The sequence below is a fragment of the Mytilus trossulus genome, chromosome 5 (genome assembly GCF_036588685.1).
Source record: "Mytilus trossulus isolate FHL-02 chromosome 5, PNRI_Mtr1.1.1.hap1, whole genome shotgun sequence".
Lineage (NCBI taxonomy): Eukaryota > Metazoa > Mollusca > Bivalvia > Mytilida > Mytilidae > Mytilus > Mytilus trossulus.
In genome coordinates this window covers 77,691,221-77,752,168 of record NC_086377.1, presented here as the reverse complement: position 1 = coordinate 77,752,168, position 60,948 = coordinate 77,691,221, and the positions used below count along the sequence as shown (strand labels likewise).

At 33.6% G+C, this 60,948-nt stretch overlaps 1 protein-coding gene and 1 long non-coding RNA gene across 2 annotated transcripts; both read right to left on the bottom strand.

Moving 5' to 3' along the window:
- Positions 1 to 13,377: 13,377 nt before the first annotated feature.
- LOC134718326 (fibronectin type 3 and ankyrin repeat domains protein 1-like) lies at positions 13,378 to 29,599 on the bottom strand. Its single transcript, XM_063580821.1, has 5 exons — positions 29,504 to 29,599; positions 28,625 to 28,723; positions 27,754 to 27,855; positions 18,110 to 18,187; positions 13,378 to 13,473 (listed from the first exon to the last, which is right to left on the bottom strand). Exons 1-5 carry the CDS (start codon positions 29,597 to 29,599, stop codon positions 13,378 to 13,380), a joined length of 471 nt encoding a protein of 156 aa, XP_063436891.1.
- A 3,718-nt stretch (positions 29,600 to 33,317) lies between these two features.
- Positions 33,318 to 51,075, bottom strand: LOC134717479 (uncharacterized). Its single transcript, XR_010107333.1, has 4 exons — positions 50,979 to 51,075; positions 38,705 to 38,870; positions 34,454 to 34,477; positions 33,318 to 33,401 (listed from the first exon to the last, which is right to left on the bottom strand). It is a non-coding gene; the product is annotated as an uncharacterized LOC134717479 (long non-coding RNA).
- Positions 51,076 to 60,948: the final 9,873 nt, after the last annotated feature.

Sequence of the window (60,948 nt, the reverse complement as noted above, 5' to 3'; positions counted from 1 at the left end):
GACTAACATTAATTTATTCTGTTTAGATTAGAATGCATGTATATGTAGCGTACAATATTCAAAAGTATTACCGAATATAATACGGAGATGTTCATGTGAATAAATAATTAGTTAGTGTATTTTCCTAGGAAAACATCTTCAATCAGATTCAATCAAATAAAGTTAATATATTACATGCTTTCTTTTCCCTAATTGGTTATTAGAAGCCGAGATGTCAATTTATCAAATTTTATGTCAGAGGCTCACAGTTTACAGACATAAAAATTTGAGAATGGAAATCGTGAGAAATATTAATATTTTATAAACTCCAGGGGCGGATGCAGGAATTTTCGAAAGGGGGGGGGTGCTAACCCAGGGCAAAGAGGGGTGGCAAAACATATGTCCCGATACAAATGCATTGATCGGCAAAAATAAAGGGGGGTGCGCACCCCCGGAACCCCCTCCCCCTCTGGATCCGCCACTGTAAACTATGATTTCCACAAAGTAGTCTACACGAGAAACCTATTTTATACTGAAATATTACAGAAATCTTTTCAAACTCCTTCATACACGTGGGAAATATATGCTTTCTATAGTTCTACTATCATAGTATGCACGTTGTATTACTTGCTTTAATAATTATTTACTTGAATATCCGTACATGTACTTGCCGGAAAACTCTATTGTTAAAATCTATTCGTCGCCTCTTTGGTCAAGACGAATATAATATCCATGAAGAGAAGTACACGAAATAACACTTAATTGATTGTGAAAAAGGTTTTAAACGTAATGCGACATTCCCGGTATTTGTTTTAATATATAAAAAAAAACACCCCCCAAAAAAACATGCCCCACCTACACCCACATTTGATTGGTCCGTGTAACAATATATACTTTTATTGCTTATTTCTAATTGGATCAATTTGATGTGGAGGTGTGAACGATAGACTATACAATACACACTTTCAATTAACAAAACCGACAGCGTAAAAGGTGTGTAGCCGTTAAAAACTTCAGTCTTCATCACTTCCGAAAAGAAATATAGAATTTAGTCATTCCTCAGAATGCAATTATAACATAATGCTTATCAAACACTAACTACAAAGAATAATAGTCCAACAACTTTATGTATAAAGGAAAAGTACCAATTAATAGAGAAAATGGACTAAAAATTAAAGTTTCCAGAAAGACGGGCCTACAATAATTGTTAAATAAGTATGCAATTGTGTGTAATGTAGTCAAGCATAAATCGATGGCCTGTATTTTTTTACTATGCACATATTGTTTTATTTTTCAACCAAAACCGACTTGTGTATTGCTGTTAAATAAATTTTCGTCACCTCAGAATGTATTTTGCATTCTCACACCATTCACGTATATTCTTCAATCATGTTACAATAATCAGTGAAGTTTATGTTCAGTTACCAAGCGTAAACAAATCAAATGTGATTATGATCCAGAGTATTTGGACCGTATGCGTATAAACGTACGGTCGGACCGTATGAGTATACGCGTACGGTCCAGTACGAGCTGATCATACATGTTGTTGGATCATACGGGTTAAATTTAAACAAACCTTATCACAATCTTTATTTTTAGTTTTACAAATTGATATTATTTGTATTATTGTACTCTCGCCTACAGTGACACTTACTACCACAAGTAACGTAATTTCGGCATTTCTCGCTACATTGGTGACCTTCTGCTGTTGTTTTTTCTATGGTTGTGTTGTATGTGTAATGTCGAACGTCGTATTTCTCTTATTTTCGAGAACAATTTTCAATTTATTTTACAACTGTCTCCCATCTTACCTCCCGGTCCAGTAAAAATAAATTGACATTTCCTCATAAATAATCATTAATGAAATGTATTTTATTTTCAGAAGATCTACTTTGTAACACAATCTTGAACTTATACATTTCTCTTAAAGCCCAAGCATACAGTTATATTTTATGTTTCTAAATTACCATGCACAACATACATGCATGGCATGAGAATATGAATAGGTCATCATTTATAAGGATTTGAAGGTATTTACAGATATAAGAAAAATGTGCCAACAAGTAAGTCTGGGAGCGATACCAAAACAATATAGATAATATAATAGAGGTGATGAACTATAAAGAGCATAATGATTAATCATGGATAGTGCTTGGTTGTTCAACGTCCAGTGGCAGATATTTGATATATGTTAAGGACGATTATAATACAGATCAATTGGCAGGATAATATTAAGATAAATAGTACCGGTATAACGAAATAAAAAAAGATATAGAAATATAGAAATGATTTATGGTGTCCCCAGACAACGAGATTCTGGATCCGCTCCTGTGTCAGAACAATTACTGACCATACATTATTCTCTTTGGTGATAATCAGCCGATTGAGCGATTTATTTTTTAAAATACAACTGCGGGCATCAATTTGTAAATAAACAAGATCTTATATATTATTTATTCGAAAATAAATGAAATTATTGAAAATTTTCTGTCATTCTAAAAAAAACCAACACTCAATGTACAAAATTGGTGTCCGAAAAAAGACGACTTCAAGAACATTTACAGATCATCGTATGCATACGAGTGACAGGCGTGGTGACAGGTCAGTCCCGTCTAATGTACAGTACAAGTCCAGTTTTTAATTAAAAATACAAATATACATATTGGAATTTCATGACTGCCTTTTCATTCAGCATAGGTTTTGTCTTGTCTGTTTTCAATTAATTAGCTCTCTAGCTAATTAGGTCTAGCGGAAAATACTTCACGTCAGGTCGTAAAGGGGTTAGTCACTGCAGTACAGAAGAAAACATGGTAAAACAAGAGAAGATGATGATAATTAACTGACATTAATGCATTAAGGAAGGCCTAGATATTGAAATACAATATTAATAAAAGTGGATTTTTTTTTATGCCAGAACTGTAAAGTGAAAACGCTAGGGATCACCTTGCTTTTTGGTTATTGGATAGACTGAGTACGGGGTTACATTTATTTTGTTTTATGTTGTGTTTGATTGTTTAGTTCTCACTGATATGTAACACATTTTATCCTGCTTCACATTCTCATGTATTTTATCAATCATACACAAAGTAGCGTTTAAATCTGATAGATTGAAAAGAAATTTCCATTTAACCAAATAAGACAAAATTATCGTAGAAAATCAAACACATGATTTTTTTCATATTTTATTTACAATGTTATTTTGATATCAATATATTCAGTTCAGTTTCAATATATTTCCCAATTATATACAAGTCCTTTGAATGAAGAGATAACTTAAACTGGTCTATGTAAAACATAGATCTCTCTGCCCAAAATGAAAGTTTTTAGCAACTTGCAGCATTGTCTTTATCACCGTCTTTGTAAAATGCATTAAAATATGAATTCGGTGCTAAATAAAAAAAAAAGAAGTTTTGTATGTGTCGAAAGCCAAATACAGAGATTTTATAACGCGGATTGTATACTTTAAATATAATTACATTGTTGCTGCTTAAAACGTCCAGTGGCAAATATTTCTTTCATAGTCGGGACTAGTTTGATATTTGCCCAAGTGCATCTACTATTGTCATTGGCTATCATATGGAAAAAGTAAAGAAAAACCATACTCGTTGTTATCTGACATTACCGAGCTATAAAGTCGATTTTTTTTTCTAGCCCAAATTTCATACAATCTTGTTTGCCATGGTATTGTTTTCTTTGTAACCGAGAGCTTTTCTCTATAAAGATTATAACTTGTACCTCGCCACTCATATAATTAATCGCTAAGATATTACAAAATTCTTTTTTGAGTATGTTACTAATATTTGTTTTATATGCGTTTAGTGGTAACTATACCATGCATACATGTCAAGTATGTCGGCTATCGTACATATTATTGAACCTGTACAAAATTAAAGAACCTTTGTGAGCACGCTCATATACCCCACGTCTTCATATTTTCACTTGAGAAATAAAATCTCGTCGATATGCACAACTACATAGTATGTCCTTATTATCTGAAAAGGTTTCGTGAAATTCTGTTGTGTGGTTTGAGAGGAGTTGCGATGACAAACTGTTGCAGTATTACATTAAAGTAAATAAGTTAAAAGGGGCGTAATTCCTAGAAAAAAATTGAATCGCAATTTCCCGTCGATATGCACAACTGCATAGTATGTCCTTATTATCTGAAAAGGTTTCGTGAAATTCTGTTCTGTGGTTTGATGGGAGTTGAGATGACAAGAAACAGGACTGACGGACTGACGGACGGACGGACGGGTCAAAAACATTATACCCTCCGCAACCCGTTGACGATAGAAAACAATAGAGTCATGTCCAGATAAAGAGGCCGTCCGAAAATAAAGATGGGTATCAATTTCGAGAGTATTTTGGATAAAAATATAAAAATATAAAAACAAAATTTAATAATGCAAGACGTAACAACAACTACTTTTTACATAGTCCAGCTTGCTGTACAAATCTTTGTTTTTACATAAACAACAAGAAAATGTGATAGTACACGGATGCCCCATCCCGCACTATCATTTTCTATGTTCAGTACCAGTAGACCGTGAAGATGGGAGTAAAAAACTTTAAATTGGCATTGAAATTAAAAGATCATATCACAGGGAACATGTGTACTCAGTTTCAAGTTGATTTTGGGTTGACATCAAAACAACAAAAACAACCACGACCAAAGTTTTTTAAGTTGAAGCAGGGAAGACGGTGGAAAAAAGAAACGAATGAACGGACAGACCGTAACGGACCTCCAGACCAGAATACACAATGCCCATAAAAATGGGCTTAAAATGAGGCATGAAAAGTGAAGATGATTGCAGCGCTTGTAATAAATATCCATAGTTGAAATAAATATTCTATCGGCAAAGGCCTAGCCTCATTTTTGGCGAGCCTACGATGAAAACGCGAAACATAGCGATCCTCCATTCCGTCTGCTTCGTCCGCAAATATTCACTCTGTGGTTAAAAGTTTTTAAAATTCTGATAAAAACTATCTTTGATTTCCACCAAACTTTAAAAAAAAAAAGATGTGGTATGATTACCAATGAGACAACTATCCACAAAAGACCAAAATGACACATACATTAACAATTATAGGTCACCGTAAGGCCTTCAACAATGAGCAAAGCCTTTAGCCACATTATTTATGTATGTGTCTGTACCAAGTCCGGCGCCTGTAATTCAGGGGTTGTCGTTTGTGTATGTGTTACAATTCTTTTTTTCGTAAATTTTTCTATGAATAAGGGTGTTAGTTTTCTCGTTTGAATTGTTTTACATTGTCATATTGGGGCTTTTTATAGCCGGCTATGCGGTATGGGCTTTGCTCATTATTGAAGGCCGTACGTTGACCTATAGTTGTTAATGTCTGTGTTATTTTGGTTTTATGTGGACAGAGGTCTCATCGGCAATCCTACCACATTTTTTTTTATATTTTACAGAAGCTTCTGACAATCAAAAGATAGTATCGAGAGGATTTTTTTTTGGGATTTTTTTTCGTCATTTTTGTTAACAGCAAAAGTAGGCGAGACACTGGTACCGCATCTTTGTTAGCTAAGGGTTACAATCCATTCCCGTTCTCTGCACGGTGCCGACGTGGAGAAAACGGGAGTGGATCGTAATCCTTGGCAAGCGTAGATATGTGGGTTCCGCAGAACCCTTACAAATTTTCAACCCTGAAATTCGACTTCAATTTAATTATGTTGTTTTTGTCATATACATCTGAAAACAGTTATTCCTATGTCAATATTTGTTCTTAGTTAAATAAGTTCATGCATAACTATATCATACCTAAAAAAACATATGTAAATTATATGGTTTTAAAATGTTTAATTTATACTTTAGATAATATTTATTAGCACAAAAAAAATTCACAAGTCTCTTGCTATACACATCATTATTTTGTGAATCCGAATAATTCGGTCCCTCCCCGAAATGGTCCTCTCCTACTTGCGAGGTTATCGTAGATCAGCGTAATATAAACGACTGAATTATTCGGATTAGTTAAAGTCATTGTAATTAGTAACACCCCGAAATCAGTCTTCCTTGACATTTCCGGCTATTTGAATTTAGTGCGAGTTTTCCTCGACATTTTCGAATTACCGACAGCTACATGTATATTACCTGTAATAGGTTAGGTGTCGCAACAAGTCTTCTATGTGCGCTAATTTGTGTTGTGTATAATGCCACATTGATAGTATCTCAAGATTTCTGCGACTTTAATTTTTCAATAAAATTGATTCCAGATCAACGTTTAAATAATAAAATTAAACTTATTGTTTGTATAGCATACTACTTTAATGTATAATTTTAGAACGTAAGTTTGTCCGCAAGTGAGACTGACTGACTGACATGCAGTATGTAGACGAATAAGACCATGGAAGTAATATATTAAGTCAATATTGGTATCAAATAAAATATATACGAAAAACATTTAAATGAACTTATTTTGCATGCCGAGATGAAAATTCACTTGTTGCGGGGAATCGAGTTGAGAAAAACAAAAGTTATGATGCGAGTTACGAAAGTCGGGTTGAGAGTTACGCCAAAAGCTAGGTGTGCGTGAAAATAAGGAAAACCATTAAAACAAATGGTGTATCTCTAACAATTTATGATGCTTGCTTATGGAATGATTTACTATATTGTTGATTCTTTTTTGTTTGGACATCATCCTAGTTTCGTAAAAAAGAGGTGCTTATATAACCACTACGCAAAGTATGGTTATTTTGTGAAGAAACAACTAGCCTTTTGAAATTATTACAGCTAATTTCCAAATGCATGTAAAGCAATATTTTGGTAAGCTTGCTTGCTTTGTTTTTATATTGTACAATTGTAATTAGAATATATAAAATAGTTTAATTGCCTATAAATTGTTTGAAGATGTCAATTTTAAATGTTAAGCTCGAATTTACGTTTATTCAAACAAAGCAAGCAAGCCTTCCAAAGTACTCTACAAGGTTTAGGAAACTAGCTGTAATTATTATTAAATTCCATAGCTTGCAGCCTCATAGTTAACGGAAAAGGGGGTAGCAACTAAACTATTTTACATATATGTAAAATACCCCTTCTGCAGATTTCGTTAAGAGAGGCCTCTTTGGGGCAAAAATCAAATAATCTTATTGGTGTAAAATCCAAATATATGGTTATTACGAAGACAACAATAAGAAGTATAGTGTACAACATATAAAATTCGTATTCTTTAAGACTATATTTAGATGTTTTGGATGAGGTGTTTCATTTGCAAATTTTAGACAGTTGCAGAAACAATTTATTTTATGGACCCCTGAACATTTGTTATTTGACCGTGACACTCAACATTGTTTGTGTTCAAAAATGAAATGACTAAAGGTGAAAAGGTTCGATTGACCGCCCATAAAATCTGTTTAATCCAGTCGCATTTGCGTCCGTCCAAAGTCAAGAACGCTGAAAGGCTTTGTTGGTCTTGTATGCTTTTTTTTTGGGGGGGGTGGGGGGGGGGGGGGGTTATCTAAATGTTTCTGAGAATTGCGTCTATATTTTCGATACGCTGTGTTTCGGGGCCTGATCGGGGCAGCCTCTGGTGTGGACTTTCTCGCTGTGTTGTGCATGTGCATTGGTGTCCTTGGGTTGACTTGTTTATGTTTGTTGGGTTGTTGTCTCTTTGACATTTTCCCTGTTTCCATTCATTATTCTATAAATGTAGTAGACTAGTCAAATATACTTTTGTAAAAGATACAGAAGACGCCGTTATGGACCATGTAACCTCTTGTTAAAAATAATATAAAAATATACAATACCCAGCTGATATCTGATATTTGATAACCCAAATATGCATAAAATTCACATATTTCTCCTCAATTAATTCATCTACCGTAGATTGCCAATCTGTGTTACCAGTATTTATCACTTATGTGGTCATATTTGTAGTTTCTATTTCATAATGCACAAGAATGGCGTATACCACATTCATTCCTTGATTTGAATAGTTCTAATTTAAAACAACTCTGAATTTTCTTTAATAGAAGAAACACAATCCCTATATCTTCGATGGGTTACTTCCTTTGATATTCAATCCTATTAGGGTATAATATTGTCACGAGATTGGGTAACGTGTTTATCGCCATAAATCAAAATACCAGGATTGACCCCGTAAAAGTACATAGGCGGATCCCGCCCCCTTTTTTAGTGAGAAAAGTTTGTTTGATTATAATTATAGGGAATCACTGAAGCATGACTAAAGCGACACCTTCCTTTATAAAAAGTTCTGCACCCGCAACTTATGCATATATTACGTTATGTTCTCTTTTCCGAATTATGTCCTACTTGAACTTATTTAAAATGTTTTGTCGTACGTCCATTTCTCGTAGTCTGTCAAATCCCAGAACACCGGAAATGTCTCCCGCTCTTGTTAGCTTTTCTTATCACTTGGCGTCCGTCGTCTGTCCCACATTAACTTTTATAAAAATCTTCTCCCTTCAAACTATTGGGCCAAGTATAACCTCTGAAACAACTGGTCCGAGACCACAATTATTTCGTATTTCTTTTAGAACATAAATGAAAATAAAAAAATCCCACCTGCGCTTTCTCAAAGAAACTTTTAGTGTGTTGTACTACTTTTGGGACAAATTATATTAAATTTATAGAAAACTTCATCGGCTCTAACTCAAAATATGGACAATGCTAAAATGTTTAGGTCGTCTTGAAATCTTTTGACAGCTTCCGAAGGGCTAATTTTAAACCTTTTTTCAGCTGGACCAAATCACTTCTTTCCTTTAAACTTCTGGACCAAATTTTTTTTCAGTGTAATTTCAACCCCTACTTGCAATTTGAGGCAATACACATGGAGAAATAAATTTGGAAGGGGTATAAAAATTTATGGCAAGTAACCCACTGTCAACACTAGGGACTATATTTGTAAAAGGGACGTCAATTGTGGTCTCGGACCAACTGTAATGTGCATAAAGGAAAGAAATACACCAAACCATGAGACGTCTGGAGTGGTCCTGCGTTTTATATGCATAATATGTATGTAGACTTGTCCACAATGACATGTGCGTAAATTTTAACAAGGTCATAGATCAATACCATTTACTGCAACATACGTTGATACAGAGACATATATGTCTCTGGTTGATATAAGTAATTTGCAAATTATCACAAACTCTAAAAAATATAAAATATAAAAAAAGGGTAATTGCAGATCATTTCAACATAACTGCATTTTCAATAAACTAATCGTCATACTTTGTTCTTTGTATCGGAAAATTGAAGTAATAGGAGATTGACTAGGCGTGTTTATTTCTGCTTACTAGTATATTAATTCGATATAACGTTTGAATTCAGAGGCGGTTTACCGGATGTACCTCCCCCCCCCCCCCCCCCCCCCGCAATTCAGGCAGGAACATATATAATAATAATAATAATAATTATATAGATATAGATATACTGTTCCCAGGTTCAGGTTTTTTCGAACAAGATTTTATTGCTATTGAATCTGCTTCTATAGAGAGAAGTTAATCACAGCTTGATTTGACTTCTTAAACTGGCCGTTTATTGATACTGGTCAGCGTCCACACACGTGATTTATGACAACTTATTGGTCGGTGTGTAAATTTATACATGTGTTGACACCTGTGTGTAATGTCTCTTGGTAATTGTAGCTTTCATGTATAAAAAGACATTATTTACATGTTGATTGCAATGGTACAGTTGTATTAGTTTATACAGCTTAAGATTAATTGGCAGGTGAAATCTACTGAGCAGTTTTTTTAAATAGGTACAAATATATGTTTAATGTTGATAATGTTGGTATACATCTTTAATTGGGATATCTGAAAGTGGAGTGGCAAATATTGCATCCGTATTTTACGCATACATGGACTTTTTTTCGGCATGCTGTGGGTAAAGTATTAATAATTTTTACTAACTTGAAAATAAAGATTTGTATTCTTGGATAGAAGTTTATCGTCAAAAGGAAGTAAAGACAAGTCTCAAACAACTCTTTTAAAACCGGCCATCAAAATACCAGTACCCAACCTCATGCAAAAAAAGATGTGGTATGATTGCCAATGAGACATATGTCCACAAGAGACCAAAATGACACAGATATTAACAACTTTAGGTCACCGCACGCATGCTTTGTTTTTAAGGTTCATCATAACAAATGGACAAATATAGCCGTATTTTTACCTCAAAATCTACTCTGTGTACAGACTTACCTGTGCTGTTTGAAAAGTTTTAATGCCTAGCATCCACTAGATATATAAAAGTTAAATGCATTTTGTGTTTAAGAAAGATAAAATCTTTCTTGGTTTTTGCTGGGCATTTTTTTTCCTTTCTTCAGAAGGTGCAAAAATAAACAAACACCTGCATTACTTTGATACTGTCCACTCACTGACTCAGATAAACTCTTTAACTCACCTATAGTTGTGAAGATACCTGGTGTCTATGGTCAATTAAGGACAATGAAAACAATACAAACCGGTTTTTTACCTGAGGGAGCATCTCATAGTTGTTCCACAACTTAGTCAATTTTCACACCTTTTGCATGAAGGAAAAAAAATGCCCATCAAAATCCAAAAGAGATTTTATCTCTCTGAAACACAAAATGGATTTAATTTTTTTATATCTAGTGGATGCTAGGCATTAAAACTTTTCATACTTTACAGGTAAGTCTGTACTCAGAGTAATTTTTGGCATGTAAATACAGCCATATTTGTCCGTTTGTTATGATGAACCTTAAATGCGAAGTAAACCTGAAAACTCTGACGACTGTTTAAATATAGGAAATTAAAAAATTAGAGAAGGTACAAATGTTTTTGTAACTCACAACTCGACTTTCAGAAGGGGGCTACCACATAATTGTTTCTTTTTAAAAAAGGTGGTTGGGGTGAAATAAAAGTAAATGTCCGGCATTCTTTTTAGTCGTATCTCTGTTCTGCCTTTTTTCCAATTAGCTCCTCCTGCCTTTTTTAAAAATACATCCTAGTCCGCAGATAGCTCACTAAGTTGGAACTCTACCTTAGCAACTCACACACTCGACTTTTGTTGTAACTTTTAGAGATTTATAAGTTAAAATAATAATTGAATATAATTGGTACGATCTCCACGACATGCACCGTAATGAATATTGTTGTTTATGGACGTGTATATCTTAATAACTATGACTAATAAAATATAAATAGTTAAAGAAAACATTTTTTATCAATTATGTATTTGAAAAAGGATTATAATTTAGACTTTCATAAATTAATTGCAAATGGACCCTCAAGAGCCTCGATTATTACACATGGAATGTAACACTGAATTGATTTTCCCACGGTCATTTAGTAAAGTCACCTAAGTTTACTGTTACATGAATTTTGCCGCCGTATGAAATTCTCGTGCAAGAAGATAATTGGTGTCAGCTAATTTTAGGCGAACAAACTGAGCAATGTCAAGTTAAAGGTCAAGCTACATCTGTTGACCACTAAGATGTATAAAATTGCGTGCATGAAATTATTAAATTTTCATAAAAAAAAAAGGGATTATAGATTTTATAGATTAAGATAATGTAATTAAATTTCATAAATTTTATAAACCAAATTAATTGTATACAAATAAGGATAATTTTCAAATTACATGATAATGTACATTTTACGCGTGACAATTTTTATATAAAACATGGGGGGGGGGGGGGGGGCCCACATTTTTTAAGAAATTGTTTGTATGTGCGGACCAGAACCTCGTATGCCTGGGGCACCATGTAAACCATTTAAATATTTTATTCGTTTCCATATTACTATATCCAGAGACATATTGTATTATATGTCTCTGCTATATCGTATTTGTTTTTTACCATTCCACTTATTTGTTCATTCTTCTGCCAGTTGATATCCTCGTCCAGTGAAACATGCATGAAATATTTGCCACTGGACGTTAAACTATCGACAATCATTCATTTTGTTTCTTTCCAATTTGTCTCCTCAACACGTGCCAATTATGCCCCCGGCCTATGCCCGGGTAAATCCACCACTGGCGGCTATCAACTAGTGTATTGATGTTCTTCTTTATATACATATATACACGATAAAGTCAAAAGAAACCTACTGACAGCTTGAGAACAATTTTAACAAAAACAATCTTCTTTAACTGAGATATAAAACGGTACAACAAAATGTAAAATAGAATAAAATTTAAGGAATAAAAGAAAAAATAGCTTGACCCCATTCAATTTAATTATAAGCAATGTTTAATAGTTATATTAAAAGTTAGCAATTTACGTGAAGAACTAGCAGTCTAAGATACTGATATATAAAGTTATGTTATATATATTTCAAATAATGATTAAATGTAAAAACAGGGAAGTTATATGACCTCCTTGGTAAAAATGAATCTTTTTCATTAAAAAAGGTGAATAATACAGGATTCAAAGTAGTACATTTTGAAATTTATTAAAATTTTAGAACACGAACTAATACTTTAAAATAAATTAATATATGATACCAAGGAAGTTATATGAGACCTTCTCATATAATCTCCTTGGTCATACTGGCAACCCCGAAAAACGATACAGAACATAGCATGCGTATATGAATAGTAAAACAACAACTTTGTCCAATTACCGTACTTTTTCAAATACAATAGGTTGTTTCTTTTAAGAAAACCGCAATCAAAATTGGGGATTACTGAAGGAATACACAGATTCTGTGAATTAACTTTACTCACAATGCGTATGCTTATAAACATGATATGGAGACCTTACTAAATACTGGTAAATCAACTTTGTTAAAGGAAATTTCATTCACCCCGAAATTATAAAAAACATGTGTTAGATCTGGGAATATATATGTTCCTGGTTAGATAAGGAAATTTTATCGAACATGAACAAAACTATTAACATGCAAATAGACAGGTATGTGAATAAAAATCTTGAACAAAATCAAATGCCACAAGGCATTTTATTCTTCTGTCAAAATTTGGACAGAGACATTTTATTGCAGAATTATATGTCGGATAATAATTAGATATCTGACAAAATTTCACGTGCCTGTTTATTGTTCACATACCATTCAATAGACACCTAAAATCAAGAAAAGACGATGATCAGTAAATACGGCAACGGAATTTGTATTTATATTCTAATTGATTATTACGGTATTGAAAACGAATATATGGTAAATTTTTACAGTCGGACAAATCTCAATTATGAAATTTAAAAGTGGAAATAATTTAAAAATCCACTTTTCTGTTTGATAAAGAAAACAAATTATACGCTATCATGGTTCCTGACTGGTAAAAAATGCGTATTCCATAATTAACAATTTATAATTTAAAATTCATTTGGAACATTTCAATACTAATATCATTAAGAAACTAGAACATTTCATTATAATCAAAAAAGGATCGCCGCTATCAAAGAACTTTTTTCACCTGGATTAAGCAATTAACTCTCCTACTTGTCGAATGACAATCTCCTTTGATGTGAACTCAATTCACAAGGTTGATTATATATACCTGGGGGAAACAATTTCACATAATCGTCAAGGTACTAAAATTATGAATTTAAAAATGGTGTTAAAACTTTAGGATGATTTTACCGATTCCGAATATTTTTCAAAGTCTTCCGAACCATATATATAATAACTTGTATTAATTTGAAAGATATCACTTAAACATCATGAACATTATATATGTAAAATTGCAAAAACTTTAAATTAAAAACAACGTTCACGATACCGATCGCGAGATTTAACTTCTCAATTAAACGGACGTCTGTTAAAGGACCGTCGTTATCTGATGGTATCAGAGGGATTAAAAGGTAAAGGTCAAATCTGCCGAGCGGAAAGACGATTTTAACTGCAGACGGCAAAAATAACTGATTGACAGCAACTTTGAAATACGACAGCTATTTTGAATGTAGAACGTCTATAAAATCGATCTAGTCAATAATAATAGCTGTTGACAGGCATCATAGGCACTAAGCGGGCTTGATAGCTCTTTGGTTTTTCTAGTGTACCTTGACCAAAAACTTTAACCTGAAACTCCCTCTTTCATTTTCTATGTTCAGTGGACCGTGAGATTGGGTCAAAAGACTAACTTGGCTTTAAAATTAGAATGATCATATCATAAGCAACAAGTGTACTAAGTTTCAAGTTGTTGGACTTCAGCTTCATCAAAAACTACGTTGACCAAAAACCTTAACCTGAAACTCCCCCATTCATTTTCTATGTGCAGTGGACCGTGAAATTGGGGTGAAAGTCTAATTTGGCCTTAAAATAAGAAAGATCGTATCATAAGCAACAAGTGTACTAAGTTTCAAGTTGATTGGACTTCAGCTTCATCAAAAACTACCTTGACCAAAAACTTTAACATGAAACTCCCCCTTTCATTTTCTATGTTCAGTGGACCGTGAAATTGGGGTCAAAAGTCTATTTTGGCTTTACAATTAGAAAGATCATATCATAAGCAACAAGTGTACTAAGTTTCAAGTTGATTGGACTTCAGCTTCATCAAAAACTACCTTGACCAAAAACTTTAACCTGAACAGACGCACAGACGAACGGACGCACAGACGAACAGACGAACGGAGCCACAGACCAGAAAACATAATGCCCCTCTACTATTGTAGGTGGGGCATAAAAACGGAAAGATTGGTCAGCGAAGGGCATTAACTCTAATAAGGAGTCTATAGACAATTTTGACCATGTTGACCTATCTGTATAACTTGTCTTGTTCATCATCTTCACCGCTGTATCTATTATAGTTTTCAAGATGGTAGGCAAAAACAAAAAAAATGGTTAAATTTGTCATTTGAGGGCAATAAATCCTATAAGAAGTCATCTGACAGTTTTGACAAGTATAGACAATTGGCAGAGCTCAACATCCTGATCATTTTAGCTCTTGTCAGATTTTCTCTTTATAATGGTTTTCAAAACTATAGACAAAGGGTCTGTTGACCCAGACTAACTTGCCTAGTCTGGAGGGCATTCACCCAATACCAGTATATATGGTTTTTAGAAAAGTAAAACGGAATAATTCTGACAAGAGTGCACCTCTGAAATGTCTTGCCTGCTTTACTAACCATGATTGGTTTTATGTTGATAGTCTTAAAGATAAAGTTTCACTACAAGTATCACATAAACTTAAAATTATCAATGATCCATTAAAATGAGGTCAAGGTCATATAAACCAAGTCAGACAGACATGTACACCTTACAATCATTCCATGCATCAAATAAAGTTGACCTTATTGCTTATAATATCTAAGAAGCAGACTTAAACAGGAAAACTAAACACTGACCAACGAATCATGAAAATGAGGTCAAGGTCAGATGCACCCTGACAGACAGACATATACACCTTACAATCATTCCATACACCAAACATAGTTGACCTATTGTTTATAGTATTAGAAAAACAGACCAAAACACTAAAACTTAACATTGACCATGAAAATGAGGTCAAGGACAAATGACACCTGCCAGTCAGACATGTACACCTTACAATCATTAATCCATACACCAAGTATTGTTGACTTAACATTGATCAATGAACCGTGAAAATGAGGTCAAGGTCAGATGTACCCCTTACAATTATTCTATACACCATACATAGCTGACCTACTGCTTATAGTATCCGAGAAATGGACCTAATCACATAACTTTAACCTTGATCACTGATCCATGAAATGAGGTGGAGGTCAGGTGACCCCTATCTGACGGACATGTAGACGTTGCAAGGAACCCATATACCAAATATAGTTATCCTTTTACTCATAAGTGAGAAATTCACATAACAAAAAAATCAATTTTTTTTCACGCAGTCGCTGAACCATGAACATGAGGACAAGGACAATGGACATATGACAGAGGGAAACTTCCTAACATAAGGTATCTGCATACAAAGTATGAAGCATCCAGGTCTTCTACCTTCTGAAATATAAAGTTTTATACAAATAGTTTACGCCGCCAACGGATAGTAATACCCATGTCTCACTCTACGACTTTCGTCACAGGCGAGACAAAATGGAACATATATCCGGAGTCAAGAGTCAGTAATATGAAAATAGTCTATTTACAACAGAACCTTTTTACAAAATACTCAATAACTCAAAATAAAATTTTGAGTCATCACCAAAAAGTATACAGATCTTTAGATAAATATAACAAAGAGGTGTGTAAAGTTTTACGCAATAATCATAAATTAATTTTGAGATACGGCGCAACATGTAAAAAAAAACTCCCCCTTTTTTACAAAATACTATGAAATTTTGAATCATCCCCAAAAAGTGATAAACAGATATTAAGATTTATGTAACTATCACGTGTGTAAAGTTTTAAGCAATAATCAAGAATCGTTTTTGAGATACGGTGCTACATGTGAAAAAGAATCACACCACTGTTTTAGTTATAAAGTGCCATAACTCATAAAGTTTAAATCTTATTTTCACCAAAAAGTATACAGATCATTTGACCATCATAAGAAACAACTATATTAAGTTTCATGAAATTTAAATAAGGTGTTCTCAAGTTATGGTGCGACATGTTTACGCCGGACAGACACCGGTCATTTGTATCCCATAAAATGTCCCGTCAAAATGTTGACTTGCATATAAAACTATAGGCTCTCAAGAGCCTGTGTCGCTCACCTTGGTCTATGTGCATATTACACAATGGACACAGATAAATTCATGACAAAATTGTGTTTTGGTGATCATCATGTGTTTGTAGATCTAACTTTACTGGACATTCTTCTTGCTACAATTATCTCTATCTATAATGAACTTGGACCCGTAATTACAGTGGAAAATATATTCTAAAAAATTACAAAAATTTATGAAAATTGTTAAAAAATGACTATAAAGGGCAATAACTCCTTAAGGGGTAAACTGAAATTTTGGTCATGTTGACTTATTTGTAGATCTTACTTTGCCGAACATAATTGCTGTTTACAGTTTATCTCTAGCTATTATAATATTCAAGATAATAACCAAAAACTACAAAATGTCCTTAAAATTACTAATTCTGGGGCAGCAACCCAACAACAGGTTTTCTGTTTTGTCTGAAAATTTCAGGGCAGATAGATCTTGACCTAATAGATTATTTTACCTCAAGTCAGATTTGCTCTAAATGCTTTGGTTTAAGAGTAATAAGCCAAAATCTACATTTTACCCCTATGTTCTATTTTTAGCCATGGCTGTCATCTTGGTTGGATGGCAGGGTCACGCCACACATTTTTGTTAACTAGATACCACAAAGATGATTGTGGCCAAGTTTGGTTAAATTTGGCCTAGTAGTCTCAGAGGAGAAAAGTTTTGTAAAAGAATACTAAAATTTACGAAAAATGATTAAAAATTGACTATACAGGGCAATAACTCCTAAAGAGGTAAACTGACCATTTCGGTCATGTTGACTTATTTGTAAATCTTACTCTGTTGAAAATTATTGCGGTTTACAGTTTATCTCTATCTATAATAATATTCAAGATAACAACCAAAAACAGTAAAATTTCCTTAAAATTACCAATTTAGGGGCAGCAACCCAACAATGGGTTGTCCGATTCATCTGAAAATTTCAGGGCAGATAGATCTTAACATGAGAAACAATTTAACCCACGTCAGATTTGCTCTAAATGCTTTGGTTTTTGAGTTATAAGCCAAAAACTGCATTTTGCCCCTATGTTCTATTTTTAGCCATGGCGGCCATCTTGGTTGGTTTGGCAGGTCACCGGACACAATTTTTAAACTAGATACCCCAATGATGATTGTGGCCAAGTTTGGTGAAATTTAGCCCATTAATTTCAGAGGAGAAGATTTTTGTAAAAGTTAATGACGCCGGATGACGCAGGACGCCAAGTGATGGGAAAAGCTCACTTGGCCCTGTGGGCCAGCTGAGCTAAAAATAAGAGACATCCAACAGATGAGAACACAGATTTTAAACATTTGTCTTTCACGTATGCCAACATGTATTTCAGGCAACAAGCTTGGAATTGTCAAAAAAAGAGGGACAAAAGATACCAAAGGGACAGTCAAACTCATAAATCTAACTTACATTGTTAACTGACAAAAATTACTACAATGACATTGAAAACTACAGGCAAATGTTTAATTGTAATTTCTTTGTACCAAGTCTGTTTTGTCTCTCATAATCTGTAAATATCTTTTAAAGTAAGACAAGACTATTTACCTTAAGGAAGTCTATCACTTCTTTCTTCTTCTCTTCAGAACCATACCCTGATATTGCCAGATCATAAGGAGTCTTACCCTGAAATACAATCAAATAATCTTTCATTAATTATACACATATATATCTTTAATTTCAAAAACTGTAAAACATTAAATAATAGGTAACTGTTGAATAAATTTTACCTATACAATGCAGAATGTTGTCTTATTTATATATACTTGAAATAAAAACCAGTGAACCTAAACCAAAAACAAATATGAAGTGTCATTATAAAGAGATCAATGAATAATTCAAAACGATGAATAATAGGTAAATTATTGCACTAATGTTACCTTTATAACATGTATAATGCAATAAAGTAATAGGTAACTGTTGCATCAATTTTATTTATACAATGCAGAATAGTCTTATTTATACTTGACATAAAGAACAGTGAACCTAAACCAACAACAAATATAAAGTAACATTATAAAGAAATCAATGAATAGTATTTGAGATTTTACTGTTAAAGAAATTATTGCAGTATGTAAAATATCACATTAAAACCAAAAAAAATACGAGAAATCAATCTATCTTTATGATAATTCAACAATCTGTCTGGAAACTACACTTAATTTTGTCTGTGTCATTAACTTGTAATAAGTAACAACAGAGTGTAAGGGATTTTACTAACTCTACATATTTGGAACATATGAAAAATCTCATATTACTGGTACAACTGTTATATTAAAATACATTCTGCAAAATACAGCTGGGATTGTTTCTTTACTCACGTGATTTTTGTTTGATTCACATTGACAATGACAGTAATATTATTCTAGTAAGTGCTTTATTTACAACTATGACACATGAGTAAAAAGTTTACATATGTTACTGTGGAGTGTTATTATTCGTGATTTTTGTTCGATTCACATTGACAATGAGAGTATTATTATTCTACTACTAGCTTTATGACAACCACTATGACACATGAGTAAAAGGCTGACACATGTTACTGCAGAGTATCATTTTTCGTGCTTTGTGTTTGATTCACATGAATAATAATATCATTATTCTATAATGTGCTTCATTGACAACCACTATGACACACAAGTAAAAGGCTAACATACCGTATAGCAGGTTATTTTCGCGGGGTGTAAATTTTCGCTTATTTTCGCGGATAAAAGAAAATCGCCAAAATAAATTCCGCAAAATTAAAGGTGTACTTGCAAAGGTATTAATAAAAGTGTTCATCCGCCAAAATAATAACCGCTAAAATATTTCGTATACCTTGTTCAATGAAAATCACGAATTTTACTCCCGCGAAAATAACCCGCTATACGGTATTATGTTACTGTGGAGTGTCACTTTTCTTGTTTGTGCTCTTTTCAATATAATATTAATGACACATGAAGAAAACTGTAATATATGTCATTTTTCTTGTTTGTGCTGTATCTGCATTATAAAAGGCTGAAATATGTGGGCAACACTGTTTTTGTTTTATACTTTTTATATATTTTGGCTAATTGATTAGTTAGTGAATGCTTGGTATCAAGTGTGTTGGTAAAGTATAAGATTGTAGTTGTGTTGGTAGTGTATGATGTGTTGCTGGAGTAGGATTAGATCATAGCTTTGCTAGTAGTATATAATTGGTGTAAGGTATGTTGGTTGAATGTGATTAGATAGTAGTTATGATGGTAAGGTTTGATTGGATGGTTGATATGCTGGTAGTGTATTTTTGGAGTTAGATGTGTAATTGGAGTATGATTAGATGGTTGATGTGTTGGTAGTGTATGATTGGTGTTAGATGTGTAATTGGATTGATGTAGGGTGTGTTGGTACAGTATGATGAGATGGTAGTTGTGTCAGTAGTTTAGGATTGGTGTAGGGTGTGTTGGTGGAGTATGAGGAGATGGTAGTTGTGTCAGTAGTTTAGGATTGGTGTAGGGTGTGTTGGTGGAGTATGAGGAGATGGTAGTTGTGTCAGTAGTATATGATTGATGTTAGGTGTGTTGGTAGAGTATGATGAGATGGTTGTTGTGTCAGTAGTTTAGGATTGATGTAGGGTGTATTTGGTAGAGTATGATGAGATGGTAGTTGTGTCAGTAGTTTAGGATTGATGTAGGGTGTTTTGGTAGAGTATGATGAGATGGTAGTTGTGTCAGTAGTTTAGGATTGATGTAGGGTGTATTTGGTAGAGTATGATGAGATGGTAGGTGTGTCAGTAGTTTAGGATTGATGTAGGGTGTTTTGGTAGAGTATGATGAGATGGTAGTTGTGTCAGTAGTTTAGGATTGATGTAGGGTGTGTTGGTGGAGTATGATGACATGGTTGATGTGCTGGTAGTGTATTATTGGTGTTATATGTGTAATTGGAGTATAATTAGATGGTTGATGTGCTGGTAGTGTTTTATTGGACTTAGATGTGTAATTGGAGTATAATTAGATGTTTTGATGAGCTGGTAGTGTATTATTGGAGTTAGTTATCAAAGGTACCAGGATTAGTATTTACTACATCATATGATACTGACACACCTACCACCAATCCTACACTACTGATACAATTACATGTGTAATTGGAGTATAATTAGATGGTTGATGAGCTGGTAGTGTATTATTGGTGTCAGTAGTGTAGGATTGGTGTTAGGTGTGTTGGTGGAGTATGATGAGATGGTAGTTGTGTCAGTAATGTACGATTGGTGTTAGGTGTGTTGGTGGAGTATGATGAGATGGTAGTTGTGTCAGTAGTGTATGATTTGTGTTAGGTGTGTTGGTGGAGTATGATGAGATGGTAGTTGTGTCAGTAGTGTAGGATTGGTGTTAGGTTTGTTGGTGGAGTATGATGAGATGGTAGCTGTGTCAGTAGTATTTTATTGGTGTTAGGTGTGTTGGTGGAGTATGATGAGATGGTAGCTGTGTCAGTAGTATATGATTGATGTAGGATGTGTTGGTGAAGTATGGTGAGATGGTATTTGTGTCAGTAGTATATGATAGGTGTTAGGTGTGTTGGTAGAGTATGATGAGATGGTAGTTGTGTCAGTAGTATATGACTGATGTAGGGTGTGTTGGTGGAGTATGATGAGATGGTAGTTGTGTCAGTAGTATATGATTGATGTAGGGTGTGTTGGTGGAGTATAATGAGATGGTAGTTGTGTCAGTAGTATATGACTGATGTAGGGTGTGTTGGTGGAGTATGATGAGATGGTTGATAAGCTGGTTGTGTTTTATTGGACTTAGATGTGTAATTGGAGTATAATAAGATGGGTTGATGAGCTGGTAGTGTATTATTGGTATCAAAGGTACCAGGATCATAATTTACTACATCATATGCTACTGACACACCTACCACCAATCCTACATTACTGATACAATAACATGGTGTCAGTAGTGTAGGATTGGTGTTAGGTGTGTTGGTGAATTATGAGATGGCAGTTGTGTCAGTAGTGAATGATTTGTGTTAGGTGTGTTGGTGATGTATGATGAGATGGTAGTTGTGTCAGTAGTGTATGATTGATGTTAAGTGTGATGACAGAGTATGATGATATTGTAGTTGTGTCAGTAGTATATGATCAATGTCGGGTGTTTTGGTAGAGTATGATGAGATGGTAGTTGTGTTAGTAGTGTAGGATTGGTGTTAGGTGATGTATGATGAGATGGTAGTTGTGTCAGTAGTGTATGATTGGTGTTAGGTGATGTATGATGAGATGGTAGTTGTGTCAGTAATGTATGATTGGTGTTAGGTGGTTGATTGAGTATGATGAGATGGTAGTTGTGTCAGTAGTGCATGATTGGTGTTAGGTGTCTTGGTGATGTATGATGACATGGTAGTTGTGTCAGTAGTGTATGATTGGTGTTAGGTGTGTTGGCAGAGTATGATGAGATGGTAGTTGTGTTAGTAGTGTAGGATTGGTGTTAGGTGTGTTGGTGATGTATGATGAGATGGCAATTGTGTCAGTACTGAAGGATTGGTGTGAGGTGTGTTGGTGATGTATGATGAGATGGTAGTTGTGTCAGTAGTGTATGATTGTTTTAGGGTGTGTTTGTAGAGTATGATAAGATGGTTGTTGTGTCAGTAGTTTAGGATTGGTGTTGGGTTGGTTTGTGGAGTATGATGGGATGGTAGTTGTGTCAGTAGTTTAGGATTGGTGTAGGGTGTGTTGGTGGAGTATGAGGAGATGGTAGTTGTGTCAGTAGTGTATGATTGGTGTTAGGTGTGTTGGTGGAGTATAATGAGATGGTAGTTGTGTCAGTAGTGTAGGATTGGTGTTAAGTGTGTTGGTGGAGTATGATGAAATGGTAGTTGTGTCAGTAGTGTAGGATTGGTGTTAAGTGTGTTGGTGGAGTATGATGAAATGGTAGTTGTGTCAGTAGTGTATGATTGGTGTTAGGTGTGTTGGTGGAGTATAATGAGATGGTAGTTGTGTCAGTAGTGTAGGATTGGTGTTAAGTGTGTTGGTGGAGTATGATGAAATGGTAGTTGTGTCAGTAGTGTAGGATTGGTGTTAGGTGTGTTGGTGGAGTATGATGAGATGGTAGTTGTGTCAGTAATGTATGATTGGTGTTAGGTGTGGTGGTGGAGTATGATGAGATGGTAGTTGTGTCAGTAGTGTATGATTGGTGTTAGGTGTGTTGGTGGAGTATGATGAGATGGTAGTTGTGTCAGTAATGTATGATTGGTGTTAGGTGTGGTGGTGGAGTATGATGAGATGGTAGTTGTGTCAGTAGTGTATGATTGGTGTTAGGTGTGTTGGTGGAGTATAATGAGATGGTAGTTGTGTCAGTAGTGTAGGATTGGTGTTAGGTGTGTTGGTGATGTATGATGAGATGGTAGTTGTGTCAGTAGTGAATGATTTGTGTTAGGTTTGTTGGTGGAGTATGATGAGATGGTAGTTGTGTCAGTAGTGAATGATTTGTGTTAGGTGTGTTGGTGGAGTATAATGAGATGGTAGTTGTATCAGTAGTGTATGATTGTTGTTAGGTGTGTTGGTGATGTATGATGAGATGGTAGTTGTGTCAGTAGTGTATGATTGGTGTTAGGTGTGTTGGTGGAGTATGATGAGATGGTAGTTGTGTCAGTAGTGTATGATTGTTGTTAGGTGTGTTGGTGGAGTATGATGAGATGGTAGTTGTGTCAGTAGTGTAGGATTAGTGTTAGGTGTGTTGGTGATGTATGATGAGATGGTAGTTGTGTCAGCAGTGTATGATTGGTGTTAGGTGTGTTGGTGGAATATGATGAGATGGTAGTTGTGTCAGTAGTGTATGATTGGTGTTAGGTGATGTATGATGAGATGGTAGTTGTGTCAGTAGTGTATGATTGTTGTTAGGTGTGTTGATTGAGTATGAGGAGATGGTAGTTGTGTCAGTAGTGCATGATTGGTGTTAGGTGTCTTGGTGATGTATGATGACACGGTAGTTGTGTCAGTAGTGTATGATTGGTGTTAGGTGTGTTGGCAGAGTATGATGAGATGGTAGTTGTGTTAGTAGTGTAGGATTGGTGTTAGGTGTGTTGGTGATGTATGATGAGATGGCAATTGTGTCAGTACTGAAGGATTGGTGTGAGGTGTGTTGGTGATGTATGATGAGATGGTAGTTGTGTCAGTAGTGTATGATTGATGAAGGGTGTGTTGGTAGAGTATGATGAGATGGTAGTTGTGTCAGTAATGTAGGATTGGTGTTAGGTGTGTTGGTGGAGTATGATGAGATGGTAGTTGTGTCAGTAGTTTAGAATTGGTGTAGGGTGTGTTGGTAGAGTATGATGAGATGGTAGTTGTGTCAGTAGTTTATGATTGATGTAGGGTGTGTTGGTAGAGTTTGATGAGATTGTAGTTGTGTCAGTATTTAGGATTGGTGTTAGGTGTGTTGTTGGAGTATGATGAGATGGTTGTTGTGTCAGTAGTTTAGAATTGGTGTAGGGTGTGTTGTTGGAGTATGATGAGATGGTTGTTGTGTCAGTAGTTTAGAATTGATGTAGGGTGTGTTGGTGGAGTATGATGAGATGGTTGTTGTGTCAGTAGTTTAGGATTGGTGTAGGGTGTGTTGGTGGAGTATGATGAGATGGTTGTTGTGTCAGTAGTTTAGAATTGGTGTAGGGTGTGTTGTTGGAGTATGATGAGATGGTTGTTGTGTCAGTAGTTTAGAATTGATGTAGGGTGTGTTGGTGGAGTATGATGAGATGGTTGTTGTGTCAGTAGTTTAGGATTGGTGTAGGGTGTGTTGGTGGAGTATGATGAGATGGTTGTTGTGTCAGTAGTTTAGGATTGGTGTAGGGTGTGTTTGTGGAGTATGATGAGATGGTTGTTGTGTCAGTAGTTTAGGATTGGTGTAGGGTGTGTTGGTAGAGTATGATGAGATGGTAGTTGTGTCAGTAATGTAGGATTGGTGTTAGGTGTGTTGGTGGAGTATGATGAGATGGTTGTTGTGTCAGTAGTTTAGGATTGGTGTAGGGTGTGTTGGTGGAGTATGATTAGATGGTAGTTGTGTCAGTATTTAGGATTGAGGTAGGGTGTGTTGGTGGAGTTTGATGAGATTGTAGTTGTGTCAGTAGTTTAGGATTGGTGTAGGGTGTGTTGGTGGAGTTTGATGAGATTGTAGTTGTGTCAGTATTTAGGATTGGTGTAAGGTTAGTGGTAGAAGTGTAATTGAACTATGATTAGATGGTTGATGTGCTGGTCGTGTATTTTTTGAGTTAGATGTGTAATTGGAGTATGATTAGATGGTTGATGTGTTGGTAGTGCATAATTGGTGTTAGATGTGTAATTGAATTGATGTAGGGTGTGTTGGTGGAGTATGATGAGATGGTAGTTGTGTCGGTAGTTTAGGATTGATGTAGGGTGTGTTGGTGGAGTATGATGAGTTGGTAGTTGTGTCAGTAGTTTATGATTGATGTAGGGTGTGTTGTTGGAGTATGATGAGATGGTAGTTGTGTCAGTAGTTTAGGATTGATGTAGGGTGTGTTGTTGGAGTATGATGAGATGGTAGTTGTGTCAGTAGTTTAGGATTGATGTAGGGTGTGTTGGTGGAGTATGATGAGATGGTAGTTGTACATGTGTCAGTAGTTTAGGATTGGTGTAGGGTGTGTTCTTCCATACAGCAAATATAGTTGACATATTGCTTATAGTTTAAGAAAAACAGACCATAACCCAAACACTTAACACTGAGCAATGAACCCTGAAAATAAGGTCAAGGTCAAATAAAACCTACCCGACTGACATATTGATCATAAAACATTTCCATACACCAATTAAAGAACCTTAGTGATCACGCTCACATACCCCATGTCCCCACATTGTCATTGGAGAAATTAAATAAGTATAAGAAAAAAAATTGTATAAGAAAAAATATTGAATAATAATTTCAATATACATAGTATGTCCTTATTATCTACAAAATTTCATGAAATTCTGTTGTTTGTTTTCAGAGGAGTTGCGATGACAAACTGTTGCAGAAGTACATTGAAGCAAATAAGTTCAAAGGGGCATAACTTCTAGAAAACAAATTGAACCGTAATTTCCTGTCGATATGTCCTTATTATCTGAAAAGGTTTCGTGAAATTCTGTTGTGTGATTTGAGAGGAGTTGCGATGACAAACTGTTGCAGTAGTACATTAAAGTAAATAAGTTCAAAGGGGTGTAACTCCTAGAAAAAAAAATTGAATCGCAATTTCCCGTCGATATGCACAACTACATAGTATGTCCTTATTATCTGAAAAGGTTTCGTGAAATTCTGTTGTGTGGTTTGAGAGGAGTTGCGATGACAAACTGTTGCAGTAGTACATTAAAGTAAATAAGTTCAAAGGGGCGTAACTCCTAGAAAAAAAATTGAATCGCAATTTCCTGTCGATATGCACAACTACATAGTATGTCCTTATTATCTGAAAAGGTTTCGTGAAATTCTGTTGTGTGGTTTGAGAGGATTTGCGATGACAAGAAACAGGACTGACGGACGGATGGACGGGTCAAAAACATTATACCCTCCGCAACTTCGTTGCATGGGGTATAAATATAGTTGACCTATTGTATATACATTGTGTAGTATTAGAAAAAAGACCAAAACTCAAAAACTTAACTTTCGTTCATTTTTTTATATAAATAAGGCAGTTAGTTTTCTCGTTTGAATTGTTTTACATTGTCTTATCGGGGCCTTCTATAGCTGACTATGCAGTATGGGCTTTGCTCAATGTTGAAGGCCGTACGGTTAATGTCTGTGTCATTTTGGTCTGTTGTGGACAGTTGTTTCATTGGCAATCATACCACATCTTCTTTTTTATATTTGACCATTCAACCATGAAAATGTGGTCAAGGTCAATCATTCCATACACCAAATATAGTAGACCTATTGCATACAGTATAAGAAAAACAGACCAAAACACAAACACTTAACTATAACCACTGAACCATGAAAATGAGGTCAAGGTCAGATGACACCTGCCAGTTGGACATGTACACCTTACATTCCTTCCAATAGTATCTGAGATATGGACTTGTCCACCAAAACTTAACCTTGTTGAATGTTCACTGATCCATGAAATGAGGTCGAGGTCAAGTGAAGACTGTCTGACGGGCATGAGGACCTTGCAAGGTACGCACATAACAAATATAGTTATACTATTACTTATAAAAGAGAATTTAAATTACAAAATAAGTTTTTTTCAAGTAGTCACTGAATCATGAAAATGAGGTCAAGGACATTGAAAATGTGACTGGCGGAAACATCGTAAAATGAGGCATCCATATACATTTTTGTACAAAATATGAAGCATCCAGGTCTACCACCTTCTAACATATAAAGCTTTTAAGAAGTTAGCTAACGCCGCAGCCACTGCTTGATCACTATTCCTATGCCGAGCTTTCTGAGATTAAAGTCAAAAGCTCGACAAAAACAATCAGTTTTAAGGGGGCTCGCGGGGCTGAATCATTTGTTTAATTTTTTAAAAAATGTGGTCACCATTCATTTACGCTTACAATCTGCCTTCGAAAGAAGCATACATTTTTCTTAATGTCCTTTTTTCTGTTGACCTAATAGGGGAAATAGTTGTAATATCGAAATAAAAAAAGAACTAAATTACGGAAATCGCTTAAATTTTACAGTTAATTAGTTTATGTACAGCTTTTTCGAAAAAAAAGAAAAAAAATATAGGTCACCGATGAGTTAAAACAGATATTTCAAATTTAATGCCAAAAATGGCATTTTTGCACAAAAAAGAGATGATTTTGAGCTTTTCCAATGATATCTACATTTTAAAAGTCACCTGAGGCCAACACCAATTGATTTATTGGAATGATTCTTGTACCATAATGATAAAGTAATAACTACTTAAGGTAATAAATGAAATTTGTAATGAAAAATTATTGTTTAATTTTTTTGAAAATCTTATACCCGTGAGCCTCCTTAAGAAAACTGTGTTCATTCATTAAGTGTATTAATAAAAAGGTTAGTCCTTCCATGTAAACGTTTAGCACAGACTGATTTCTTCATATTTAGTTTAACCTGTTTATTATACAGGTATTTCATCATAAAGTTGTACTTTATTATATTTTATCTGCAGCTGTTTATCCTCAACTATTGTATTTGTATTTATATTGTAATTGTACTTTCTCTGTTGACTTGTATCCAGTTTTTGGAGAATAAAATAACTATCTATCTAATAAGAATACAACTGAATGTTACCTGTTTTGATTTCACCCAAGGACTGCATCCTTGATCTATTAACCATTTTGTTACATCAATCCATCCATTCCTAGCAGCATAATGTAAAGCTGTTTCTCCATACTATAACAATATAAAAATATAAACATGTTAATGGTGTGTGATAACAAAATCATGAGAGGAGTCAAACAATTTACCAAATGTAAGAAATATAACATCAGGTAAGAAAATATCCAATTATATCAGTGTATAAACTATTAAATGGTACATAATGATATATAAATTCAATGTATAATTTCTGATTCAGTGAAACAAAACAGGTAAAAAAATAGTAAACTTTTAATTATATAAGTGTAACAAGTCAAATAATAGCAACCCTCACTTTATATAAGTCTCACAAGTATTTGTTGTCCATTTAACATGTATGATAAACAACATGATTTTATGTTGATTCAGTAGAATGATCAAAGTTGAAAAAAAAAACTTTTTTCAAGAAACATTAAAACGAGTTATATTTTCTGATTCAGTACGAAGAGACAAGAAAAATAAGACCCCACTTTATATAATTCTGTCAAGTATTTCTTATTTTTAAAAGGTGTTTTACATTAAATCTGTAGAATTAACATTATCCAACTAAAGATGTTAACACAACTTTTTCTCATCAACTTCTCATTAAAATCAGATGTTTACAAAATAATTTTTCGTCAGGAAACAAAATAAAACCTAAACTATCTGATTTAGTTCTGTGTTACGAATAAAATGAGACCCCACTTTATATAATTCTAACAAATATTTGTTGTCCATTAAACCTGTCTGATTAACAACATGATTTTTTGTAGATTCTGTATAAAGTGATGTTTAGTCAGAGTAAGGTCATTATTTCTATCTTTACCTTGTCTGTAGTGTCTAACTGACTGCCGTGAGTGACCAGGTAAGTCATCACCTCCAGGTGTCCGTTTATAGCTGCCAACATTAATGGTGTCATTCCATTCTGTAATATCAACATATAACAGACATCAAAACTTGTGTCATAAACTGGACAATGTTGTGTAATAAATATAAACAAAATATATATCACATGAATCAGTGGTCAAAACTGAATAAAATGACCAGTCACACTTGTATTTATATTCTACATAAACAACAAATAAACAACATGTTTTATTGTGAGATGTCAGAACTTCCATCAGAACTGTCAGGTTAAAAAAAACACTTTTTTCAAGAAACATAAACAATATTTATATCAATGGACTCAGCTGGACAAGACAATTAAAATGAGAACCCACTATATATAATTCTATCAAATATTTGTTGTCCATTAAATCTGTCTGATTAACAATGATTACGTAGAATGATCAAAGTTAAAAAAAAATTTTTTTTCAAGAAACATTAAAACGAGTTATATTTTCTGATTCAGTACAAAGAGACAAGAAAAATAAGACCCCACTTTATATAATTCTGTCAAGTATTTGTTATTTTTAAAAGATGTTTAACATTAGATCTGTAGAATTAACAAAGATGTTTACACAACTTGATCTCATCGACTTCTCATTAAAATCAGATGTTTACAAAATAATTTTTCGTCAGGAAACAAAATAAAACCTTAACTATCTGATTCAGTTCTGTGTTACGAATAAAATGAGACCCCACTTTATATAATTCTAACTAATATTTGTTGTCCATTAAACCTGTCTGATTAACAACATGATTTTGTGTAGATTCTGTATAAAGTGATGTTTGGTCAGAGTAAGGTGATTAAATCTATCATTACCAAGGTGGATGTAGCGTCTAACTGCCTGCCGTGAGTGACCAGGTATGTCACCACCTCCAGGTGTCCTCTCTCAGCCGCAAACATTAATGGTGTCATTCCAACCTGTAATATCAACATATAACAGACATCAAAACTTGTGTCATAAACTGGACAATGTTGTGTAATAAATATAAACAAAATATATATCACATGAATCAGTGGTCAAAACTGAATAAAATGACCAGTCACACTTTTATTTATATTCTACATAAATAACAAATAAACAACATGTTTTATTGTGAGATGTCAGAACTTCCATCAGAACTGTCAGGTTAAAAAAAAACTTTTTTCAAGAAACATTAAAACGAGTAATATTTTCTGATTCAGTATGAAGAGACAAGAAATATAAGACCCCACTTTATATAATTCTGTCAAGTATTTGTTATTTTTAAAAGACGTTTTACATTAGATCTGTAGAATTAACATTATCTACATTAGATCTGTAGAATTAACATTATCTGACTAAAGATGTTAACACAACTTGTTCTCATCAACTTCTCATTAAAATCAGATGTTTACAAAATAATTTTTCATCAGGAAACAAAATAAAACCTTAACTATCTGATTCAGTTCTGTGTTACGAATAAAATGAGACCCCACTTTATATAATTCTAACAAATATTTGTTGTCCATTAAACCTGTCTGATTAACAGTATTTTGTGTCTATTCAAAATAATGATCAAAGCTTAGAAATTATTTAGTGGTATTACCGTGTAAAATGTTGGGTGTCTACCAGCTGCTTCATATCATATGAGTTGTTGTGTATAAGGGTAATATAGCAATGGTGTAAGTTTGTGGTGAGTATAAGGGTAATATAGCAATGGTGTATGTTTGTTGTGAGTATAAGTAAAGAACTGCAATAAGCCATGTTTATTTTTTTCAAGTTTGCATTGCCTATAAGTGTGATCTGTAACTTGTTTGTGATGAGTGTAAAAATGTCAATGCTACGTCACATGTTGGTGTTGACTATAAGAGTGTCATTGCTACGTCACATGTTGGTGTTGACTATAAGAGTGTCATTGCTAAGTGACATGTTGGTGTTGAGTATAATAGTGTCGCTGATACGTCACATGCTGGTGTTGAGTATAAGAGTGTCATTGCTATGTCACATGTTGGTGTTGACTATAAGAGTGGCATTGCCATGTCACATGTTGGTGTTGAGGTAAAGAGTTTCATTGCTATGTCACATGTTGGTGTTGAGGTAAAGAGTATCATTGCTATGTCACATGTTGGTGTTGACTATAAGAGTGACATTGCTAAGTGACATGTTAGTGTTGACTATAAGAGTGTCATTGCTATGTCACATGTTGGTGTTGACAATAAGAGTGACATTGCTAAGTGACATGTTGGTGTTGACTATAAGAGTGTCATTGTTATGTCACATGTTGGTGTTGAGTATAAGAGTGTCATTGCTACGTCACATGTTGGTGTTGAGTATAAGAGTGTCATTGCTATGTCACATGTTGGTGTTGACTATAAGAGTGTCATTGTTATGTCACATGTTGGTGTTGACTATAAGAGTGTCATTGCTATGTCACATGTTGGTGTTGACTATAAGAGTGTCATTGCTATGTCACATGTTGGTGTTGACAATAAGAGTGTCATTGCTATGTCACATGTTGGTGTTGACAATAAGAGTGTCATTGCTATGTCACATGTTGATGTTGATTAGGAGAGTGGCATTGCTATGTCACATGTTGGTGTTGACTATGAGAGTGTCATTGCTATGTCACATGTTGGTGTTGATTAGGAGAGTGGCATTGCTATGTCACATGTTGGTGTTGACTATGATAGTGTCATTGCTATGTCACATGTTGGTGTTTAGGTAAAGAGTGTCATTGCTGTGTCACATAGTGGTGTTGAGTATAAGAGTGTCATTGATATGTCACATGTTGGTGTTTAGGTAAAGAGTGTCATTGCTGTGTCACATAGTGGTGTTGAGTATAAGAGTGTCATTGCTATGTCACATGTTGGTGTTGAGCATAAGAGTGTCATTGATATGTCACATGTTGGTGTTTAGGTAAAGAGTATCATTGCTATGTCACATGTTGGTGTTGAGCATAAGAGTGTCATTGATATGTCAGAGGTTGGTGTTAGGTATGATAGTAAAGTTGTTATGTCAGATGTTGGTTTTGGGTATAAGAGGGACATTGTTATGTCAGAGGTGGGTGTTGGGTACAAGAGGGATATTGTTATGTCACATGCTGGTGTTGGGTATAAGAGGGACATTGTTATGTCACATGCTGGTGTGGAGTATACATGGTATAAGAGGGACATTGTTATGTCACATGCTGGTGTGGAGTATACATGGTATAAGAGGGACATTGGTGTCACATGCTGGTGTGGAGTATACATGGTATAAGAGGGACATTGTTATGTCACATGCTGGTGTGGAGTATACATGGTATAAGAGGGACATTGTTATGTCACATGCTGGTGTGGGGTATACATGGTATAAGAGGGACATTGTTATGTCACATGCTGGTGTGGGGTATACATGGTATAAGAGGGACATTGTTATGTCACATGCTGGTGTGGGGTATACATGGTATAAGAGGGACATTGTTATGTCACATGCTGGTGTGGAGTATACATGGTATAAGAGGGACATTGTTATGTCACATGTTGGTGTGGGGTATACATGATATAAGAGGAACATTGTTATGTCACATGTTGGTGTGGAGTATACATGGTATAAGAGGGACATTGTTATGTCACATGCTGGTGTGGGGTATACATGGTATAAGAGGGACATTGTTATGTCACATGCTGGTGTGGGGTATACATGGTATAAGAGGGACATTGTTATGTCACATGCTGGTGTGGGGTATACATGGTATAAGAGGGACATTGTTATGTCACATGCTGGTGTGGGGTATACATGGTATAAGAGGGACATTGTTATGTCACATGCTGGTGTGGGGTATACATGGTATAAGAGGGACATTGTTATGTCACATGCTGGTGTGGGGTATACACGGTATAAGAGGGACATTGTTATGTCACATGCTGGTGTGGAGTATACATGGTATAAGAGGGACATTGTTATGTCACATGCTGGTGTGGAGTATACATGGTATAAGAGGGACATTGTTATGTCACATGCTGGTGGGGAGTAACATGGTATAAGAGGGACATTGTTATGTCACATGCTGGTGTGGAGTATACATGGTATAAGAGGGACATTGTTGTCACATGCTGGTGTGGGGTATACATGGTATAAGAGGGACATTGTTATGTCACATGCTGGTGTGGGGTATACATGGTATAAGAGGGACATTGTTATGTCACATGCTGGTGTTGGGTATAAGAGGGACATTGTTATGTCACATGCTGGTGTGGAGTATACATGGTATAAGAGGGACATTGTTATGTCACATGCTGGTGTGGGGTATACATGGTATAAGAGGGACATTGTTATGTCACATGCTGGTGTGGGGTATACATGGTATAAGAGGGACATTGTTATGTCACATGCTGGTGTGGAGTATACATGGTATAAGAGGGACATTGTTATGTCACATGCTGGTGTGGGGTATACATGGTATAAGAGGGACATTGTTATGTCACATGCTGGTGTGGAGTATACATGGTATAAGAGGGACATTATTATATCACATGTTGGTGTTGGGAATAAGAGTGTCATTGCTAGGTCACATGTACAGTGAGTCATTGAACACTAACAAGGGCAATGTTTAAATGATCCACATTATGTGTACTATGTAATAAATATCTGTTAATGTGTTAAACATTTTTCTTCACTTACATAATCATCAGTTCTACATTCCAAGTTAGCTCCGTTCTTTACACATAATTCTAACTCTTTTATATTCCCATTCTCTGCAGCTGTAAGAAGTTTCTGTAAGCAAAACAAATCTTTTACATTTTCCTCTAGAACATACAAATGTATCATTAATGTAATAATTGAATTTAACAAGCTACATTTTTACAGTTTCAACAGTTTATACCAAATACAGTGATTACCAAGAAGGAGTGAAATTGTTGTGTATAATTTCAGAGTTTTTTTTTAGAAAAGTCTGTAGACAATTGTATTATGCATCAGTTTTGAGATCAGCCTAAGTTTTTGTTGAGGTTTGTGTTGCTCTGTCTTTAGTTTTCTATGTAATGTTTTGAATATAAAAAGAAGATGTGGTATGATTGCCAAAGGGACAATTCTACAAAATATACCAAATGACACAGAAAATAACAACTTAAGGTCACTGTACAGCCTTCAACAATGATCAAAGCCCATATGGCATAGTCAGCTATAAAAGGCCCTGAAATGACTAATGTAGACTGTTGAATTTTGATTGTTTTTCATTTTTTTCTATGGCGTTGTTAGATTCTCTTCGACTTAAAGAGTTGTTAATGTCCTACAATATCTTACGTTTTTTTTTTTTGTCTACTGGAATTTTGTCTATTGAAATTCTGTTCACTGTAGTCATTTTGATTTCTCCTGTTCTCCCCCGGAGAAAACTGCACGCCTGTATCTTTATAACATAGGTCACATGACATAAGTCACATGACACTGACTGACTCTGAGAATATTACACACCTGTATCTTAATGTACATTTTATAGACAACATAAGTCACATGACATAGGTCACATGACACTGACTGACTCTGAGAATACTGCACGCCTGTATCGTATCTTTATGTACATTTTATAGACAACATAAGTCTCATGACATAGGTCACATGACACTGACTGACTCTGAGAATACTGCACACCTGTATCTTTATGTACAGTTTGTAGACAACATAGATCACATGACATACATTTTCTAGGTCACATGACACTGACTGACTCTGAGAATACTACACACCTGTATCTTTATGTACAGTTTATAGACAACATGGGACACATGACATAGGTCACATGACAATGACTTTTAAGAAGAAAAACTTACCTTATCCCAACTTGCCATTATATCCTGTAAAAGAAAATGAAATCATTGTATATTTATTAAAATAAGGAGATATGATTACCAATGAGACAACTATCCACTTAAGTTCAAATGAAGTGGATGTAAGCAATTATAGGCATCGGTACAGCCTTCAACAATAAGAACAAGAGGCTGTCAAGTGACAGCAAACTGGTTTTTCCTGCATACAATGTAGGTCGAACCCTGAACAGTTGAACAAGTATGGACACAACATTTAAGCTTAAGACAGCTCTGAATTTGGATTCTGATTGAATATTTATAATAGATTATTTTCTAATTAAGAGGGAATGCCACGAACCATCAAGCTTCCTCCCTAAAATTTATTGAAAGTACATTTTTAATTAATAATGAAAATGATATTTGCAAATCTGAAACACAAACAGGATCATGTAAAAAAAATAAACATTAACACATGTGTACAGCAAAAATTAATTACCACATTACAACTGTGACATCTACCTTCATAACACACATGACTTTAAAAAAAAGTCAAAAAGAAATTTTGATGTTATCATTACTCAGGTCAGCAACACTACCTTATATGGAATTGATGAATTAGCATACTTATGTTCTCGCATGTGTAATTGTTTATTTACTTTCAATGTAATTGATTAAATTACAATTACTTTGTCATTTGTACGATTAAATTAAATTTATGATTACATCATTTCTGAAAGTGTCTGATTAAATTAATGATTACATTGGCAAAGTAATCATGATTACATCTGATTACAATGAATTAAAAAAAAAACATTTTGCATGATGTGAATGAATGAATTTTTTATATATAACTATAGCATTTTTTAGAAAGTATTGTGTTTGCTATATTATAAAATGATAACTTCAAACTTCATCTATTTAATAAACCTCAAAAGTTCACTTCATCATGTTCATATAACATGAACATTGTGTCACTGGTTACGACCCATTGCACTTTATCATCATTAATCTCTGAATTATTTTGACTTCAATGGAATATAGCTTTATAAAAAGCATTTGCTGTTTGTCTTCTGACATATTCTAGACTTTAATTTATATTTGTTTCAAGGTACAGTTTATGGGAGTTAAAATATGGATGAAATTGTACCAGTTTAATCAAATTGTAAACAAAATACAAGTTCTAAAAATCATTGCATTGTACATGTCCAGTCCAAATACATACAAAAATTTGCTTATTTTAAACAAGATGTTTGTCCAACTTTTAATTAATTTTGTGCTAATTGGATAAATTATCACTTGTCTGATTTATCTTTTACCATATATATTGTCCTACAGCTATACTCAGTTGGTAATTGCAATAAAAACAAACCTTAATTGGTTTCCTACCTGTCAATTCAAAGATGACAAAAATCACAACATTAACAAAAGATTATAATCAAGGGTTAAAGAAAAGTATTACTTGAATATAACAGTTATCACCAAATATATATATATGTACATCTTTAAATTGTGAATATATGTACAATATCTTTTACTAAGGCCAGAAACATATAATTGTATTATATGTCTCTTCTTAGGCTATTGATGACTTTTCAATACTGTAACAGTTTATTTTTTACTGAAGTATACAAACCAATTGTCATGTTTTATAAAAAATAAAGTAAACCAAACTATCTTAACATGTTCAATATAAATTGAATAAGAATAACAAAAAGTTTCCTTTATTGGCCATAAACACAGTTTAAGATTTTTTTCATTGTAATCAGAATGTAATCATAAAGTAATCAGGATTACAGGGTATTTTGAAAAGTAATTGATTAAATTAAATTACATGTAATCAGATTTTTGGCTGATAAATGATTACAATGATTACTTGGTCATGCAATGCAAGATTAACAATTTCGCTTAGTTTTTCATTTTTTGTATCCAAATTTATAGTTCGTGATATAAAGTATTCCTTCCATGCTCAGATTAATGAAGAGTTCTTTCTATGCGAGGAAAAAGTGTTTGATTTACCAGATATATAGCTATTCACGTGTTTGATGATGACATGTAGAATTCATGTATTTGTCCACCAGACAGCAACGAAACAACAGTGAAAAACACAATTACACATCAGACAAACATACAAGTGTAAAGTTAGCCGTCGATTACAGCCAATGCTAATATTTATGAGTGCAGAAACTTTCGTATAGATAGTTAAAGAGAAATGTGTGATCCATGAATTTTGTGTTCATACAAAAGACGAAGACTAAGAGCTTGTCAAGTATCTGATGGGGTCACTAAACTTTTTGAGTTTAAAAATATATATTGCACCTACTTTTATGTTTGAAAAGTAATTTAAATCGAGGACAAAATGTGTTTATATATTTGTCTTTAAGCATTTAAGAGACAATAGCGTATAATCATCAATCGTGGCCATTAATAGCCGACTATACGGTATGGGGTTTTCTCATTGTTGAAGGCGTTACAGTTGCCTATCATTACTTATTTTTATTTACATCCACTTTATTTGTGCTTAAGTGGATAGTTGTCCCATTTGGCAATCATACCCCATCTCCTTATTTTAGTATATAAACATCCCTCAGAAGTTCGGGTTTCCATTATAAAGTATTTACATACATGACAGTGTTTTCAAAAAAGTATTGATTTTTGACATATTTCAGTATTTAGCACTTTCAAACTGTTCCCTTTGCTCTGACGGTAGTGGAAAACAACTGTTGTTTCATTTGGTTTTCGTCTTTGCTAAGATTTTTTTCAAATGGAGATATTAGATTTTTTCTTAATTTTAACGGACTCTGACTCGAACATTTGTCAATCTTAATAAGTATCTGATGGGGTCACTAAACTTTTTGAGTATTTACATCCACTTTATCTGTGCTTAAGTGGATAGTTGTCCCATTTGGCAATCATACCCCATCTCCTTATTTTTGTATATAAACATCCCTCAGAAGTTCGGGTTTCCATTATAAAGTATTTACATACATGACAGTGTTTACAAAAAAGTATTGATTTTTGACATATTTCAGTATTTGGCACTTTCAAACTGTTCCCTTTGCTCTGACGGTAGTGGAAAACAACTGTTGTTTCATATGGTTTTCGTCTTTGCGAAGATTTTTTTTCAAATAGAGATATTAGATTTTTTTTTTATTTTTAACGGACTTGGACTCGAACATTTGTCAATCTTAATAAAATCATTAATGATGTTATCCATGTTTATGTTCGACAACGTGGGAAATTTGATATATTTTGTGAAAATTGCACCGTTACACCTAAACCTACTATATATCTTTTATGCATTGGATATAAAAAATTCTATTTTTGTATATAAAATAAGGCGGGTTTTTTTTATGTTATTTTACACAAATAATTTTTGGTCACTTTATAGCTTACTTTTCAGCAACGAACCTATGATTGATTACTTTACAAGATTGTGTATTGAATGGAAAGATGTCTCAATTGGCACTCATACATCATCTTCATATTTCTAACTTAATCATGTTAATAGGTAATATTGCACCCACTATGATCCAGAGGATTTATATAATCTGAGATATTGCACAGGACAGCAGCCGAATGACAAAAATACCTATGACGAACTCTGCTGTTGTCTGTTCTATAGTCGGGTTATTGTCTCTTTGACACATTCCCAATTTCCAGTCTCAATTTTATGCATCGAGTGATGAAACTATACAAAATATGTTAAGCTATTTACCGTCGGAGCTTTAATAACACTTATTTTTAGAATACTGAATATTATGATGTTCAGATCCTGATAAAAAGTTTACACATAAAGAAGTGTTTCTGTGCCAGTTTTTGTGTTTTTTGAGGCAGAAATTTTAGAATGACATTTTATGCGTTTTAAAGAGATTACAAAATTTTCATACTTGTCAGTAATCATTTCATACGATATTTCACGGTTTCACGTCGTGAAATTATTGCACAGGTGTTTCTGTGCCAGTTTTTGTGTTTTTTGAGGCAGAAATTTTAGAATGACATTTTATACGTTTTAAAGAGATTACAAAATTTTCATACTTGTCAGTAATCATTTCACACGAAATTTCACGGTTTCACGTCGTGAAATTATTGCACAGGTACAATGCATAACAATGGAAAAAAACCTGTTTAACTACTTTTACAAGGCGAGAAAGAAAGTCGAACAGTGAAGCTCGTAAGCAATACTTTTTCAATCTGAGCATGCAAACTGAAGATTATGTGATTTTAAAGAAACGTGTTAAAGTAAAGTCCCTTACTTATTACAATACAATTAAATACCCAAAGTGAAATCTGTTGGTACGAGTTCTACAACCGTCAATATGGGATTACATGTGGGTCTTCGTCAAACTGTTATTGCAACTTCAGCATGTTATTGTTAAGTCTGTCTGCAAGGCCTTAATGCCACTTTATATTCATACCCCTTCTGCCACCAGTCAATCAGAATCTGAAAAAAAGTTTTAAAATTTAAAACATGTAAACAGATTAAACAGAATAGAGAATGGAAACAAGGAACGTGTCAAAGAGACAACAACCCAACCAGAGAGCAGAGAACAGCCAAAGGCCAACAATGGGTCATCAACACAGCGAAAAAATTCCGCACCCAGAGTCACACTTGATCTGGCCCCTAAAGGCTAAACAATAATGATTACTAGTTCAGCAAAGTAAACATGGTAAACGGCAAATATGTTTGTTATTAGTAAAATAAATCATAAATATTTTAATTTTTAGTGGCCTCTAGGGAACTCTTGAAACTGTGTGCAGAAACTAAATGCATAGCCATGATAACTACCGTAATTTTGAATTAAATTAATACATTTTTCATTAACCATGGTAAATCAATGAGACGAGGTATTAAGGGATGAACTTATCTGTTATAACAAGGCTTAGTTTTTTAAGGCATGTAACTTACTATATATGAGAAACATGGGAATTACTGGGAAGCTTGTGCAGAACCTCATTACATGCTCTGATCATATTTCTTACAATAAATTAAAATACATTGTAATTAAGCATGTATATATATGTCTGAGCAAATGCTTTGGAGTGATGAAGAGAAGCTGTAATAACACCCTTTAGTTATTACAGACATACATGTACTTTTTCTGTAATAACATAGGTGTACTATGCATGATTGGAACCTATGAACTGTTATATCTTTCTATACTTGAGTACCGGTATACATAAAGACAATAGTAATATCAATAGAACTTGTATACATTTAAACAAAACTAATGATGTATATTGTTACTTTGAAACATGTAACATACATATGTTATCCCAGTTCTTTGATTTTTAGTCCACAATAACAAATGTATGTTATTTTTCTGTAATAACTCTATATAGAGTTATATCCTTGAATGACTGAACCATGACAATGAGGTTAACGTCGGGTGACAGCTGCCAGTTGGACATGTACATCTTATAATGATTCCATATACAAATAAATTGGGAATGTTTCCATGGGACACAGAAGTTGTCCCCGCTTGCATATCATATAAAGTTATAAAGGGACATAACTGAAGAACGGTAAAGGTCACTATAAAAATTTGGTTGAGGTTAACTTAAGTCAGAGAACAGAAACGAAAAATTCAGCACCTTAAAGGCTTTACCATTTGTAAAGGGGCATAACTCTAGAACGGTTTAAGTGAAGCATCAAAATTCAAACTTGATCTGTGCTTTGTGGAAATAAGCATTGTGTATAAGTTTCATAACATTTGGTTGAGGCAAATTAAAGTTAGAGAACGGATACCACCTTTGGGACAGACGGAGGCACAGACCGACAAGGGCATAAATATAGTAGACATATTGCTTACAGTATTTGAGATATGATAGATATTTTATTCTCATAAAACCATGAAGTACATAGGTTACAGAGAAGTTAAAAACATTCAGGGATGGTTCCACTATACAGTTTAGGGCCGCTTAGCGGCCCTTAAATCGGCCAGCGGCCCCCAAAATGTTTGTGAATATAAATTCCCAATTCAGGAAAATAAAATAAAAGTCGGTATTTTCGGAAAAGTTTCCGACACCGATGTGGCAACTATAATTTTTCATAGTTTGTCGTCAAAACGTGGTAAAATCAGGATACGAATGCTGACTACGATCGCATTTTAATAACAACGATTTAATTATGTCAACATGAGTTAAACAATTTTAGCAGCCGGTTTCAATTGATTACAATGTTATGGGAGTATTTGATCTCGTAAAAGTAGATCGCTCAGCAGGTTGATCAAAAACATGCTTTTTGTCAAAATGGGTGTCCGAAGCTGACCTCCGCAAAGAGCAAATTCAAATTTTTGTATAACATTGATGAATAAATTTTAATGGGCGCTGATCTCGTGAAAGCAGATCGCCCAGCAGAGCTGGTTATGTAATTTGATGAAAGCTTGTTTTGTAAAAGAAATTATTTTATATTTTGCTCTATTTCATCAAAAGACAAAAGTTTCAGCGTTTTTGAAAATAATGTTGATAATAGACCATAAATGAAATGAGCCCCTTCCCCCACCCCCCTAAGGTATACGATGTCATCATTATGGAACTGTTTCAAAAGATATGAAAATGAACCAAATAATTTTAAAGTTCACTGGTACAATGACAATTGCTTTAAATATCTTATCAATTAAGTATTTAATCTTTTGTATTTGATTTTCGGAATTCAACAATTGGCCAGCTCAATTTGAAATCCATTTGAATCAAGGTAAGTTAAATATAAAGAAGATCTGTTGAAAAAATACCCAAATGGATGACTTTTTCAGTAGTTAATATGGCAAGCCAGTTTTGCTATTTAATCTAACTTCAAGATATCTCATAAACTTTCTAAGATATGATCTTATAATAATAGATGTGGTGTGAGTGCCAATGAGACAACTCTCCATCCAAATAACAATTTTAAAATTAAACCATTATAGGTTAAAGTACGGCCTTCAACACGGAGCCAATAGTTCATTAGATGCTTATATATCGTGTGTAAGATATCCTACATGTCCTACATAGTTTTTAAGATATCTTATTAAGTTCATGAGATATCTTATATATAGTTTATAAGATATCTCATATAATTTTTCTTTGTACTTAAAGTCGCCTGTTACCTCACTGCCACGTTGAGCAAGCGCTTATATGAATATTTTTGTTTCCTAACCAGTTCATTTTGGGTTCCTCTTCGCGATCTTTGTTTCAACTATTTCGATTTCTTCGAGAAATTACAGACAATGATTTCGATTTAATTACTAAAGTGTTGGGAGTAATTTCAGGATAAAAACAATTTATATACATTGTATATTTATCAGATATTTTATAAATGATATTAGATATCTTATAAATTATATAAGATAGCTGATACACTATAGCAATATATATATAAGATATCTAATAAACTATATACGATATCTTATAAACTATATAAGATATCTTATAAACTATATAAGATATCTTATAAACTATATAAGATATCTTATAAACTATATAAGATATCTTATAAACTATATAAGATATCTTATAAACTATATAAGATATCTTATAAACTATATATATAAGATATGTTATAAACTATATGATATATCTTATAAACTATATAAGATATAGTATATACTATGTAAGAGTCCAGGCCTCGACAATGACGCTTGTCCGATTGTCCGGTACCAGAGGGAAAAAAGGTCGGACAAGTAAAAGCTGTATCACGCTTGTCCGTGGGGACAAGTACAATTATTCTGCAGAAAACAAATTTCATCCAACTTATATGAACAAAGTATAATTATAAACAAAAAACAAAAATTAATTTGACATGTTTCTGTATTCTGTTTATTCAAATGCAAAACCTTTTTCTTCATTGTTCTTCAACATGTTTACTTGCAATCCATAATTTTTAACTGGTTTTTTTGTCAGGCACTTTTTAACAGGTAAAAGGTTTTAATAATATAAAAGGTGACCTATAGCAATGTATAGTTGTTAATTTCTGTGTCATTTGGTCTCTTGCAGAGAGTTGTCTCATTGGCAATAGGACCTTATATATATCTTCTTCTTTTTATAGATTGCATTTGATTACACTTTTTTCAACTTAAAAACAACAGGATACAAATCCAATGAGTGTAAAGACCTATCAGTTGGTGCCTCATGAGTCTGATGAGACTGGCATTGATGAAAACTAGAACCTAAGTCCTGTGACATGACAAGTTTTTTCTTGACTCATATTTTTGAAAAGTATTTCAAAAGAAATGCATCCAATTCTGTTCTATTGTTTAAATTCGTTTTGTTCTACTTTAATGAATTTGAAATGTAAAAAGGGTATTTTTAATAAATAAAAAATGGACAAGTATCATTTTTATTCGGACAAGTAAGTTTTGGTATGTACTCGTCCTACTGGACAAGTTGAAAAAAAGTTATTGTAGAGGCCTGTTTAAGATATATTATAATCGATATTAGATATCTTCTATATTATATAAGATAGCCAGTGACAACTCTTCAACAGATTTATCCATCGGATCACCAGCAGTGATGGTGATACATGGCTGTGTACATTATGCAGTCAGAGCTCAGACATAAACAAGTCGATTTTTGTTTTCGACTTAAGGAAGTCAAAACATGTATTTATCATAAAAATGTGTTTTCAATTTTAGACTTATCTAAGTCAGAAAATGACAGACTTGTTTAGGTCTATTTATGTTAATGAAAAAACTTTATTTCACTTGGTGGCCAAACTACACCACCTATGACAGCAAAAACCTGTCTGAGAGTTCACAAGGACTTGAGCTATCTATATTTAATTGTCTAATTGAACATCCTTACTAAACACAGATGTTTTACCTCATTAAGTGTGGTTCCAGGTGGTTGCATTGTAAGGTTAATTAACATTATCTCCGATTTTTTAGACTCTCATTCATATTTTTCTTTAGAAGACAAAGCATTGTCTTTCAATGTTGTCATTATTTGATTTAGATGCATGACCTCCTTATAAATATGCGTGGGTCTTGAAGTTAACCAATTTTGATCACTTATCGACTTGTAGAAGTCGATATTTGCAACTTTTTGATTCTGGTCAAATATTTCTTGCTAAACAATATTTGACTCATTAAAGTCGTGTTTGTCTTGCATTAAAGGGAGACAAATCCTAAAACTTACATATTTAGACCTCTATAAGTAAAAAGCAGATTCAGACTTATTTATGTCTGAGCTCTGACTGTTATGTATATGGACCATAATTTGGTATTCGGCCTTTGGTTTCTTTTTGTATCCTTTTTTATAAGTTCTAAAATTTTAACTTTTATTTTGTGGGTTGTGTTGGTGTTTGAATAGTATGAATGGAACAATTGAGTTTTTCGAGAAAAAATTAATACATTTTGATTCACCGTTTACATGACATGAAACCAAACAGGAAACCAATCTTTATTTTCTTTATTTTGCACAATATAATTCAAAAGGCATAAATAAACACCATTACTAGTGTTACAAATGCTTCATGTTAATATTTAAAATCTATTTTCAATGTTATATTAAAGTTTTTTTTAAACTTGACAAGAAACCATAAGAAACCGAAAGCATTTTTTTAGTTTTATTTTATTGCAAAATCTGCTTAAAATAGTCTGAACAGTATACTTTTTCTTAAAATCCATCTTAAATGTAACAGTATTATAAAACTCCTAAATATGTGCTTGTTTTGAAAACAATTAGTACAATTTATTCAGAATTTTCCATATTTTCTTCATTGATACACGATACTATAATCGTTGTATCTTGATGTTTAAGCCAAAAAAATGTATTTATATTTGGTTTTGATATTCCAGTTATATACAATTTATTCCAAATCATTGGCAATGTAACATTCTTTAAATCCAGTAAAGAAAAAAACTTTTAACTTGGAATTAAAATCTTTAAAATAGGCACAATGTGATACTTGTGACCTGTACACCATCTACATGGTTTCCACATTTTAACCTACTTTAGTGGGCTAAAATCAATAAAGTACTTCCTTTCAAGTCATGCATGGTAAAAGTTTACTTCTCCTTTGACAAGTTTATTGCGTTTCTGATAAGTGTTTGCAGAACATGAATAAAAAATATTAATTAAAAACTGTGACAAGATTCCAACTTTGTACATTCCAATTGTAACGGTATATAAACATGTATTTTTTATTAAATTATATTTATTCACCTAAAATATCCAGTAATATTTACTTCTGAAATTAAATCAATCCAACGAGCATTGGTACAATGATAAGAGACGTAATTTCGATTGCTTTTTCCAAGGACTCTTCACGTCATTATCGGGAAACGAAGTGTGTTCTAACGTCTGTCAAATATGAAATCAATTTGGTCAAGTCATTGGGCATTTATTTTCACACAGGATCGTATGTAACATTATGCACATAGGAAAAATAACAGACCACCGGCGCAATTTCTTTGACAAATGTATTTTCCTCTTTTAAACAAGACGAAACAAGTCTACAGATTATGTTTGCTAACATCCCGTTGGAAACAAAAACAATGTTTAGACCTTGTTTTTCGTACATCCGGCCGTAATGGCGTTATCACATGTTAGTCACATGTTTCACGTATGACCGGAAATGATTAGAACTTAAGGACAAAAACAATTTTAATAAATAACTGGACTTCTGTTTCGTGTGAAATGTAACGCATAATGCGAACGTCATTTTCTTACTTAATTATTACGAAGATCAAAACAAGAATGTAAATCATTTCTGATTTACCTGTTTGAACATCTCGCGAGAGTTCATATTTGCATATTGTTTTTAAGAATTCTATTACAACAAAGCAGATTACATCATCTAAAATTTGCGTTACGAAATCGGACACAAAAATCACGCCACTGTTCTTACATCTGCTACATAAATACTTAAAGTTCTCGGCATTTTCTTCTCACTATTCTTATTGGTCGATGCTTTTTGTTATTTGAAAGCAAAAGTTACGAATTTGCCGGTGACGATTATCTATAAATCAGTCCGCGTTATGCACTTCGGAAGCAGAAAGTAACGCGAGAAACGACACAAAAATACGGTTGTAGAATCTTTGAAATTCGTATATTTCAATTTTTTTTCTAGGGAAGAGTAGCATACACTTGTATGTTGATAAAAATAATGGCATCTTTAGATGTAGTTACAACTTTTCTACAGTAATTCACATTTTATAACTTTTCTATAGTTATACATGGACCATAATTTGCTATTGGGCTCCGTTTCCAATTACCTTATAGGAAACGGAGCCCAATAGCAAATTATGGTCCATATACAAGTTACAACTCGTCTAAACATCAACCCAACAATGTTAGATCTGAAATTTGCTTGAAATCGCAAATGTTTTGTTCTACCCTTGCCGTGATTCGATCCCATGCTTCTGAGATATCATGACACCAAATCGCCTGCACTGTAGCTGACCCGCTAGACCACACGATTATATATATATCATTTATAAAGTATATAAGATATCTTATAAAGTATATAAGATATCGAATAAAGTATATAAGATATCTTATAAAGTTTTAAAACTTTATGAGATATCTTATAAGATATATAATATATATCATATTATAATATAAGATATATCATATAATATATAAGATAGCTTTTAAAAAAGACATTATATAAGATATCTCATATATTAAATGAGATATCATATATATTACATATGATATCTTATAAAATCTTATATATTATATAAAATATCTTATAAAAATCTTATAAAATCTTATATATTATATAAAATATCTTATAAAAATCTTATATATTATATAAGATATATTATATAAGATATCTTATATATTATGAGATAATTTGAAATTTGAATAAGTAGCTTAACGGCTTGCCATATGTTTATGTTAGCTGACCAGTATATATGTTTTTGTAATAGGCCTCGTTTACCAAAGTTAAATAAAGATGATAGTGCATCATGTGCAATAATATTCATGTATTACAACATTTTCCGTTTTTACAGCAAAATGATATTATTTCGTCTTAGATTGTATGCATAAAAAAATTCCCAATTGGGATAAAAATTCCCAATTTGATGTTCAAGGGACCCATTTGAAAACACCTGGAATCATCCCTGAACATGCATATGGACTTGACCCATACAAATTTAACCTTGAATGTTCACTGATCCATGAATAGAAAACTGTCTGACGGGCACTAGGACCCTGCAAGGTACGCACATACCAAATATAGTTATCCAATTACTCATAATAAGAGAGAAATAAAGAATACTAATAATCTTAATTTTTTTTTTCAAGTAGTCACTGAACCATGAAAATGAGGTGAAGGACAATGGACATATGACAGACAGTCACAGAAACTTAATAACATAAGGCATCTATATCCAAAGTACGAAGTATGAAGGATCCAGGTCTTCTACCTTCTGAAATATTGAGCTTTTAAGAAGTCTGTTACGATGCTGCCGCTGCCACCGCCGCTGGATCACTATCCCTATGTCGAGCTTTCTGCAACAAAAGTCATAGCCTGGACAAAAACTGATTACATGCATGTATCATTTCAGCCATCTTGGTTCGTGGGCGGGGTCACCGGACAGATTTTTTAAACTAGATACCCAAATGATGATTGTGGACAAGTTTGGTTAAATTTGTCTTGGTAGTTTCAGAGGAGAAGATCTTTGTAAAGGATTACAAAAATTTACCAAAATTTGTTAAAAATTGACTATAACATGTATAAAGGGCAATAACTCTGTAAGGGGTCAACTGACCATTTTGGTCATGTTGACTTTTTTGTAGATCTTACTTTGCTGAACATTATTGCTGTTTACAGTTTACCTCTATCTATAATACATTTCAAGATACATGTAATAACCAAAAACGGCAAAATTTCCTTAAAATTACCAATTCAGGGGCAGCAACCCAACAACGGGTTGTCCGATTCATCTGAAAATTTCAGGGCAGAAAGATCTTGACCTAATAAACAATTTTACCCCTATTTTTTTTTTTTTTAATTTTTATTATTTATAACTTCCAATTTACAACATAATATACACAAATATAATAGCAATATAATATATAAATCTATAGATATTATCTAATCAATACAACTGTCTATTAGGAAGCAATTTTTTTTTTTTTTTTTTTTTAAATACAAATATAAGATAAAGAGTAAAGCAGTTTGAACACCGGAGAGAGAGAGGAAGAGAGAGAGAGAGAGAGAGAGAGAGAGAGAGAGAGAGAGAGAGAGAGAGAGAGAGAGAGAGAAAGGGAGTGAGAGTGAGAGAGAAGAGTGTGATGAGTTTTCAATATAATTCATCTAGAAATTGAATTCTATTTTAGTATAGTAAATACAGCATTTTCATTTATAACATGTATAATATTGAATGTAAAGTATATATATACAATTTTTGTATTTAACTAAGTAATGTATCAAAAACATTCCATTCTCTGAGAAACTGATGTTCACATTTGTTTTTCATAGCAATATTTTTGTCCATTGCATACACATATTTCATCTTTTCTTTTACTGAGTTTAATGTAAGATTTTTTTTAAAACATCTAGAATTATAAATATATTGCTTTATGGTAAGAAAAATAGTATTTTCTGCATTGCCTTTTGATATTTTTGCAGAGTTACCAAACAAAAAAACTTCTTGTGTAAAAAGTACACTAATTCCATTGGTCAGAAACCAATTTTCAATCTGTTCTAATAATAATTGTGTATGTTCACATTCCCAAAATAAATGTTCTAATGTTTCAATTTCTCTATTACAAAAAGTACAATTTGGATTATCATAAATCTTAATTTTATGAAGAAATTTGTTTGTAGCTAAGATTCGATGATTGAATCTATACTGTAGCCACTGTATTTTAAACTTAGTATTATTTGCGACAACAAATGGCAGTTTATAAAAAAATTTCCAATGATTTTGATCAAAGCCAAAAATTTCAGTCCATTTTAACTGACTAGTGGGAACACTTCCATTTTTATTTAAAACAATATACATATCTTTAGATCCTTTTGAACTTTTAACTAGCCTTTTAATAGCAGATGGAATTAAAGGTAGTTCTAATTTGTGATTTTTTCCCACAAATGATTTTGATGCTTGATGTATAGCAGATATAATACCCCTATTTTTAGCCATGGCGGCCATCTTGGTTGGTTGGCCTGATCACCGGACACATTTTTTTAAAACTAGATACCCCAATGATGATTGTGGCCAACTTTGGTTTAATTTGGCCCAGCAGTTTCAGAGGAGAAGATTTTTGTAAAAGTTTACGACGACAGACGACGACGGACGCCAGACGCAGAGTGATGAGAAAAGCTCACTTGGTCCTTTGGGCCAGGTGAGCTAAAAAGCACTTTACAATGATTAGTACACCTCATTCATTTCATATGCCACCGTCAGTATTCTTTAGAATAGTTAGTGGCTCAAATATATGCCAATTGAGACTAAAACTGCATGCAAGTTTTCCTTGAAAAGTGAAAAAACTGTGCGTCAGACCATGCTGTCTGCAAAAAAAGTTGAATGCAAGAGTTTTTTTGCAATAAGACTTCTTGTATTATAACATCTTAGCATAGAAATGAACAAAACGTAACAAATTTCCACTTCTCAAAGCTTCTGTCATGTCTGTATGCATTTTTATATGTAAATATGTGCTACGGCATAAATCGACTCTAAATAATTTTCAATCTCACATGGCCGAAGACCATTAATTTTATACTCATGTGGTATGCTTTTTGTAACTTTTCTTTACATTTAAAGTACATTTAATATATATCATGTATATATGGAAGAATAATTAATGGTAAAATAACTTCAAAAACTTGAAATTGGGGAAAAAATCAAGTTAGTCGTCCCTTGTTTTACAATGTTTTAAACAAAGACGGATTCTTAGGGTTGCAGACACACGAAAGTATCATGTTACTTATTGGGATCTATGTAGCAAATTAACACAACTTTCCGTTGTTCGTTATTGACAAATAAGAACGTGCATTTGCTCATACAAAACATATAATCCTGTAGCAAATAGCTCATAGTGGTCTATACTCCACTTATCTTTTTATCATTCTAATATACAAACAAAGACCATGAATACCATTTCCATTTTGTTTCAAAACTGTTTGAGAAACATACACATTTACAGTAAAATACATCTTCCACTTTCCAAATTCATTAAGAAATCAGGGCAAGCAATTTTTCTTCCGGACAAGTAACATTTACAATTTCACTTGCCCAGGGACAAGTGGTCACAACAAATATTTCCACTCCCTTGGTCTATATCATGTATATGTCATTTTAATTTATTGTGTCTGGCAAATTCATGCCTTTAATTTTGAATAAATAAATATAAATAATCAGTGCATACCTTTTTTTAAATTTTCTAATCCATAGATTTTATAAGGTCAGGAAAAAACATTAATTGATGATTATACCTCAATTGAGGTATAATCCACCATTTGACATATAGTGTGATAGACCAATTGAGGTATAATGCAGTTTTTATCATAAATTTTTTTTAAAGAGATATTCGAGCATCTTTTTTCATATATCATGTATAGATACCATCTTAAGCTTTGATGAGTACTCATTAGCAGTCTTCACACTTAACCACAAGTCCTACGGCATTGGCTGGTAATTAAAATTGCTTTCAGACTTGTTTACGAGAATAGTATGTCTTTTACCTGTAACAATTTACAAAGTACCTGACAAAGAACCAGTTTAAAATTGAGCTTCGGGCTTGTGGACTCTAAAAGTTAATCGTGAAGGCTGCATTAGTGATATATGTAATTGCTTCTGACTTCCTCTGCTGTGTTTTAAAAAATGTGGATTATACCCCACCAATTTGGCAATTGACGGATATTCACAATTAGTTTCCTTAAGTCTGCATCAGTTCTAACTTTAAAATTTGTTAGTAAAAATGGACAGGAAGAGACTACAGAACAAAAATGAGATTTAATAGATGAAAACTCAGAATTTATCAGTAGGAAAAGGAGGGTTGCATTAGTTTTTAGGTTTTTCTAACAAATTGCAGCACGAAGTGTCAGAATCAATTACATGTCATCACTAAGTGGTCACTATCATCACTCAAATGGTAGATTATACCTGAGTTGAGTTATAATCCACCAACTAATGGTAATTCCTGACCTGTTTATATTTTCATGATTGAATGCACAATTTTGATTCTAAATGCATTTATAAAAGTCTAAATGAAAGGTTCAGGACAAGCTTTTTATAAAAAAAAAATACTTGTCACAAAAAAAGTGACAAACATCAGCGCCGCCTGGTGTCTTAAACTCTTCAACAGTTCAAATGCAACGCACCAAGTTTTACTGTCTTTTAACTTTCAAATTTGGCTTCATAAATACTTTAACCTTGAAGAAAATAAAAATACTCATTTAAATGTAAAATTGAACATTTCTTCTCAGTCATCATTTAGAAAGTTTTGTCCAAATGCAAAGAAGAAGAGATATGGAAACCCGGAAATGTGTCCATCGACCTGTTACCAGGTTACTGTGTTCAAAATGTAAATAATATTTCTAAAATGAGATAAAATGAGTAGGGCCTATGTCATTTCTTCACGTGAGTCAGATATAACAGAAATATTTAAAACTTACCCTTTCAAGTCATTGAATTGACGTCTTCTTGGTCAAAAAGAATTGTTTGTAGTTTGTCGATAACAGGAACAGGAACAGGAAGCTTTGTCAAAACGAGACACTCAATGACGGGATTGGGACAAGTCGTACCAGGAAAACTCGGACCGGGTTTTAAGAAACTCGGATTAGATTGAAATATATATCGGACCAGTTTGAAACACTGATTGGGCCCATTTAAGGACGATACAATTTCAAAGACACCTTTGAACAATGTGAAACACTGATTGGGCCTATTCAAGAACGCTCAGTGGTTGATTCTAAGGAAAAAAAGGGGGCGTAGAGGACGTAAGACGCGGCCTCCCGTTTGATCGCCAAATAAATAATTAATAATTTTTCACGGTATATATAGATTTTTAGTATAAAAACGTCCAACCATTTTTTTTATTTAATTGTCTTAAAAACTGGTCCAAGTTGTCTTAAAATGATTTTGACAAAATTTCGTTGTTTTATTCATAACACGTTCTTATCTAGAATTAGACGACACCAATGAACAACACCTGACCTTTTGCTGTTCCTGCTAATAAAGTAAAAATGGCTTCACTAGAAAAGGATGACACCTAGAAAAAGCATCAATTATTGAGTGTATATGTCATTATACACAATTGTTACCATAGTATAATGCTATAAATTCACGAATTTTCATGTCTAAGCTAGTCCAGTTAGAAACCGACTTATGATATGCAGTGAATATAAAAAAGAAGATGTGGTTTGATTTCCAATGAGACAACTTTCCACAAGAGACCAAAATGACACAGTTATTAACAACTATAGGTAACCGTAAAGCCTTCAACAATGAACAAAGCCCATACCGCATAGTCAGCTATAATAGGACCCGAAATGACAATGAAAAAAAATATGTAACACATAAACAAACGACAACCACTGAATTCCAGGCCCCTGACTTGGGACAGGCACATGCATACATATATATATGATAATGTGGCGGGGTGAAGACAGATCATTGCAAATTGTTTAAATTACCGATAATTAAGATGCATGTACAGTACTGTACGCATGTTTGGCATACATCTTTGTAAAGCAAATTGTCCCCCTAAAAGAAAAAACAAGAAATTTGGCATATACCATGTTGACAGGCATAGATGCAAACACAATGACTTAAACACTTTGCTGTATCACTATCTATTTAGTATGCATATTGACATTGAACTATATCAGATTTTAAGACAGTTTCATTTTCTCTCCATCAATTTCTAACCAAGAGTTCAAAATGGTGAAGGTAAAATCATCCAATTGTAAATTTTACGGACAGCAATTCTACACGAGTCGGTTGACCGTTATGCAGTGGGCGAACCCACGGGTGTCATTCGGTTTAACGAGAGAAGTAATCGTGAAAGAATATCTAACGGCGGTCAAGTATTGAGAGACGATCGTGAAAGCTCTGGTAACGGATCGTGAAAGACATTTCATGTAAATTCTAGGTCAGAATCTTTGAAAAAATCGCTTAATTTTCAAAACGCGGAACAAATCCGAACAAAAAATTATGTCTGTCAAAATGGTTTAACATCCTCATCATAACTGTGAAATAAGATAAAGAAAATATGCAGTACTTTATGAAAAAACACAAAAGGCGCAATGCATGTCTATGAAATTAATTACAAATAACACGCTTTATGTACCTATAATGGTCATATTTCAGTTTATTATGATATATTTGAAATTTAATCTTTGGTGTATTTGATTGTACAGTAAAATTAAAGTATGTTCTTCCCTTAAAAGCATTAATTTGTATATGAAAACCTTGAATTTGTTTCAGCTCTGAGAATCGGTCAAGTGCAATTCAGGCAGACCGACACTATTTAGCCAATAATATGGATATGCAACGTTTAAACCAAATGATATCCATCAAACAAAAAAATACAGCAAAACAGCATCTTTCATGAGTAATTTGAGATTGAACGATAACCAACTTGTTGTGCAACAGTACTCTCTTAAGTTCTTTGTATACAACGCAGATGTGGATTGATTTAACTATATACTACAGACTATAGAATATCAGAGCGCAAATGCTTTAATGTCTCGTCTGCTTTACTCATGATAGTATATTTGTTGAACGTCTATAGTATCAAGGGTTTTACTAGAAGTGTCAAATGCGCTTAAGATTGTCAATGGTTCATAAAAAGAGTTCAAGGTCAGAATACCATGCCATACAGATCTCTACAAATATCATGTACACCAAATAAATGTGTTCCGATTCTTACAGTGCCTTAGGAACTGACAAATGTAAAAGTTATGCTTGGTCAATTAATTCGGAACATAAGGTCAAAAGCAAATGAACCCTGACCGACAGTCAGACATAGACATCTTACTATCATGCTATATATCAAATACAATAATTATTGAAGTCATCATGGTCATATATGAAACATGCAGACAGACATGTACACCATACACGAAATACCTTGGCGCTATAGTATACAGGTATATATCCAAAAGGCTAAACAACACAAAACGAACATGATGCATGATTAGATGTTATTTGAAACCTTGCAGAAGTCGAAAATGTACACCTTACAATCATAACAACAGACAGTTATCCTAAAGCTTAACGAATCCGCGATACGGACTAGACCATGCACAAAATGAATCGTCATCCATGAAATGAGGCAAATTCGGGGTCAGGTGAATCCTGTCTGACGGACATGTAGTTTATATGATCCAATATACAAAATGTGGGTATCCTATAACTCGTGATAAGTGAGTACTTCACATGACAATAAAAAGCTTCATCCTACAATCATCCAACTATTGTACATTTCATTTTCTAAAAATATTAATACTTTGAAATGCTTACACCTATTGAGGATGTTGACCTATCTATCTTTTCTCAATACCAATAACAAATATTAATTATGATATAATTGAAGAATAATTTGAACATCAGATCTTTCACGATCCTTTTCACGATCTTCAAAAATGCGGTACGTGATCTTTCACGATCCGAAAAATAAATGTTTGTGTAAATAATTCTTTATTTACCAAGTTTCAGATTATGCTTATACAAAATAACTATGAGAACCATTTGATTAATTCAAATAGAATGCCCTTATTCGGATAAAAGTAGTTTTTCTAGTCGAATTTGTGATAAAAAATCATGTTTGTTGACATTTTTTATGTCATTGAAATGTCAAGAAGCAATGTGCCTTTTGTTGTTTTGTAATAACTATGTACTTTTAAAACTGGATATTCTCACATACTAATCATAATGTTGAACCATTTTGACAGACAGTTTTACTATGTCGTTAATTTGTCTGTGTAATTAATTAAATCAGAATATTTATTGACCTTTCATATGTTTTCTCGATTACATGTCTTTCACGATCCGTTACTAGAACTTTCACGATCGTCTCTTAATACAGATATTCTTTTACGATCATTTCTCTCGTTAAACCGAATGACACCCGTGGAACTGGTGACAAAATGTTACCTCCCCTGTAAACAGTGCGCTCTTAATTCTGACTAGAGGTAATCGGTAAAGAAAAACGGATGATGCTGTAATTGTTTAGCTTGTTTAAAATGAGCTAGCACAAACGAACTAAGACGTGTCAACATAATGTGAATAACGAATCATGTAAAATATTTCTTGTTAAGTTTATCACCACATCGTATCATCATGTGATAGGTAAATGCGTGAATTTTCGATTTTCAGTATCGTCAGGGTTCAAACTTGTAACAAGGACGTATGTTAGTTATACCACAGGAGTTTGAAATCCTATCAATAACGGGGTAAAAATATACCAAAGTCGACTATCACAGTAGAGCTTCTCTTGAAGAGAGTCTCTCATGTTGCATACACTGCTATGGCGCGATATCAGGGTCATAAATATCGATTTTAGTATATCCTAAAATGATTTCAGTATATACTAAATTACATTTAAGCATACCCTAAATTGATTTTAGGATATCCTTAAATGATTCTAGCATATACTAAAATCATTTAAAGGTATCCTAAAGTCAATTCAGTATATACTAAAAGTATATACTAAAATCATTTTAGGATACCCTTAAATCAATTTAGCATATACTGAAATATTCAGCTTATACAGAAATGTAGGCGCGGAATCAAGGTCATAAATAACGATTTTAGTATACACTTAATTGATTTTAGTATATCCTTAATTCAATTTGCTAATAGTTTTGTTCACCAATGAAAAGATCGCTTTCTGGACGAGTTGGAAAGACAGTCACTGCGGACCTTGCTGAGATGTGGCAAATGTCCTCTCACTTAATTTCATTTTCAGTTGTTTTTATTTTATTTTTTTAAATATTTTTGCTGGAAATGTATAGATATAATTGATTGTTTAGCTGTAACAGACATACATATGCAAGGTGAAAATAATGTGTATGTTATATGTTTATATTGTATAAATGTATTCAGCTTTAAAAGACCAGCACGCTGAGTTGAAGCATAAAGTTCTATCTTTGATATTATCCTGGCTACAAGCTACTCATACATCATGTATTTCATTTCACTAAGTTGTATTCAGTGTGTATAGAAGATAGCAGTGTAGAATAGATATCAACAACCTCATACGTTTGAAGCCAACACAAGGTTCATTGCGACCCCTTGGTTTCAGTATTACAACCCATGACAAGAAATTATCGCTCAAAACTTTTGGGGACCTTCTACGGCACCCATCAGTAGTTACCGATTTGATTTCATTCAACAAATTAATTTATGACCTGCATGTACGTGTCGCTTAAAACACGGTTATGCTATTAATCATCCGTGCTATTTGCTATATGGGATGTTTGCATAATTTCAACGAAGGCATGGTATCAAAAGACGTATTCAGGATTTGCTATAACACGGCCGGCACTCGGCTAACCAAAAGATTGGTCGGTTAATCTATATTGAGTATACAGCTATATCGGCGGTTGGTCGGTTAATCTATATTGAGTATGCAGCTATATCGGCGGTTGGTCTGTTAATCGGTTGGCTAAAATCTGGTAATCAGGTGTTATTGGGACAATAATTGCAAGTTCAGTATATTTCATTGTATAACTTTTTAAATATATTTTTATCATAAGAATTATTCATGTCTGACAAAACAATACAATATACTGTACCAGTGGTGTAATTAATGTAAAGAATAGCGAAAGAATAATGAGTAAAAGAAATAAAATGTAGAGAAAAGTGACATAACAATTTAAAGAATACAGAAATAAACAAAAAACCCAATCCGGACCCTCATGGTATACACGAGAATCTGGACGGAGACGCAGAATATAGAATTATAGATAAGGACAGTAGAGAGTGATCTGCATTGCTAAAAAAGTAAGAACAAATAATACAGAGATGAAACACCCAAACGTGTTGAAACAGTAATGGATTGCGATGTACTCAAATTGATGACAAATGCTAGAAGTGTACAAGCGGACAACTGCAGTTCTCCTTTGCACTTATGTACGTAGAAAGGAACTAAACGATAAATGAATTAAAACTTAAGATAACTAAATGTAGCTGCATTCGCTCCTTTCCATTTACTTCTTTAGAATGATTTGTAAACAACATATGATTAGTAATAGAAAAAAAAAATAATTGGATGATGCTGACGAATTAGGGTTTAACGTCCAGTGACAAATACCATGTGCATATGAGAACGACAACACGTTATATGTACCCTGTGTTGTATTAGAAAGACACTTTCAGTCGGATTTTAGAACATGCTACTTTGAACAGACACAAAAATTAAGGCTGATTGAAAAAACGTTAATAATAAATGCATGCATATTTCAGCGCCCAATCCATATCACGCTATATTGAAGTAACACAACCTTCAATAAAATGCGAAGAAAGTCAAAATAAAAATGCTCTTACTAGAAGGATACTGTTGCACCGTATCGTCATTTTTTTTTACTCAGTCAAGTACATCTCATTCTTAACTTTTTCAATGGGAAAATATAAAGGTAGCAAAAAGTAAAATCACAAAAATACTGAACTCAGAGGAAAATCAATTCGGAATGTCCATAATCACATGGCAAAATCAAATAACAAAACACATCAAAAACGAATGGACAAGAACTGTCATATTCCTGACTTGGTACAGGCATTTTCAAATTGGAAAATGGTGGATTAAACCTGGTTGTATAGCGCTAACCCTCTCACTTTGATGACAGTCTCATCAAATTCCGTTTGTCGTGGCTAAATAACTCTTAACTGACACAAATTTAATTGTCCAACCCAGTAACAGACTTTATTCCCCTAATTTTCACTAAAACGTAGTATTATTCACGTTATATTACAATTATGAAATATTTACCAATGTCAATTTATTTTTTAGAACCAAAGTACTATTTTGTGTCCTTCAAATGATAAAATATAAAATTGTTTGTTTCGCCTTTTATTAAAAAAATTGCTATGCGTATAAGCATAAATACTACATACTTGCGCGACGCCTTTTAGTTTTACTGAAAACTGCACAGACTATGAAATGTTTTTACTGGTGGAAAATGTTCTATGATAGATATCATTTTGTAAGACACTTTTCCTTTTTTGATTTGGTTCTTATAAGATGCCAAAAATCTGTATATTTAACAGAGTTTAAAATTAAATTGTGCGTTTTACTCTTAACAGACGTATAACCAACCCGATTAACAGACCAACCGCCCATATAGCCGCATACTCAATATAGATTAACCGACCAATCTCTCGGTTAGCCGAGTGTCGGCCGTGTATTATGTCTTAGTAACCTTATGGTTTATTCTTTGAATGCCTATATCCTTTATTCTGCCGACAAATAGGAAGGCAATGACGGAATAGTGCCTGATTAAAATTAACAAACAGTAATTATAATTTGTGCATCCAATTAAAAGTCAAGGTATTAAATATAACCATTTTTCTGTTAGTTTGCGATAAATAAATATTTTTATATATCTTTCTGGTTTTTTTTTTTTATAAATGAGGAAATCAATTTTGTTTTGAAGCAATGTAAAAAAAAGTCTTTTAGATCTTTTCGACATTTCAATGAAATCATATATTAAAGATAATTAACACATGATATGGATACAATCTCTGTGTTCTTACTGTGCTATAATCTGGATAATGCACAGCAAAGGTGTGCATTAACTACCTCAGATATACTGCACAGTTCAAAAGTACTCTGACCTTTAGGGGGCGGACCCTGGATTTTTAAAGCCGGTGTGTAATTCAATAAAGTGTAGCGAGACTAAAAAAAAATTTTGACGATTTTATGCTAAAACATGATATGTTTTCCAATCAAAGGGTGGGACTTACACTATTTTGTGTTCAATGTAAATCTTAACTGAGGGTTTCACATCCAAACCGAATAAGAATTATTTTTGTTAATTTCTGCCAAAAAAGAAATATATTTTGGAATATCCAAATAAATAAAATCTTAGTGTAAACATATGTTATTAATTATATTCAGGTACATACATAGGCATTTACATAATAATACAAGTGAAATTATCAATAGGAAAACAAGAAACAAGCTGTTAGCTTATATTAATCTGTTTCCTGGTAAGAACATTTCATATTGTTATACTCAAGGAGTAAAATGTTAAAAAAAAATAACAATTTTACACTATTAGGACCGAAATAACTGACTTTTTGTTTGATATTTCCAGTTTGCTCTGACGTCTAGCGGCCTTATTTCTTAACTTGCTGGTCGTACAATTCGCTATAATTGACAGTTTGAAGAAATACTACAAAATATGTTTTTTTTGTGTGCCAAAATTATGTAAGCCTGTACAAAGCATTAAAGAAAGATTGAGTATTATTTACTATATATACTTAGTGCCAATGAAAACACAACTCTTTGTTTTTTCAAAATAACAGTTCATACAAAATAATATTTTCTTTACAGTAATTGTTAATGACAGTTAATGGGTTTATCTAAAGATAAAAGTCAAACAAAAATGTTCAATTACCAAGATTCGAATGCAATGCGTTCATGCAACATAACGCTACAATTCACTAACTCACAGTCTCAATAACTAATGTGTCCACCGCGTGCTGCAAACTCTACATGTACAACGACGTTGCATTGACCTGACCAGACGTCTGATACGGTGTTGTAGAATGTTTGTCCATTCATCCCGTAATGAAATTTCAAGTTGCGCAGCGTAACTGGTGGTGGCTGTCGTCGTCTTACGGCTTATCTAATTTGATCCGATATGTGTTCAATTAGACTCAAATCCGGCGAAAAGGCTGGCCATGGTAATGTATGAACATGGTTATTATTGATGAACGCAGTTGTGAGTCGTGCGGAGTGTGCACGAACGTTATCTTGTTGAAAAAGATTAACATCTTGATGCCTAGCCATAAACGGTATAACGGTCGGCCGTAAAACTTCATCAATGTAGCGTTGGGCGTTTAAATTACCATTGATAGTGATGAGTGTAGTTTTATGGTTGAACGATATTCCTCCCCATACCATGACACTACCATCACCCCAAATATCTGTCTCTTGGATACATGCATCTGCATAGCGTTCTCCTCTTCGTCTCCACACACAAGTTTGTCCATCACTACGGCGAAGATGGAATCTTGATTCGTCCGTCCATAAGACAGTTGTCCATTGCCTGTGTGACCATCTCTGACGCTGTTGTGTCCATCTAAGGCGATTTTGGCGTCGTACTGCTGTCAGCATGTTACCACGGAAAGGACGCCGTACACTTAATCCACTGCTGTGCATACGGCGTTTTACCGTGTTTGCTCTAATTTATTTCCTATGGACACCGACAGTCTCTCGTGCTGTTTGGACAGTCGTACGGAACCGATCTCGCAGATGCTGAAGACGAATGTATCGGTCCTGCTGGGCAGTAGTTGCTTTCTGTCTTCCGGGACGTGGCCTATCATTCAAAGACCCAGCTTGGTTGAATCTTTGGATGAGTCTGGTAATTGTTGAGGTCGAACACTGCATTCTGCGTGCAATTTCACGATTTGAAATGCCTCCTTGCACCATGCCCCAAACTTCATGTCTCTGGTAGTCTGAAAGTCTTGGCATCTACGCCTTAGTTTATTGCAGTGACTTACAAAAAAGGATGGGAAATTGCAATTCTTAAGCAAGGCTTTCCAAAACATACATGAGCAAATCACTCGTGCGTAAATTAGCGGTGCACTCGACTCTCCCCCCTTTTCTGTAACCAAGCACGTAACTTTTTTTCTAAAATCATCCAAGCGTAAAGTTGTCGAAAGAAGTCTGAAAATTCATTTTCAAACCGATATAGGTAATCATTTAAAAAAAATATTTATATATTTATTTATTTTTTTAAATATTTGAAATTTACAAGTGTTCAGTTGCGTTTTTATTGGTACTCAGTATAATACGGTGCTTAATTTTCTTTGATTTTGATAGCCAGCAACCGATGCAAAATTTTATATGCTTCTTTTACAGTGATTTTTAACTAACTTTATTCTTAAATAACGTTTGATATTTCAACAAATATGATTACTCTACGAATCACTCTTGTTCATGTGTTTGTGCTCCACTCCCAACCCCACCCCACCCCCTTTCCCACCAAAAAAAGAAAAAAAAAGAGAGAGAGAGGCGTTAGATACCAAAGGAACATTTGGGAAAGGTGGAAGACACTTTGATCATTTCTGTCGTCACCTGTGAAATAAATAACATTTCAAATAGCACTTCACACAGTAACGTCCAGTGGCAAGTCAGAACTAGAACATAATGACGTATGAATGTTAACCCTGTTTTGTATAACCCGACAGGCTGAGCCAGATAAATACAAATATGAAATTAATTGTTTGATGAATTGTTTATATATATGTACATGTAGTATAGAAGACTATAGTAATGACGTTTCGTGTGATATGAGAAAACTGACAGTCGAAACTCTTATTTACATCCCTCTGTTGGACAGAAAACTACAATTCCGGAAGCTGTAAATTTACATGCTGTTACTCTTGGTATATTTTTGTTTTTTTTCTCGA

Bases quoted from the DNA above. Each gene is read 5' to 3' on its own strand.
- LOC134718326 (XM_063580821.1), bottom strand. From the start codon at position 29,599: ATGACACCATTAATGTTTGCGGCTGAGAGAGGACACCTGGAGGTGGTG. The intron at 18,188-27,753 runs GTAACATTCAGT...ATTGTATTTCAG, and splicing joins CTTGGGTGAAATCAAAACAG to GGTAAGACTCCTTATGATCT. The intron at 13,474-18,109 runs GTAAATAGTCTT...TCATAATTTTAG, and splicing joins AAGTGATAGACTTCCTTAAG to TACCTTGACGATTATGTGAA.